General features: G+C 44.3%; 1 long non-coding RNA gene across 1 annotated transcript; it reads left to right on the top strand.

Annotated features, from left to right (window-relative positions):
• Nucleotides 1-32992: 32992 nt before the first annotated feature.
• LOC115082517 lies at nt 32993-56174 on the top strand. Its single transcript, XR_003854187.1, has 3 exons — nt 32993-33093; nt 50790-50845; nt 56144-56174. It is a non-coding gene; the product is annotated as an uncharacterized LOC115082517 (long non-coding RNA).
• Nucleotides 56175-72089: the final 15915 nt, after the last annotated feature.

The following is a 72089-nucleotide window of genomic DNA, read 5'->3' as shown; positions in this document are numbered from 1 at the left end:
GGAAGCCTTCTTTGATTTTCATTGAGATGTGCTTTTTGTAGTTGAGTTCAGTGTCTATCCATATTCCGAGGTCTTTTACATTGTCTTTTAGTTGGATACAGATGTTGTCGATTTGTATGGAGTGGTTGATTTTTAATCCTGGGTTTTTTCTTTCTATCAGTATGCACTCTGTTTTGTTCATGTTTAGGCATAGCTTCAGGTGGTTTAGCATGTTTCTTATTGATTCAAGATGAGAGGCTGCTAGTATCAATGCATGTTCGATGGTGGAGGTTATTGGTATGAGGAGTTGGATATCATTGGCGTACATGTAGTATGTAACGCCTAGACCTCCTCCATTTAAATTGTCATTCCCTTCTTAATAATTCCTAAAATTCTGTTTTCTTTTTTGATCACCACAGTACACTGAGACAATGATTTAAATATACTATCCATTATGATACCTAGATATCTTTCATGAGTGGTAACTCCTAAATAGAGCCTAACATTGTATAACTACAGCAAGAGTTATTTTTTCCTATATGGATCACTTTGCACTTATCCACATTACAGTTCATCTACCATTTGGAAGCTGAATCATCCAATCTCATAAGGTCCTCCTGCAATTCATCACAATCTGCTTGAGATTTAACTACTCTGCATAATTTAGTGTCATCCGCAAATTTGATCACCCGACTCATCGTACCCCTTTCCAGATCATTTACAAATATATTGAAAGGCACTCCACTGTTTACCCTTTTCCACTGAGAAAACTGTCCATTTACTCCTACTCTCTGTTTCCTGTCTTTTAACCAGCTTGCAATCCACAAAAGGACATCACCTCCTATCCCATGACATTTTAGTTTTCTTAGAAGTCTCTCAAGTGGGACTTTGTCAAACGCCTTCTGAAAATCCCAAAACACCACATCTACTGGTTAACCTTTGTCCACATGTTTATTCACCTCAATAAATGTAGGAGATTTGTGAGGCAAGACTTCCTTTTGGTAAATCCATGTTTGCTGTGTCCCATCAAACAATGTTTATCTAAATGTTTTGTGATTTTATTCTTTATAACAGTTTCTATAATTTTTCCCGGAATTGAAGTCAGGCTCACCAGTCTATATTTCCAGGATCACCCCTGGATCTCTTTTTAAATATAGGAGTTATATTGGCCATATTCTAGTCTTCAGGTACGTCCGATGATTTTAATGATAGGTTACAAATAAATTGAAATAGGTCTGAAATTTAAGAACATGCCATACTGGGTCAGACCAAGGGTCCATCAAGCCCAGCATCCTGTTTCCAACAGTGGCCAATCCAGGTCATTAGAAACTGGCACGTACCCAAAAACTAAGTCTATTCCGTGTTACCGTTGCTAGTAATAGCAGTGGCTATTTTCTAAGTCAACTTAATTAATAGCAGGCAATGGACTTCTTCTCCAAGAACTTATCCAATCCTTTTTTAAACACAGCTATACTAAATGCACTAACCACATCCTTTGGCAACAAATTCCAGAGTTTAATTCCAGGATGTTTTTTTGGCTAAAATAGCCTCTTTCACTTCACCTTTTAACAATGATGGAAATCGTTTTTCCTTCCTTCCACCTTTCTTAATGCGTGGAATACATATGGACTGTGCTTCTAAAATGATATTTTTTAACAATGTCCACACCTGTTGCACACTTATTACTTTGTAGCTGCACCTTTCTGTTTTTTTCTATTTTTCTCTTTTTATCAAATTTTCCCTTTTGAAAGTTTAATGCTAGATTTGTGGATTTCCTTACTATCCCCCTTACAGTCATTAATTCAAATTTGATCATATTATGACCTGTTATGGTTTCGAGGTGTTTGGTGGATTCTTAGGGGCAACAGTGGTATTGAATCCCACGGGGAGGAGCCTCGCGGGGAACTGTAGCACCAGGCTAGACTCAGATGCACAAAGAGAATATATCTTTATTATGCAGCTTCTAGTGTTCACCAGAGCTGGCAGTAGAGAGGAGATTCTTGTAGCGACAGTCTGGGATCCTCAGTGGAGGAGACCCATCCCGCAATGGTGGTATAAGGCTCCGATGCAGGTATTCAGTGAGGATCTGTAGGTGAGACAGACTGGAATATGTTATTACTCATTCTCTTGTAGCTGTAATGGTAGAGATCCCAGTAGGAAGAATAATTGTTAGCAGGCACCAGGATAGACAACACAAGCCCTCGAGGAGCGAGTACCCGGATTCAGGATAGGCACCTGGAAATAAGCAAAGGGCACCTGAGGAGTGGGTACCCAAGTTAGTAGAACCCCGGAGGGTATAGAGAGCTTCCAGCAGCAGCGAGAAGTGGCAGAGCAGCTTAGACCGAACAAGTTCAATCCTTGCTAACTCAATGGTGGTTAGCAAATGGGCAGGCTAAATAGTCGGAAGCAGTGACGTCACTCGAGGGGGACGCCCCCGAGGTTCGCGCCAACACTGCAATAAAGACACTAGAGATGTGAATCATGTGATCAATTGTCTTAACGATCAATTTTGGCTGGGGAGGGAGGGAATCGAATCGAAGCGGTTTTGTTTTTTTAAATATCGTGTAAATCGTAAATCAGGGGAGGGCGGGAAAACCGGCACACTAAAACAACCCTAAAACCCACCCCGACCCTTTAAAATAAATCCTCCACCCTCCCGAACCCCCCCAAAATGTCTTAAATTACCTGGGGTCCAGTGGAGGGTCCCGGTGTGATCTTCCACTCTCGGTCCACGGGTGTGTTGATAGAAATGGCGACAGCGCTACCTTTGCCCTGTCATATGACAGGGCAAAGGTAGCGCCGGCGCCATTTTGGTTCATGTCCCCCGAATTCACGAGCATAGGCGATCGCTCCCGGACCCCCACTGGACCCCCAGGGACTTTTGGCCAGCTTGGGGGGGCCTCCTGACCCCCACAAGACTTGCCAAACATCCAGCGGGGGTCCGGGAATGTCCTCCTGCACTTGAATCGTGTTGCCGTATTGCAAAATGGCCATATGGCTGGCGCCATTTTGCAAAATGGCGCCGGCCATAGGGCAACACGATTCGAGTGCAGGAGGTCGTTCCCGGACCCCCGCTGGACTTTTGGCAAGTCTTGTGGGGGCCAGGAGGCCCCCCCCAAGCTGGCCAAAAGTCCCTGGGGGTCCAGCGGGGGTCCGGGAATGACCTCCTGCACTCGAATCGTGTTGTCATACGGCCGGCGCCATTTTGAAAAATGGCGCCGGTCATATGGCCATATTGCAAAATGGAACCGGCCGTACAGCAACATGATTCGAGTGCAGGAGGTCGTTCCCGGACCCCCGCTGGACCCCCAGGGACTTTTGGCCAGCTTGGGGAGTTTTGGTAAGTCTTGGGGGGATCAGGAGGGTGGGGGGTTTAAGTGTTTATTTAGGTTCAACGTATTCAACATAGCTATGTTATAATAATAAGTAATTATTATAATAAGTAATAATAATATTATAATAATTATATAATAATTATAATAATAATTATAATAATTATATAATAATTATTATATAATTAATATAATTATTATATAATATATATATAATATATATATAATTATATATATATATAATATATATATAATATATTTTATAATATATATATATATAATTATTATATAATTAATATAATTATATAATAATTATAATAATAATATAATAATATTATAATAAGTAATAATGTAATAAGTATAAGGCTTATTCAACATAGCTATGTTGAATAAGTTGGAAGTCGCGATGCGTTGCGCATCAAACCTTTTTTTTCTCTTTTAAAAATATAAGTTGCGTTTTACATATGCGTTCAAAATGAATGCACACCACTAGTGCGGCATCACATGGATGCGAAAGCCTGGCATGTGTCAAGAACAATTACTGTCCCTACTACGACGCCCGAGGGTTCGATGGTTGCTAGGGGGAGGTAATAAGAAAGGACCGGTAGACTCTTGGATGATGGAGGCATATTTAATAATGCACTACGGGATGCCATCTAAGCATAGTAGGAAAAGAAAAGGCACAGGCCACAGCTTATTCATGAAGTGGGGGTCATGAGGCAAGGGTCCACCCTACCTCATGTTTTGGCGGTTACCCGGGCTGGTTGGGCATATTGAAAGTGGTGACGGTGACATCACAGGACGGCATGGTAGCCGATCAGCGCCTTGGGCGGCGCAAAAGGCGGGAGCACGGAATGCGCTGATGGTCAGGGCCCCCTTGCTGGCAGACAAGGCGGGGGGCCCAGGGAGTAAGACTGCCTTGCTTGGTCCCTACGGCGGGCAGCGGTGGAGAGATCACACCGGCTCGGGTACCCAGGGAAGTTTTTCTTGATGTGTTAAATAAAAGCTGCAGCCTTATTATACCAATGACTGTTCTCTGTGTTGTTCATGGGTATAAAGTGAATGCTTACGTGTCTAAGGAGAGTAAAGAGCCAGAAGGTAGGGACGACGGCCACGTGGGTAAAGTGGCGGCTGCTAGAGTTAATAAAATGAAATACAAATAAAGTGTCTGAAATGCAAACTTAAATAGTGCCAATTATTTAAGTACAAATGCACATGATTATTTACCTTCAAAATTTACTTTAATTAGGTTTGTAGACATTGGATGTGAAACTTTAATTCTATCCCTTGATTTCATATACTCAGGGCTGGTGCCAGGAGCACCTCCCTCATCTCCAACCTAATCCAGACACTTATGAAATCCTTTAATCCTCTCTGGACAGGACTGTGTGCACTGTCAATGGTCTTTGTTTATTTATCCAGTCATGCACATTAGAAATTCTGCTGCTCTTCCCTCGGGTCCTCACAGGAACTCATTGTCTTTAACCATTAATAGACTTCCTTGCATTTCTAGGATTGAGATACACAGAGCACATGGACATGGGATAAACACAGAGGACTCCCAGTGGTTAGAAGCTGGCAAGGAAGAAATGGGGTATCCTATGGTAGTTTACTATAACATTTTTGCATGGAGTTAACCTGCAAGGTGCAGCAGTTACAACATTAAACATTTTCCTGGGCAGACTGGATGGATCATTTGGGTGTTTATCTGCTGTCATTTACTATGTTACCCAACTGTGTTATACAGAGCGGCGAACCTCTCAGGACACAAAGCATGGAACTTACTATGTGAGGTCCATCCGCTGCCCAGCAAGCTTATGGAAGCATCTGCTGCGCCATACATGTCTCCCCCATAATGGTGTCATCAGGGGCTGGCATCTGCCTTGCTGTAGAAGTTACCCCCATACTTAGATTCCCAAACTTCAGAGTCAGGGCCATTGTTGGTTGCTGTCTGAATCCAATTCCCTGTTATCTTTTGCCATTGAAGCATTGAGCAATGTTGGAGTTACCTCACAAGTATAAGGCTTATAGGTTAAAGGTAATTACAGCTTTTGTAAGAGTTTTTTTTAATTTGTACCACTGTTTTTCCATGTCACTCATTTCCTCCCAGTCTTCTAATTCTTCTTCCAGGAATATCCCCATTTTGACAAAGTTCATATCTTTGAAATTCCTAACTCAGGTCTTCATGCAACCTCTCTGTATCTTATTTGTGATATCAAACATATCATCTGATGTTTCTGGTGCTCAGGTGGGGACCTACTCAGACGTTAGAGAAATTATCCCTATTTGTGAGCACCAGATGGAGTCGCACACCCTACGGTAAGGGTTCCGTTACTATTTGTTTGAGCAGAACCCCTTTAAGGGCATCCATTCTCTCTCTAAATCTTGTAGATTCCACAGAACGGATACTCCAATCTGTATACGGCAGATTAATATTTCCAATGTGTAACACTTCCCTCTTCTTTCCCATCATATAAACATCTTCAACCAGATCCCAGTCCAGCTCTTCCGTCTTCAACAGAGGCCTGAAAACCACACCATTGTAAATGGAAGCCAATCTTCTTTTTTTAGGACAGCCCATAATGCTTCTTACTTTTCCCACTTTCCTTGTATTTCAGTTGCTTGGATAATGTTTTTGACATAAAGTGCTACTCCTCCCTCTTTCCTACCCTCTCTGTCCATACCTAATAGCCTATAACCTGGGATGGCCATATCCCAATCATGAGTCTCTGAATCATGTGACTCTCTAGGAGCAAAGATGTCCAAGCCCACTTCCACAATTAGAGCCTGCAGGTCTGGGATTTTATTGCTTTTATGGTCACAGCTTTCCAGCTTATCTCCCTCAGCTTGCTGCTCTTCTTGGACATCTTTTCTGCCTTCAACTGATGTTTGCTAATTTCTTCATCCATTTCCTTGAGTTCTCGGGGGTAACGTACCAATTTATTCCTACCACCCCCAGTCCTCTCGTTTAAATTCCTTATGGCATATGATTTGAATTTATCACATAGCATCCTTTTTCATGCCAGACAGGTGTATGCCATCATTGATGTAGAGCTTTTTTTTTACTGTTCCATGCATAACCAAAGCCTCCTATATAGTCAAACATTTCTAGCTTACACCAGGTTTTGAACCATACATTGAGGTTATCTATATGGCTTAGCTTTTTCTTCTCCTTTCCATAAACAGATAACACTTCTGAAAAGGCAATATTCTTTGAAAAGGCAAAAGTCATGTTCTGCTTCTCCAGAGACTGGATATCTCTCTGTACTCTAGATGTCTTCATTGATTGCATTGATTATCTGATTTGCATTCTTATCATCAGAGGATGCTGGAAGGATTTCAAATGTCATGATCCCCTTGAAAAGCATTCCAAATCTATTGGCTCTGACTGATTCTCCAAACACAATAAGCATTTTTTTTATGGCTGATTTATGGAATTTCTGTGTGCATTGTATTTCTTCTTTCTTTTCAGATACCCCTTCATTATCAATTGCTAGAGCTACTTCATTTTCCAAAACAGACTCTGAAGGTGTAGCATGGTTCTTCATTTTCTTTAACCCCTCCAGGCTCAGCCTCATTCTTCCACCCTGTTTGTTTTTTATGATACTAGGGTGGTCTATCCACAAAACTCCTCAGCCAGTAAGAAGAAATACTAGCAGAACATATTACATAGAAGAGAGTAACCAATTACATGTTCTTAGTGTGATTAAAGTTTTGATTCATTAGTTTTATCTTATGCAAAACCAAAAAAATAAAAAAACTAGAAGAGCCAGATTTCAGCTACAGACTAAAGTAAACAGTTTACAAAAAGAGCTGTGGCCACCAATAGAATTCTGACAGAAGATCCAGAGTCCTGGATATTCCTGGATGTCCAGCGGTCAGGGAGTTATGGGCCCAGGCTAACACTTTACGATGGGAACAAGATGGCACCACAGTCCTCCCCGCGGGAGCCACCTCCGAAGCTGCTAGGAGAACCTTGGCCGAATCCAGAATATACTGAGTGGGTGACATCCTCCCTCTCCATCGTGCGGGAGAGAGCATCTGCTCAAACGTTCTTGGAGGCAGGACAGTAACGAAGGGAAAAGTAAAAATGACTGAAGAAAAGCGACTGGCGATCCTGCCGTGGATTAAGTCGCTGGGCGCGACACAGATACTCCAGGTTCTTGTGGTCTGTGTAGACAGTTATCGGGTTTTGGGCCCCCTCCAGCCATTGGGCCACTCTTCAAAGGCGAGTTTGATGGCCAGTATTTCTTTATCCCCAATACTGTAGTTCCTCTCGGTGGAAGAGAACTTGCGTGAGTAGTGGGAACACGGCAGGGGTTTCCCTCCTTTGCATAACTGGCTTAGAACGGCCTCGACTGCTACGTCGGAGGTGTTGACCTCCACAATGAATGGGCATTGGGGGTCAGGGTGGCGGAGGCAAGTGTCTTGGAGGAACACCTCTTTTAAGTCCTGGAAGACTCATAGGGTTGTTTTCGGCCAGTGGTTAGCGTCGGCGCCCTTCCTGGTAAGGGCCGTAAGCGGAGCTACCTTCTGGGAGTAGTGGGGGATAAATTGCCGGTAAAAGTTGGCGAATCCCAGGAATTGTTGGAGTGCCTTCACCACCTGTGGTTGTGGCCAGTCCCTGATCGCTATGACCTTCTCAGGGTCCATAATAAAACCTGTGGAGGATACAGTGTACCCAGGGAAGGGTAGCGAATCCTGCTCGAAGATGCACTTCTCAAACAGCGTAAAGTTGGTTGTCTTGCAGCTTCTGTAGTACTCATCGGATATCTTGGCGGTGTGTCTCCAAGTCTTTGGAGTATATGAGCACATCATTGAGGTAAACGATTACCGAGGAGTGTAGATCCTCATCCCTATTACCGAATCTCTTCACAAAACCTGGTCCCATTGGAACAGCTGCCTTCAAGCAATAAACCAACTTCTCACTAGCCTCAATCTCGTCCTAAATACTAACAAAACTGCGATTCTACTAATAACTCCAGACAACAACACCATTCTCAACTCCTCAAGCCTTTCGCAACTAGCCAAAAATACAATTAACCATTCATCACATGTGAGAGACCTGGGGGTTCTGCTCGACAATCAACAACATAGAAAAATTCATAAACAACACAACGAAAGAATGCTTCTTCAAATTGCAGGTACTAAAAAATCTAAAACCACTACTACTCCTCCGTGACTTCCGTTTGGTGTTACAATCCATCGTCTTGTCCAAAGTGGATTACTGCAACTCCCTTCTGCTGGGACTACCCGCCAATTCAATCAAACATCTTCAGATGGTCATGAACGCCACAGCCAGGATCCTCACCAATGCCAACAGAAGAGAACATATCACTCCCATCCTTCAAAACTTGCATTGGTTACCCATCAAATCCAGGATCCTCTTTAAAGCCCTCATGATGATCCACAAGCCTTTACATAATATCTCCCCCCTCAATCTAACCTTCTAAATAAGGCCACACTCTTCAAACAGACCCACTAGAAGAGCATACAAAGACATGCTATATACCTCACCTGCTAAAACCTCTTTAAGGAAGTGCACCCTCTCCACAGCTGGGCCTCCACTCTGGAACTCGCTCCCACCAGACCTCCGCCAAGAACCCTGCCCTTTGGTCTTCAAAAAGAAACTGAAAACCTGGCTCTTCAGTCAGGCCTTTTCGGACAGATAATCCCGAAAACCTGGCTCTTCAGTCAGGGCTCTTCGGACAGTTAATCTCATCGCCCTTGATCTCTCTCCCCCTTGAATCCTTCCAATGCTAAACATCCCATTGCTCTTTGTGGTTCCCCCATAACTCTCTCCCTCTCCCCCCCACCGGCTCGTATCCCCGAGGCTTAGGCCTATTTTCCCATTCATATTATTATTAAACTTACTCCTTTTAATATTATGTTATATCTACCACTTTATATGGTAGTGTATTCCCTTATATTGCTAAAGTTTTCACATATCTGTCTTATCTCCCCGCACGTTCCTTGTTCCAATGTTACTTTCCCCTCACTGTTTTATTTCCTCGAACGTTCTTGGTTCCTATGTTTCATTGTATTCCTATGTACTCCTATGTTTCATTGAATACGCCTCCCGGCGACTGTTTTTAGTTCCATGTATTCCTATGTTTCATTGTATACGCCTCCCGGCGACTGTTTCCAGTTCCATGTAAACCGGTGCGATATGTATCCTGTAGGGATGTGAATCGTTTTTCAACGATTAAAATTATCGTCCGATAATGTTTATATCGTCTTAAATCGTTATAGAACACGATACAATAGAAATTCTAACGATTTATCGTTAAAAATCGTTAAATCGTGTTAGTGCGCACTAACTCGAGTTAGTGCGCACTAACTCCCCGTTAGTGCGCACTAACTCGATTTAGTGCGCACTAACTGAAAATGATACAAATAAACACTTTCCAGGTCACTGAAGGTCAGTTAGGAATGAATATGTGTTCCTATTGGCTGGCTGCCCTCTTATCTATTGATGTTACCAAGGTTACCACTGAGGTGATGGTTGGGGGGATGGGAAATGGAACTGGAAACTAACGAACACCAACAGAAAATGAAACAAAGTGTTCACACTTCCCAGGTCAGTAAAGGTCACTTAGGAATGAATATGTATGTATGTATTCCTATTGGCTGGCTGTGCTCTTATCTATTGATGTTACCAATATGGTTGGGGGGATGTGAAATGGAAACAGTTGGAAGCTTGACAAAAAAAGTAATGTAATGATCAGCACTCACCTGACTAGAACTTGTTTGTTTATTATTTTTGTTAGCAGGCACCTGAAATGCTAGTGCATGTTGAATTTGCCAATCACTGTGCATTTTAGAAAGGTGGTCCTGGCTGGAACTGTACACAGTTCAAATATATGTAATTGATTGTTGGTAAGTGTATTTTTTAAGTAGCCACACTGGCACCAGTATGTTTACTTTTCCTCCTACTTAACTCACTAGCTCAGCTTTGTAAGAAGGGCTTCTCTGCTTGTGTGTTGTTTTTGTTTGGTGTGAGGAGAGCAGAAACATCAGATCTTTATTCAATCTACTACAGTCATCTCTTACAGTGCCCTATCCCTATTAATACCAGGAGTGTTGTGATCTTCCTGCACACAGTGCCCTAACCCTGATACCAGTCTGAGACAGCTCCCTCCCTGCATTACTAGTGAGAGGCTGGCTTCACAGACAGGGGGGAGCTGCCTGACCCTCACTCCTGCCTTCCCCCATGTCCCAGCTAGTGAATGGTGTGTGGGTGAGGGGGGGGGGGGGGGAGGATGGTGAAGTCTGAGACAGCTCCCTCCCTGCATTACTAGTGAGAGGCTGGCTTCACAGACAGGGGGGGAGCTGCCTGACCCTCACTCCTGACTTCCCCCATGTCCCAGCTAGTGAATGGTGTGTGGGTGAGGGGGGGGGGGGGAGGATGGTGAAGTCTGAGACAGCTCCCTCCCTGCATTACTAGTGAGAGGCTGGCTTCACAGACAGGGGGGAGCTGCCTGACCCTCACTCCTGACTTCCCCCATGTCCCAGCTAGTGAATGGTGTGTGGGTGAGGGGGGGGGGGGGGAGGATGGTGAAGTCTGAGACAGCTCCCTCCCTGCATTACTAGTGAGAGGCTGGCTTCACAGACAGGGGGGAGCTGCCTGACCCTCACTCCTGACTCCCCCCATGTCCCAGCTAGTGAATGGTGTGTGGGTGAGGGGGGGGGGTGGATGGTGAAGTCTGAGACAGCTCCCTCCCTGCATTACTAGTGAGAGGCTGGCTTCACAGACAGGGGGGAGCTGCCTGACCCTCACTCCTGACTTCCCCCATGTCCCAGCTAGTGAATGGTGTGTGGGTGGGGGGGGGGGGGGGAGGATGGTGAAGTCTGAGACAGCTCCCTCCCTGCATTACTAGTGAGAGGCTGGCTTCACAGACAGGGGGGAGCTGCCTGACCCTCACTCCTGTCTTCCCCCATGTCCCAGCTAGTGAATGGTGTGTGGGTGAGGGGGGGGGGGGGGGAGGATGGTGAAGTCTGAGACAGCTCCCTCCCTGCATTACTAGTGAGAGGCTGGCTTCACAGACAGGGGGGAGCTGCCTGACCCTCACTCCTGACTTCCCCCATGTCCCAGCTAGTGAATGGTGTGTGGGTGAGGGGGGGGGGGGAGGATGGTGAAGTCTGAGACAGCTCCCTCCCTGCATTACTAGTGAGAGGCTGGCTTCACAGACAGGGGGGAGCTGCCTGACCCTCACTCCTGACTTCCCCCATGTCCCAGCTAGTGAATGGTGTGTGGGTGAGGGGGGGGGGAGGATGGTGAAGTCTGAGACAGCTCCCTCCCTGCATTACTAGTGAGAGGCTGGCTTCACAGACAGGGGGGAGCTGCCTGACCCTCACTCCTGACTTCCCCCATGTCCCAGCTAGTGAATGGTGTGTGGGTGAGGGGGGGGGAGGATGGTGAAGTCTGAGACAGCTCCCTCCCTGCATTACTAGAGAGAGGCTGGCTTCACAGACAGGGGGGAGCTGCCTGACCCTCACTCCTGACTTCCCCCATGTCCCAGCTAGTGAATGGTGTGTGGGTGAGGGGGGGGGGGGGGAGGATGGTGAAGTCTGAGACAGCTCCCTCCCTGCATTACTAGTGAGAGGCTGGCTTCACAGACAGGGGGGAGCTGCCTGACCCTCACTCCTCCGGGGTATTGTGATCTTCCTGCACACAGTGCCCTATCCCTGATACCAGGGGTGTTGTGATCTTCCTGCATGCAGTGCCCTATCCCTATTAATACCAGGAGTGTTGTGATCTTCCTGCATGCAGTGCCCTATCCCTATTAATACCAGGAGTGTTGTGATCTTCCTGCATGCAGTGCCCTATCCCTGATACCGGGATGTGTGCAAGAAGATCACAACACCCCCGGTATCAGGAATAGGGCACTGTGTGCAGGAAGATCACAACACCCCCAGTATCAGGAATAGGGCACTGTGTGCAGGAAGATCACAACACCCCTGGTATTAGGGATAGGGCACTGTGTGCAGGAAGATCACAACACTCCTGGTATTAATAGGGATAGGGCACTGTGTGCAGGAAGATCACAATACCCCTGGTATCAGGGTTAGGGCACAAGTTCTAGTCACATTGACTGATCACATTACTTGTTTTGTCAAGCTACCAACTGTTTCCATTTCCCATCCCCCATATACTGTCAGTAGGAAACTTGGTAACATGAATAAATAAGAGGGCAGCCAATAGGAATACATATTCATTCCTAAACTGACCTTAACTGACCTGAAAAGTGTCAAATTGTATCATTTTCAGTTAGTGCGCACTAACTCCCAGTTAGTGCACACTAACTCCCGTTAGTGCGCACTAACTCGAGTTAGTGCGCACTAATCGGAAAAAACGATTTTTAACGATTTTTTAACTAAAAAATCGTGCCTAAGACGATTTTCTTGCCCTGCCACACGATTTCTATCGTTAAGACGATATGGAAAACGATTCACATCCCTAGTATCCTGTACAGGAGCATCAGTATAGAAAAGTTAAAAAATAAATAAATAAATAAATAAATAGCATGTCTCTGAGAACCTCATTCATGAGGTTTTGAAAAACCGCCGGGGCATTGCAGAGTCCGAAGGGCATGACTAGGTACTCATAATGGCCATCTCTTGTGTTAAATGCGGTTTTCCATTTGTCACACAGATGAATCCTTACCAGGTTATATGCCCCACGTAGATCCAGCTTAGTGAACACCTTGGCCCCTTGTAGTCTGTCCAGAAGTTCCGGGATCAAAGGCAGGGGGTACCGCTCCTGCCCTGTACTGCTGTTCAAGCCACGGTAATCTACGCAGGGTCGGAGGGACCCATCTTTCTTCGCTACGAAGAAGAAGCCCACTCCAGCCGGGGACTTAGATGGTCGAATAAACCCTCGGTCCAGGTTCTCCCGGATGTATGCAGAAATGGCTTGTGTTTCTGGAAGAGACAACATGTAGACCCATCCTCGTGGTGGCGTGGTATCCGGAAGCAGGTTGATCGCGCAGTCAAAGGGGCGGTGCTCCGGGAGGATCTCGGCCTTTTCCTTGGAAAAAACATCGAGATAGTCCTGGTAGTGGGGTGGCAGTGCCACGGTCGACGTCAGGAGAGGTATTGGTGGCCTAGGGACTGCATCCAGGTAGGAATAGAAGCATGCTGGTCCCCAGGATGCCAACTGGAGAGAATCCCATGAGATTACAGGCGAGTGCTTCCAAAGCCAAGGTAGTCCCGGATGACCAGATGCATGGACTTCTCTAGGATGAGGAAGGAGATCTCCTCCTGATGTAGAATACCAGTGCGTAAGGTGAGAGGCTTGGTGCAGGTATCGATGGTGCCAGGAAGGAGTTTCCCCTGAATGGAAGACACGCGGAGAGGGGGCCTTTGGGGTTGGACCCCAATGTGGAATTGCTGAACTAAGTCCTTAAGTATGACGTTCCCCCCGGCTACAGAGTCGATCAGGGCTTGCGTATCGAACTCGCCCTTGGGGAGGAGTAAGGTCACCGGTACGATGCACGGGGAGTCAGAGGTGGTGTGACCTAGGGTTAGCTCCCCGACTGTCCCTAGGTACGAGCGTTTCCCGGATGCTCGCTACAGCGGCCAACGAAATGGCCCTTGCCACCGCAGTACAGACATAAGCCCAGAGACCAGCATTTTCTTATTTCTTCTTGGGAGATAGGGCCCCGACCCACCTGCATGGGTTCAGTGTCTTGGGCCCCTGGAGAAGCTGGCGGAGAACTCCCGCTTTGGGAAGGAGTGGTACCAAAGGTCCCAGGCCTATGCCCCGACCTCTTCTCTTGGAACCGGCGTTGGATGTAGTGGTCCATGCGACCCACAAGATCAATGAGATCATTTAGGTCATCTGGGAGGTCTCTGGCCAACAATTCATCCTGAAGTCTTGGGGAGAGACTTTCCAAAAAGATACCGTTCAAGCTGTCAATTCCCCAATTCAATTTGGCAGCAAGAGTCTGGAAATCCACGGCATGTTCCGCCAAAGGCCGGTTACCCTGACGCAGCTGAAGCAGCTCTTATGCTGCAGTAGATTTGTGAGAGGACTCATCGAAGACCCGTCTAAAGGCAGAGACAAATTGCACCAGGTTGTCCAGGCGAGAGTCCTGGCGCTCCCAGAGGTTGGAGGTCCAAGCCAGGGGTCTCCCGTCTATCAGATAAATAATGAAGCTTGTTTTGACCCGGTCTGTCGGAAACTGAAGCGGAAGGAGATTGAGTCGAATGTAGCACTGGTTCAGGAACCCTCGGCAAAGCTTCGCATCTCCTGAAAACCATGAAGGTACGGGCATCTGTATGGGTCCTATAGATCTGGACTTGGTCCCAGTTCCAGATACCAAGGGACTGGCAGCGGTAGCTCCGCCAACACGGTTGGCTAATCCCTGCACCATCGCCATCAGAGTATCGAGGCAGGATTGCTGCTGTTGCAGCCTCTGGGCAATAGCTGGGATGTCTTTCAAGCCTGCAAGCTCCACCGGGTCCATGGCCTTGCAAACTGTTACGGTCGTGGACCCTGGGCCGGCTGAGACAGTGGATGGTATTTTGTGGAGGACCATAGTGAGCATCACAGCCGGGAGGCGGCATGGAAGAGACTCGGATGAGGCTTCACTACTGGAAGTCTGAGGTCCCCGCAGGAGAAGCCCGTAGGGAGCCGGACCTCTTGGACTTAGGTGGGATCCTATGCGACCAAGGATCCGGGCTGCAGCTGAAGAGATGGACGAAGGACGTCTGGGCCCAGGTAGCTGAAGAGTCTTCACCCTCGGAAGCCCGTGAGAGCCCGAGCCACTGGGACTTAGGAGAATCCTCTGGGCCAGCAGTACCGGATACCTGAGGTGAAGAAGAAGCTGAAGTCGGAGTCCAGAGTGAAGCCGGGTCAGAAGCCAGAAGTCAGAGATCCAAACCAAAGCCAGGGACGAAAGCTGAAGACGGCATCGTGGGATGGAGCCGGGTCAGAAGCCAGAGGTCAGAAGACAATGCCAAGCCAGGAATGGAAGCTGGAGATGAAGTCGAGGGATGGAGCCGGGTCAGAAGCCAGAAGTCAGACATCAATGCCAAAACCAAGGGGCAGAAGCTGAAGACAAGTCAGGATACAAAGCCGGGTCGGAATCCAAAAGACAGATGAAGCAATCCAGGGACTACAGCAGCAACTAGAGACTCAGAAACTGAAGAACCTTGTTGCAAGGCAAAGGTTAGGTCCCAGCTGCAGGGTAATATACCCTGCAGCATTTGACGTCATCCGAGGGGCTGTATTTGATTTCCCGCACTGGCCCCTTTAAATCTGGAGCCCCTGCGCACGCGCCTATGGTCGGGGCCAGTGACGGAGAATCGGCGGCATCTCCCTCGCAGAGGGGATACCGCGGCAGGCTGCGATACGGGCCTGGACGGCTTAGGAAGAGACCGCGCGGGCCGGGCCGGCCCCGAGGTAGGAGGAGGGACCATGGCACGGCCCGGTCCCGTAACAGCAATTGCTTTATTTTGTTTAGGTAGGTGGCTGTTTTTTTGTAGGTTTATTCTAATGAGTTGATTATTGGGATTAATATTTGAATGTAATCTGTGTATATGAAGTGGATCAGGTTAAGGTTTGATAGGAGGTGGCAGATCGGAAGGAGATAAATGTTGAAGAGAGTCACTGATAGTGCGGAGCCTTGGGGGACTCCAGTGTCAAGATTTTTTTTTTTTTGAAAGTGTGTCATTGATCCATACTTGGTATGTTCTTTGTGATAGATATGATATGAACCATTGTAGGGTTTTTTCTTTTGTACCAATTTCAGATAGTCATTCAATCATAATAGAGTGGTTTACCATGTCAAAGGCTGCTGATATATCGAGTAGTGGTAGAAGATAGCTGTGGCTGTGTTCGAAACCTTTGAGTACGGTGTCGTTCAAAGATAGTAATAATGTTTCCGTGTTCAGTTGTTTTCTGAAGCCAAATTGTGTGGGAAGTAGGATGTTGTTTTCTTCAAGGTGGTAGATGAGACAGGAGTGTATGATTTTTTTCAATGATTTTGGCTATGAAGGGTAGGTTTGATATGGGTCGGTAGTTCAGTGGATTTTCTGGATCAAGGTTGTTCTTTTTCAGAATGGGTTTAATAATTGCTGATTTTAGGCATTCTGGGTATTTTCCTGCAGTGAGGGATAAATTTACGATGTCAGTTAAAATTTTATTTATTGAAGGTTCAATATTTGTAATCATTGTTATGGGAATGGAGTCATTAGGGTGTTTAGCTGGGTTCATTTTTTTGATGATTGTTTGGATTTTTGGTGATGATGCAGCTTCAAAGTTGGGCCAACTTAATGTTTGAGAGTTTTGTATTTTCTGGTCTTGTCAGTTGCTGTTGATGTTGAGGTTGTTATTTATGAGGTTTTTGATTTTTTCATTACAGAATTCTACAAATTCGTTACTTGTGATCTTGGATGTTGAAGATAACTGGTCATCATTGAATGATTTGGTTAGGCTTTTTACGATAGTGAAAAACATCTTTGGGTTATGTTGGTATTTGTTTATTTTATTTGAGTAGAAGTCTTTTTTTGTTTTGTAGATGAGTTTTTTGTATTCTGCTAATTGTCCTCTGTAAGCATTAAGTAGAGTGGATGATTTATTGTTGTTCCTCCAGGTTTTCTCTTTTTTTATGAGTTCATGTTTGGCTGATCTGATGTTTTCATTGTACCATTGGTTTTGATGTTTTGGGTTTTTTATTGTTTTATTTATCATAGGGTTTATCGTATCTACTACAGTTTTAGTGATGGAGATCCAGGAAGAAGATGCGTTCTCTGCATTTGATAGGTCTATGTTTGTTAGTTCTGTTTGTAAGTATTCTTGAAGTGTTTTGATATGAAAAGGTGGTCTGTATGTGAAGGATTTAGGTGGGTTTTTTATTGTAGTACATTTACGGTTTGAGTATAAATTTGTGTGGATTATAGAGTGGTCTGACCAGGGTATCATGGTGATCTTTGTTTGGTGGTTAATCCAAATGTTAGTATTTTCGAAGATGAGGTCAAGTGTATGACCAGCTTTGTGTGTTGGGCCTTTAATAATTTGGCTATTGATGAGAGAGCGTCGATGATTGAGGAACATGTGTGAGAGTGGGGGATGGTATCTATGTGTATGTTGAAGTCACCTAAGATGATTATGGGTTTGTTTATGGATATTTTTGTCAAGAATCCTCTCTCCTCATTCACACTGAGGAACCATGTTAATGTTAATGTTACTGTTATTTCTCGTCTATCCTATTTAATTATTTACCCTCCTCCCAGTTTCTAATTCCCTGTTAAAATGTAACTTCCATACTTTACCAGTTTTGATGTAAACCGGCATGATGTCCACAACTAATGCCGGTATATAAAAATGTTTAAATAAATAAATAAAAAGAAGAATTCAATAAGTGGTGAACAGTTTCAATCCAGAGTATGGGGGTGGGGGGGGGGGGCAGTATATCAGACAGATTTGTAGTTTTGGTGAGTCAAATAGTGCAATTTCCAGTGGGCTGTAGTTGCTAATTGGGAGTAATTTCATTTGTAAGTTTTTTTTTATGAGTAGCATTAGACCTCCACCTTTCTTTTTAGGTCTGGGGATTGAGAAAGTTCTGTAGAAAGGGTTATTGATTTGGTTGACTAGTACTGTGTCTGTGTTTTTATCCATGTTTCCGTGATTGCTATGAAATCTGGTTTGTCATCTTGAATTTTGCATTCAATTATTACATATTATTACATAGTAATTCAAATTACTATTACGGGGGGGGGGGGGGGGGGGGAGCAATCCACAAAGTTTATTAAATTTTCATGAGCAAAGATGGATCTATCGACTGAATTTTATTCATCCTGCAGGCTTAAATGCTGCTACTGAATGGTACACCATTATTTGAAATAATTCATTTGGCTCAAACAATGATAGCCATGACGTTGATCCTCATACGTGGTCGTCCCGTATTGGCTGGGAGACCTTTAAAAATGGCGCATGTGCGGCCCCTCTGGTGGAAGGAACGCACTACCGGTTGCTCGGTGAATTGCCGCGGAAGCTACAACATGTTAGTATGATTGTTTTTGTGCCTTGTTGAACTGTTAAACTTTTTCTAATTCTTTGTTATCACATTCTGCAGATAATTTTCTGCCCTATGAAGAAGGTTTTCAGCTGAAACACGGACCATGTCGGGCAGTTTCATTTGAAGCCTCTAAGGATGCTGAACTAACAAGTATTTTTCCGACGAAGCTAAGTAGCTTTAATTTCAAATCATAAGAAATGAAAGTGCTGGGGGTGCTCCTGAGCGCCGATCAAGATGGCCGCTTGAGCTTGTTCCTCCGCACGAGGGTGCTTCTAAAGTACAGGGAAAGCTAGCCCAGGATCGCTCCAGACTTTTATTTCCACTCCGGACAACCTTTATATTCCAATGGCGACCGGCAAATCAGGAAAAATTGAGGCGGCTTTTGCGGCAGCTGCCGGAACCAAGCGAACTAAGGTTGACCCCCCCTCGCCGGTCAAGGCCCCGCCGTCAAAGGTAATGGCGTCTGCAGACGTTGTATTAACGGAGCTCCGGCAACTTAAAGATTTGGTCACGGTAAATATTGAGACCACTACTGCGATACGAGGTGAGCTGCATGTCGTTTCAAATAAATTAGAAGCTTACCAAAGCCGGCTGGAAGATGTGGAGACCCAGGTTTCTTCCTTGTTGCTGGCGGCGGCCACGGTGCCGCGCATTGAAAAGGATATGGAACGCATCCAGCAAAACCTGGAAGATCTGTCTAACAGGAATAGACGTAATAATATTCGAATCCTAGGTATCTCGGAAGGAGCAGAAGGCAATGATATAATTGGCTTTCTTACGTCAGTGATTAACAAAAGCTTGCGAATAGAATTTCAACACCCTTTCGAAATTGAACGGGCTCATAGAATTCCGTCCAGGCCTTTACAAAATTCCAAGTACCCCAGGCCAATAATTTTCAAACTACTGCGCTATCCGCAAGTTCTACAGATTTTTGCTGCGTCAAAGACACAAGCCCCGATACAGTTTCAAGGAAACAACATCCTATTTGTCCCGGACTTGGCAAAGTCTACAGCAGATAAGCGCAAGGCTTTCTTGGCTCTTAGAACGCGCCTGCAATGCCTCGGGGCTAAATATGGGTTGCTGTATCCAGCTCAAATGCGAGTCACACATCATGATCAGTCGAAAATTTTCCAGCAACTGCAAGAGTTGGACATATTTCTCCAATCTTTTGAAAATACTCAACCAATGAATACCTGAAATCGGGTGTTTCTGGAGCTCTCTATTATGCGCTCGATTGACTTCCCTGAAATACTGGCTAAATGGATATGTATTATATACATGTCATATTTCGTGTTAAACTCGTGCGGAGGTATGGGTCTTAGGTAGCCATAGATCCAATCAGGAGGCACTTTATTGCTCACTCCCTCTTAGGGTATACATGGTTGCACTTCGGTGCTCATGGCTTAGGAGCCTACATGGCTTCTTTTTTCTTTTTTATCCTCTTCTCCCTTATTTTTCCACTGAGGGCAATACCAGTCCTATGTACTTCTCTTTTTATTTCTTCACTGCTCCTACTGAATGCTTCATATGAGGGAATGGATTCAGGGATACCCGAACTGACGATCATGAGATAATACCTTTCCAATGGCGACCAGGATAACATCCTTCAAGATTGTCTCATTAAACGTTAAAAGTTTTTCACACCCAATCAAAAGGAAGAAAATTCTCACTTATCTAAATTCCTTGCGGGCGGACATTGCCCTAATTCAAGAAACCCACCTGACACCCGCTGAGTCACGAAAACTTCAACAACAGTGGGTGGGCCAAGTTTTTTTTAGTCCAGCACTAAATAAAAAAAGAGGCACTGCTAGTCTCCTTCATAAAAGCTTAGATGCCACGGTAATACACCAATCTGCTGACCCCGAAGGACGATGGAATCTCCTTCAACTTTCCATTTACAAGGAACTCTATACCTTTCTGAACATCTATGCACCTAACATTGATAGTCCCGTATTTTTTCAAGATGTGTTTGCACAGCTGCTCACCGTCGAAGCCTCTCCCACGATTGTTGGAGGGGATTTCAATCAAACGTTGGACCCTTTCATCGACAGGAAATCGACCACGTGCATCACTACCTCGAAGTCATGTAAAACACTCCACCATCTGATGTCTACTTTCGGCTTCTCGGACCCATGGCGTCTTCTCAACCCTGCAGAACGGGAATTTTCCTTTTTCTCTCCTCCACATTCTTCATACTCTCGTATAGACTTCTTTTTGACTTCCAACGGCCTTTTACCAAAGATTGTGTCGGCCACGATCGAGCCAATATTGGTATCTGATCATGCGGCCATAACTCTCCAATGTGAACTGCAAACACCTTCAACCACCGATCGCATGTGGAGATTCAACTCTTCTTTGCTTTCGGATCAAGACTTTCTCAACAAAATTCGCGAAAAAATTACGGAATTTTTTCAACTCAAAACTACTCCGGATGTTTTGGTATCCACGATTTGGGATGCCTTCAAGACAACGATTCAGGGTGAAATTATAAGCTACTCTTCATATAAGCGAAAGAAGTGGCGGCAGGCGTTAACGGACCTTGCTCAAAAAGTAGCCTCTCTGGAGGCTCAGCATATTCGGTACCCGTCCCGCCAATCCCTGGATCACGTTTTAAAGGCTAAGTTTCAATATAATCAACAACTCAGCGCTGAAGTTCACCTACACACCTTTCATTCAAAGGCTACTTACTATGCAGACAATAATAAGTGTGGTAGCCTCCTCACAACCTACCTAAAGAAACGACAAGAGAAAAAACGGATTGTCTGCATTACATCTTCTACACATAAAATACTGACACAAGACACAGAAATCCTGCAAGCTTTTAGCGATTTTTATGCCTCGCTGTATCAAGCGGAAGTAACTCCATCTCCTGATGAGCTTCAATCTTTCTTTTCCACTTTGTCGCACCCCACCTTATCGGAACAACAACGTGAACTTTTCGACCATCCCATTATATCTTCTGAGATAGCAGCAGCCATCCATGCTCTCCCTACTGGAAAGGCGTCTGGCCCTGACGGCTTCACCACAGATTTCTACAGTGCTTTCCAAAAGGAATTGTCCCCTCATTTAAGTGCATATTTTTCTGAAGCCCCCTTGTATCCACAACGTTTTTCTTCTTTCACTGCTGCATGCATAGTGGTGCTTCCAAAGCCAGGTCGAGATGCAGTAGATGTAAGCAATTACAGACCCATATCATTATTAAACACAGACTATAAGATCTTCACTAAAATATTGGCTACCAGATTAGCTATGGTCATGCCTACTTTAATTCATCCCAACCAAACTGGATTCATTAAAAACCGTCTTATAGCCAACACCACCAGATTACTCCTTCATATTCACCATGCTACTTTTTCAGCCCCATATCCTGCCATAGTGGTTTCTTTAGATGCCGAAAAGGCGTTTGACCGGGTCGAATGGCCTTTTCTTTTCCACACGCTAAAACAATTTGGATTTGGTCACACCTTTCTCTCCTGGATTCAATTATTATACCATTCACCTACCGCATTTCTCTACATAAATAATCAGATCTCCCGAACTTTCCCACTATATAGAGGCACCCGTCAAGGATGCCCCTTATCGCCCCTTCTTTTTGTCCTGGCTTTGGAACCCCTTCTCATTGCAATTCGGCAAAATGCCTCAATCAAAGGCATAAGCATCAGCTTTGAGGAATATAAACTTTCTGCGTATGCCGATGATATACTGTTATTTCTATCAGACCCTGATGTATCTCTATCTCACCTGTTGCAGCAAATCAACCGATAAGAACATAAGAACATAAGAAATTGCCATGCTGGGACAGACCAAGGGTCCATCAAGCCCAGCATCCTGTTTCCAACAGAGGCCAAAAACCAGGCCACAAGAACCTGGCAATTACCTAAACACTAAGAAGAACCCATGCTACTGATGCAATTAATAGCAGTGGCTATTCCCTAAGTATAATTGATTAATAGCCATTAATGGACTTCTCCTACAAGATACTCAACACTATCAGGGTATAAAATAAACTGGCATAAAACTGAGCTCTTACCTCTCAATTCCCTCGGGGCTTTAGTTGATCTTTCTGACTCCCCGATACAGAAGGTCCCTCAAAATCTCAAATATTTAGGAATACAATTTTTTTCTGACCCACAAATCACTATTAGCAAAGCTGAAGCCAAGATATTGCAATCTGTAAATGATATGATTCTCAAATGGTCCCCTCTATACCTTTCCTGGTGGGGTAGATTAGACACCATTAAAATGGTAATAGCGCCAAAAATTACATATGTGCTCTCCATGCTCCCAATTCTTTTCTCTCAGCCGTTTTATAGGAAATTAGACAGGCTCCATTTCTTTGGAGACAAAAGAATCCGAGAATTGCATTAGCTAAATTGAAATCCAAAAAGGAAACTGGTGGTGTTAATTTTCCCAATTTCTTTGCATATCATCAAGCTTTTATTCTACAGCAGGCATATCATCATTTTAATACTGTTGATAATGCTTGGCTATAACCACGATGGTTAAATCTTGAACGAGCCTTATTAACTCCTTTCCCGCTTCCATGTTTTCCAGGTATGATGTTGTCGAAAGCTTATGCGGCCAATCCAATCTTACTATCCCTGCATCACACTTATCAAGCCTTCGATCAAGTACGACCAGCTAATTTTCCTTCGTGGAATCTTTCTAATTTAGCTCCCATATGGCGCAATCCCCACGTCAAAGTTGCTGGTAGTCCCTTAAATTGGCTTATTTGGCAACAAAAACATATTTGGTTCTTGTCTTCAGTTGTTAAGGGCCCCACTCTAGTAGAGTTTTCCCAACTACAGCATGACTTTATGCTGCCCTCTACTCAGTTTTATGCTTGGTTACAGCTTCGAAGTGCGCTGCACTCTACATTGCACCCTGCTTGCTGTCATTCTGATACTCCATATCTAGTTAGATTTTTAATGATTATGGTCACAAAGGTCATTTGGCCTCTAGAATATATAAGCTATTAATTGGTGCAATGCCTGATAGATTCGGCACTCGTGTGCAACCTATATGGGAGAAAGAAACTGACACTTTGATATCCGCCGCCTCCTGGCGACATATATGGCGGGTCTCTATGCGGATATCACTGTCTTCCAGCTTGACTCAATCCTCCTTCTTTTTTATGCACCGGGCTTTGTGGTCTCCATGGCGCCTCCACAGGGCTGGTTTACTTGCCACGCATCAATGTTGGTCATGCTCTCATCCAAAAGCGACAGCAGAGCATATTATTTTTTATTGCCCGGATGTACAAACTTTTTGGAAACTGATATGGAGCACTATCACAGTCATACTCTCACTAAATCTGCCTCTCACATATCCAGTGATTGTCTTAAGGGGTGCCAATCCTTCTCTTACCCTGCCTCTTCCATATAGGAAACTCCTAGACTTTCTCTTAATAGTTGCTTTCCACAATATAATATCAAACTGGAAGCGCAGTGATCTCCTGTCATACCCCCTTTGGTGGAATACAGTATGTTTGTACTATAAATATGAGAAAGCTCTGGCAATCAAGACAAATAGGCTCCGCTCATGGGCTCAGGTGTGGAAACCTTTAGAGGATCATGTATTATTCCAATTACCATAGACTCTCTGTCTCTTCCCTTATCTTGTATGTTCTCAGTTTACTTGCCTGCCCTCTCTTCCCTTTCTTTCTTCCTTCTCCTGCTCCTTTCTCTTTTTTCTATTCTTCTTTTTCTACGTTTATTTTCTTATCTCCTTCTTCTTCTTTTTCTTTCCTTTTCTCTATACCCCATATGAAAATTGCAAAGTATGTTATGCAGTTCCCTTAATACGTTCCTTTACTGGACAGTCATTATTTCTTTTTGCTTGTACCTGTTTTACTTACATTGCGTTTTTACTCAATGGACTGTTGTCTCTTTCGGTTTTATTACGAATATGTTTGCTGTAATTACGTATACTTAACAATGGCTGTTGTGTCCTTATTTGGATTATAATGTTCTCTTGGAATGTACGATTCAATAAACAGTTTAAACTTAAAAAAAAAAAAAGAAATGAAAGCGCTATCTTTCCTTGTATAAAATGTACACAAATCTTAAAAAATTGTTCATTTGAAACACAGAACGTTTTGGAAGCACACTGGAAGCACACTGTATGAAGCAGTATATAAAAAAAGTTGGCAGAGAAAGTTTTGCTATTCAGCATTCACGTTGAAGCCCAGTATGAGGTCATCTAAATGATATTAAAAAATTAACTATAATGGTCTCACTTTAGTTTTTGAATGATGGAAGTATATCAGTCTCTCTGTTGTGATCCATTAAACATTTTATTGGCCTTTATTGGCATTTTGTTTCAGTTTCAAACTAATGAAATGATTTAGGATCCCAAGAAAATGGATAAACAAACCAAAACACTTTTTTTTCCTGCACATCCCTAGTGAAAATAATTCTGTAATAATAAAGAGAAATATTTTCCTATGTTTAATCAGTTTTAAATATTTCACTAATTTCTGATATCAGGAAATAAAATTAAATGCAAATAAAGTGTCTGAAATGCTAAATTAAACAGTACAATTGCACATGATTATTTACCTTTGAAATTTACTTTAATTACCTTTGTAGACATTGGATGCGAAACTTTAATTCTATCCCTTGATTTCATTTACTCAGGGCTGGTGCCAGGAGCACCTCCCTCATCTCCAGCTTCCTCCACACACTTATGAAATCCTTTAATCCTCTCTGGACAGGATTGTGTGCACTGTCAATGGTCCTTGTTTATTTATCCTATTGAGTACATTAGAGACATCCTGCTACTCCTCCCCCCCGGATCCTCACAGGAAGTAGTTGTCTTTAACCATTAGGTACACAGAGCCCATGGGCAAGGGATAAGCACAGAGGTCCCCCAGTGGTTAGAGGATGGAAATGAATAATATGGGCAGCCAGGACTGATGCTACTGCCCAAGCCTGCCCCTTTACTATCACATAATACACAAACACAGATTTGGGAGTCAACAGGCCGCAGCTTTATTAAACACCCCGGAGCCCGAGCCATACACATATAACCTTGAATTTCCCCCATTTACACCCATCCACCGCATGCCAGCAAGATGGGCAGCGCAGGCTAACCCAGCCTGCCAGATGTGCGCTCCCAGGCTAACCCAGCCTTTATGAAGTGCCCACCTTTATCACATCCCCACGACTCCCGCCGCCAACAAGCAAGCAGCCAAATAAATCGACCCCCACCACCATCCAGCAAGGAGCCGTACCAGTCACAACTGCACCCAGTTGTTTGCCTAGGAACCACTCACCTGCTCCCTGCCAGGTCAGCCATCAGTTACCACAGCACAACCCCCCACCAATCAGCTAGGGCTACCCGCCCCCAAAGAAGCTGCGACAATGATAAAACCCCAACAACAAGCAATAGCAACAAGGGCAGGCAGGTGGGATGCAGCACCAGATGCCAGGCCGAGAAGAGAGACAGACCAGAAGAATCAGGGAGTCTCTCTTCCAACTCCTCCTCCCCTCTGCCAACTAATCATCACAGGAGCCAATTGGCTCCCACCACTATGTGGTTCAAAAGAACCAACAATCCAAAAGCAGCAGGAAGCATGAGGAGCCCAGGGGCTGGCCGGCCACCTCAAGGCTCCCCTCCACCCTGCATGACAGCAGCCAGGCTTGCATTAGTGAGCCTGGTGCCATATTATCTTGTGATTTTGGTGTAACATTTCTGCATGGGGCGAATCTGCGTGGTGCGGCTGTTAAAACATTAAACATTTCCTGGGCAGACTAGATGCACCATTTGGGTGTTTATCTGCCATCATTTAGCATGTTAGTATGTTACCCAACTGTATTATACAGAGAGGCAAACCACTCAGGATACAAAGCATGGAACTTACTATGCCAGGACCAGGAGGGAAATTCAGAGAATCCCAAATCATGTAAGATGGCTAGAAGGCCTGCAGACAGGAAAGGACATTACCGGCTTCCATCTCTCCTATCTCAAGAAGCCTAGATTTGGCTGGCAGTGGCCATTCTTCAGTGGTGCCCTAGGCTGTGTGAAAGTTTAGAACATAAGAACAAAAGATGCGCCATGCTGAGTCAGATACAAGGAATATCAAGCTCAGAATCCTGTCTCCATCAATACTGACCCATCCGGGCCACAATTACCCAGCAGATCCCATAGAGCAGACTCAGTGCTTGATACTCGTTCTCAGGGATAAATGGTGGTTTTCCCAAGTTTACCTGGATAATAGTGATGGATTATGGAATTTTCCTTTAGAAAATTATATGAATTCATTTAAACCCAACTATGCTAGATACTTTAACCACATAAACAAATTCCATAGTTTGTTTATGCGTTGAATGCTAATATATTAGTTTTATATATATTCTTCTTTTTATTATCATGGAGTGTACTCTAGAAATTATATTATTTCAAAAAAATAAATAGCTATGGCTTTCAATTCTTTCTGAATTTTAAATAATTCAGTTCCATTTAGTACAACAGCAGGCATGGGAGTTAACCTGCAAGGAGTGTCAGTTTCAACCATTAACAAAAGTCTAGGGATGTGCAGCAGGGACGGATTCAGATTCATCGGGACCCAAATCCGTTGCATCCATTTTCGAGGGACCCCGATTCATCCATTAGTTACATATGGCATTCGTTTCCTGTTAAAGTTGAAAAAAAACCCCATCCCAACTCTTTAAATTTAATTAACTACAACCCCCCACCCTCCTGACCCCCCAAGACTTGCCAAAAGTCCCTGGTGGTCCAGCGGGGGTCCTGGAGTGATCTCCTGCACTCGGGCCGTCGGCTGCCGGTATTCAAAATGGCGCCAATAGCCTTTGCTCTTACTATGTCACAGGGGATACCGGTGCCATTGGTCGGCCCCTGTCACATGGTAGGAGCACAAGATGGCACCAGCCGTCCGTTGCTCCTACCAAACATTAAAGATTGTGTGATCTTTAATGTTTGGTTGTCCTTAACATTAGTTACATTCGAGTTTGTGTTCAAATAGGAGACTTATATGCTGCCTGAATATAAGTAAGTTTTAGGTATTGTTTATTTTATTTAGGTATTTTTAGGTATTGTTTGACACTTGTGTTTAGAGACTTGGAGCCGAGTTAAATTTCAAAAAGCACAAATGCAGGAGACTCAAATATATAAAGAAAAAGATTTCTAATAATTATTAATTGGTACCTATGGATATAACATGTTATACCTTTGATGGTTATGGACCACGGGAACAATTTGTTTCATTATGAGCTCCTGCTATTCCGCTCTATTGAATGTTTTACTTTAATTTTTAATCACAGTTGTTTTTAGGTGAGAAGAGCCTTTTATGCAGTTTTTCCACATTGATTCTCTAGAGAGCACATTTTTTATTTTTCAATCGTTTTTTAAAAAAAGGAATAGCTATTGGCTTCAGCTATTGGTGAAGTTACACTCCCGATTTAATTTTTATTAGATGCATTGTTCAGGCGTTTTTGTCCTTAAGTTCAATGTGGTGTAGTCATTATCTTTCTTGCACATTTTACAGACTTCCTGACAATCTCTATGGTATGAGATCACAATCATTCATATTCAAGAGATATTACACACAGGTAAAATCATACAATTCTTTGTACACACCTATACCACTTTGTTCTGGTTGTCATGTTTCGATCAATTTTCCATTTTATATGTTACAACAACACACCGAAGTAGTGCTGTTGTAAAGACTGTATCTGTATCTCAAATAAGGAGTAGCCGAAATAAAAAATCTTTATAAGTGATAATATCAAAAACTTTACCAGGAACTCACTCATTTCTTGCACTTGTATGGATGCCCATTTTATATGTTACCATTTATATGTGCATATGATTTTATATTTGATTTGTGTATGTCCTGCATCGTTAAGTTATATTTGCTATTTGTGTATTGTAGCCCTTGAGGCAGCCCCATTGTGGGGGCGAAACTTGGCCTGAGTCGGGCTTCATATTGGATGAACGAGTCTCCATAATAAAGATTCTAAACGGACATTTCTTGGCATCTAATTCATTTTGTTGCCTCACGGCTTTTTTAGATCACCTCCCTCTTGTTTTATCGGTCCAACATGTAGATGTTAAACAGTGATGCCGACAGGGATAAACCCTGTGGTACACCCGTGTTCAAATCATATTTATCGGAACATGTGTTATTAATTTGGACTTGGTAAAAACGATTAGCTAAAAAAGATTCAAACCATTTAAGCACTGTATCAGTTAGGCCAATTTCTGTAAGTCTGTGTAATAAAATCTGATGAAGGATGATAGTATCAAAAGCCGCGGATAAATCTAAGAGGATAAGAAAGTAAGACTGTCCATGGTCCATCCCTCGCAGTACTGCATCCGAAAGTGATAAAAGCAATGTCTCTGTATTAAAATGCCGCCTAAAACTATTAAGAAGGGAATGTCAAATAAAACAGTGGATGTCATAATTCCTCTGATTTGCTCTTTGGTGAGACTTATCTTCTACTTCCCCTACATTGTTCCAACTAGCTAATGATTCCTTGAGATACTCCATTTTAATAAAATTAGTTTTCCTGATATCCAGGACCCTCACCTTTGAATGAACCTTTATCTTTTGTGCTCTAATATTGAACCGCATCATCTGGTGCTCACTGGTTCCCAGATGATCATCCACTCCAACATCAGACATACTGCCCCTCTTGTATGATCTCCTCAAATGTGAGCTTCTTATAGAGAATCCAGGATTTCTCTGCTTCTAGAAGATATTGCAGTAGGGATGTCCCAATCAACATCCAGCAGATTGGAATTCCCTTACAATAGCACTTTGCCTTTCATAGCAATCCTGTGAATATGCTCTATTACATCTCTATCCACCTCCTCTGTCTGTGATGAAGAACTGTATATTAGAGATGTGAATCGTGTCCTCGATCGTCTTAACGATCGATTTCGGCTGGGAGGGGGAGGGAATCGTATTGTTGCCGTTTGGGGGGGTAAAATATCGTGATATATCATTAAAATCGTTAAAACCCGCTAAAACCCACCCCCGACCCTTTAAATTAAATCCCCCCCCTCCCGAACCCCCCCCCCAATGACTTAAATTACCTGGTGGTCCAGCGGCGGTCCGGAACGGCAGCGGTCCGGAACGGGCTCCTGCTACTGAATCTTGTTGTCTTCGGCCGGCGCCATTTTCCAAAATGGCGCCGAAAAATGGCGGCGGCCATAGACCAACATGATTCGACGGCAGGAGGTCCTTCCGGACCCCCGCTGGACTTTTGGCAAGTCTGGTGGGGGTCAGGAGGCCCCCCCCCAAGCTGGCCAAAAGTTCCTGGAGGTCCAGCGGGGGTCAGGGAGCGATTTCCCGCCGCGAATCGTTTTCCGTACGGAAAATGGCGCCGGCAGGAGATCGACTGCAGGAGGTCGTTCAGCGAGGCGCCGGAGCCCGTTCCTCCTGTAGTCGATCTCCTGCCGGCGCCATTTTCCGTACGGAAAATGGCGCCGGCAGGAGATCGACTGCAGGAGGTCGTTCAGCGAGGCGCCGGAACCCTCGCTGAACGACCTCCTGCAGTCGATCTCCTGCCGGCGCCATTTTCCGTACGGAAAACGATTCGCGGCGGGAAATCGCTCCCTGACCCCCGCTGGACCTCCAGGAACTTTTGGCCAGCTTGGGGGGGGCCTCCTGACCCCCACCAGACTTGCCAAAAGTCCAGCGGGGGTCCGGAAGGACCTCCTGCCGTCGAATCCTGTTGGTCTATGGCCGCCGCCATTTTTCGGCGCCATTTTGGAAAATGGCGCCGGCCGAAGACAACAAGATTCAGTAGCAGGAGCCCGTTCCGGACCGCTGCCGTTCCGGACCCCCAGGTAATTTAACTCATTTGGGGGTGGGGGATTGAAGGAGGTAGGATTTGGCAAGGAAATGTTTAAGTTATTTGGGGGGGGGGGTTCGGGAGGGTGGGTGATTTAATTTAAAGGGTCGGGGGTGGGTTTTAGCGGGTTTTAGTTTGCCGGCTCACGATTCTAACGATTTATAATGATAAATCGTTAGAATCTCTATTGTATTGTGTTCCATAACGGTTTAAGACGATATTAAAATTATCGGACGATAATTTTAATCGTCCTAAAACGATTCACATCCCTACTGTATATTATACCATTATAAACAGAAGTTCCATTCCCTCTTTCCAGATTAACACACAGTACCTCCTCCTTACCTCATAAACCTTGCAATTCTGCTACTTTACATTATTTTTATATGTATAATACTATACCTCCTCCTTATCCTGTCCTTCTTGAGTAGATTGTAATCTCAGATAACTATATTCCAGTCATGGTTTTCTGTGTATCAAGTTTCAGGTACATTCACTATTTTTAAATCAGCTTTTTCAATTACTGTCTCTAGATCCGGGACTTTATTTTCCATACTATGATCACTAGTATAGATAGCTTTCCAGATTTTACTTATTATTCCATTTCTATACAATTATTTAATGTTTTACTTACCTTATATTCCCGCATCTCAACCATTCTAGTTTAAAGTCCTCCTCAGTATGTTTGCTGTCTGTGCAGAAAAAGGCTGTGCCCCCAGATCTGGCTCCTCTGTCACGCTAAGAATTTCTCCCCCAGTACTGCATCTCTCCTTTGGATTTTGCAGCCTAAATACAATAATGCATGAAGCTTTGCTAGGTTAGGAGCTTCAGCAGAATTACTGTAAATATTTTCCAAAGCATTTGTTCCTGGAACTATTTTAGTGACTAGAAAGGAGTGAGTGAGAGTAGATCCCTCCGAATCCTCTCAGCCCCCTCTTTTCAACAGAAGATCATTCAATTACTTTGCAGCACCCCTGAATCTTCAGAGGGTATATTCCCTATTATGGATGCAAGTAGTTGAGTGCCAAATCTTCAGAGGAGCAAAGTTTCACTGAGCTGTTTCACCCCTCAACTACTGGTGAAAGAGAGACTGCCTGAGTTCTCAGCAGGACCACTGGTGGCAGGAGATGATGTGTGTGCAAGGTCCGAGGAGAGAGCTGATTCCCAGGCAGACTCCGCTGAGCCCAATGGGGCTGTGACTGTGTTGCTACTGCAAGATAAGGACCGACAGGGAGAAACTGAAGCAGAGCTAATCTTGCTTTGGTGGAGAGAGGATCAGACAGCTCTGGGATATCGTTGGCTTGATAGTTTCAGGCCTTGGTTCCTTTAGCGGCTCAGAAATCAGCTCTAAGAAGAATAAACCTCTGGTGGTTATCCTTGGCACTATTTGGAGTGAACTGGTGAGATGAGATGCATCCTTGCATAACTGCTCCATGCAAAATAATACTTTCTCTGAAAATCTGAAGAATTTTGCTTCTAATCAGAAAGTTATTAACAAAGCGTCTTCAGACAGATTAGAAAGTTTAGAGAAGGAAGTGAGTGATAGTTAAGACCTTCAATGTAGCGATTACTCAGGATAAATTTAGTGTTCATAGAAAACTGGAGCAGATGGAGAACCAAGCAAGTTATTTCAACCTTAGAGTAATAAATATCCCTGGGACCTCTGGTGTGGGGGCTCGGGAAGCTTGGTAGAAATATCTTGTGAAGGTTTTTGGAGTCTCCTCAGAAACAATTCTTCTTTTGAATAAAATATATTATCTGCCAATTGGGAAGCACCTTGAGTGCTTTGAGTTGGAACAAGGGGCAGACCAATTACTGGGGTACAGTTTGGATATAACAGCTTTTTTTGAATAGTAAATGGATAAAGAATGTATTAGGGCCACCTTGTTAGTCCCTTTCATTGTTCATCACGATTTCATTTCAGAAACTCTTCAAAATTACTTATGGGTCATAAAATATGGATGTTCCCTGCTTTAGCTAAATATACTCAAGAGACAAGAAAATGGTCCCTGGCTTTGTGCCAGGAGACGTGAGACCTTGGTGCTGCATTTTTCCTTCTACATCCATGTAAATATTTTGTATTCTGGTGTGAGTTATATATTTTTTTTATCCAGAACAATTGATATTTTTTCTAGTAGAAAAATGTCTGGCCAGTTCTACTCCATTAGCTGTTAGAAGGGATTGATATTTGTTCTTTATATTTAAGTACTCCAGGGTTATTCATGCCAAATTGATTTTTCATATCAGCGCCTGAAGGGTCTATAATAATCGTTGGAGAATTTCCATGTATGTGTAACCCTTGGGCTGAGGTCCTCACTGTAGAGCCCATGAGACACCCTCAGATATTCAAACTGCACTGCCTCCCCCAGATGCTCAGTGAGTGCTCGTGGACACAGGAACTTAGGGAGGGAGCCTGCTAGCTCAGAGCCTCATTATAGCCACACTGTGGCTGGAAACTCCACAATATAGAGCCCACATTCCTTTTTAAGCTCAGTGGCCCCAGAAGATGCTGGAATTCTCAAGTAGGTACAAGTTTGGGAGTTCAAATCTTGACACGTTGGGGGTCATCCATGTAAAGTTTCCAGTTATATTCATCTGTCACCTGTTAAAATTCAGGATAGAGAATTTCATGTCATTTATACACGTGTCCTTCCTTGGATTAAGAATGAGCAAGTGACAGGGATGTTGGCACATGTACAAGGCTTGAAACTTGGACAGACTCCCAAGATGTCACAGATGACGGCACCAGGTGAGCTGTCACCTGAGATCCTGGGTGGAGTAAGAGGGACTCTCAGTGTATAAATGAGCTCCCAGCACTGACTTCTCTACTCAGACTCTTCTGTGCATTGTAGTTCAAGGCTCAATAAACAAGCAAACCAGCCATGAAGATTGCTGTTGCCATTCTGGTGGTGGCTCTGATCTGCTACTATCAGGGTAAGTAACTTTCAAATTATCACAGAATATTGAGCAGAAATCTCCATATTTATTGAAGTCTGACCTCTCTCACTACAAGAAGCAGACAATTCCTCAGTGGACATTTAATATCCTCTTTTGTATGCAAATTTCCAGAATGCTTTGAGAGTCACTTTGTGCTGTTTGCAAGAGCAGGGAGTATGGAGAAGGCAGATGTGCTGAGAAGGTACTGGAAGTCAGCCTTTAGCAGAAATCCCACTGAATATTTATCAGGGATGTGCCTTCGTTTGCACCGAAATAGGAAATAGAGACAATAGTTCCTATTTAATCACATTTCGGGAGGGCAACAAAATGATAAGAAAACCCACAAAATTTTCTATGGTTTTCTTATCGTTTTCAGAAATGGGAGAAAGGACATATTAAAAAAAACAAAAACAAACCTACCCCAACCCTTCAAATTTAATTAATTGCAAATCCTCACCCTCCTGGCCACCCAAGACTTGCCCAAAAGTCTTTGGTGGTCTAGCGGGGTCCCGGGAGCGATCTCCCCCTCTCGAACCATTGGCTGCCACTAATCATAATGGTGCCAATGGCCCTTTGCCCTTACCATGTGACAGTACCAGTGGTTTCAATGAATATCTTTTCTATGGTTCTCCGATCTCCCTGCTGGTAATGTTTCTTTTTCTGATATGGATCACTCTCTATGCTGAATAGTTGCCTTATTAGATTTATTTAGAAAGGGAAGTCTTCTCAAATCAAATTGGCTATCATATGTCATCCTAAGGAAGAGGGAGGTATGGGGGTCGCCAGACCTTTAGGGGTATTACTGGGCAGAGAGACTCTGCTGTCTTCTGGGATAGCTGAATCGTGATTCTTCATTTGCATGGAGGTCTTTGAAGGCTGGGGCAGTAAACGATATAGATTTGGGTAATCTGATCTTTCTTCTTCCAACATCTGTCAGCATCTGCAAGGTATCGCATGCTAATCCATTAATAGCAGACACCCTTGAAGTGAGGTGGGAGGTGTGCAAGCATTCTAAGTTCCCAGATGTGGTGCTTTCTCCTGTATCATTACTAAGCTAAAATCCTTGTATTTTGGTCCATAATTTCAGCCCAGATATGGGGGATGGTGGAACTTGGTTTCTAGACACTTGGGTAAATTATGGAATGAGGGTGAGTGGGTCCCTTTTGAAGATCTTCAGTCAGATTATGATATTAGTCCTGCTTCTAGAACAGTATATGATAGGACAATTGAAGCCCCTTCTCCACGCCTGTGACTTCCGCACAGTTATGCAAACCACCATACTCACCAAACTCGACTATTGCAACTCCCTTCTCTTAGGCCTCCCCTCCGCTACCACTAAACCCCTTCAAATCCTACAAAATGCCATGGCAAGAATCTTAACAAACACCAGAAAAACTGACCACATCACTCCCATACTCCAAGATCTCCATTGGCTCCCCATCACCTTCCGCTCCCAATATAAAACACTTACCATCCTCCATAACACATTATACAACAACAATTCACCCTGGCTTGAAGACATGCCACAATTCCGTCAAGCCAATCGCCCCACTAGAAACTCCCTTGCTGGCACTCTTCAAACCCCCTCACTTAAAGTTGGGCACCTTACCGCTACCAGGGAGAGAGCCTTCTCCATTGCGGGCCCTACCCTCTGGAACTCCCTACCCGTCAAACTCCGCTTAGAACCGTCCCTGAGCCATTTCAAAAAAGGAATCAAGACATGGCTCTTTAAACAAGCATACCCCAATTCCACCCAATCCTAACCACCCACCCTAACCAATGTCCTCCTGAACCACCTCAATCCCAACCTAGCCCACTACCTTTCTCCCATTCCCCTTTCTCCCACCTCTCCCTATCTCTCCTTTCTCCTCTGCCCACTCCCCCTCGCCACCCTCAACTTCTCCCTGAAAACTATCACCGTTTATACCCGGTTCCCACCACCCCCGCCTCCCCCCGCCCCCCCTCCCTCCCTACCCCCCCCTTTAATCGTTACTACGTGCACCTGCCCATGTCCTACTGTAAATAAGTTTCATATACTAAATATCCCAAGTGCACATGCCAATTAACCTTGTATACTGGTTCTTTTGTAACGCTGCCTGTTTGACTCTCCTCTCCTCTACCTTGTATATCACCCAGTTAACCCCTCCCCTGTTCATTGTAATTTATTTATTTTATTTTTATTTTATTTTATTTCTTTTCCTATACCGATGCTCAAGACTAGGTCTTATCGTACCGGTTTACAATGTAACTGAGGGGAAACCAATTAACATCAAGGTAGAAAGTAAAGTTACATTAAACAGGGAGCATAAAACCTGGGCAATAGAAGACAGTACAGAGTTTAAACTAAGAAACAATTAGAGAGAGATAAATATATAAATCAACAAAAACTGTAAGATACAAAAACATAGGTTTATCCTAGGCAGTTATTAGCCTGGTATGTCCAGAGGGAGAAGGAAAGGGTGAGGTTGGGTGGGGGGAAGGGATTGGGGAGGGGTGGGGGAGTGAGAGTCAGTGATGGTTGAGGAGATCCTTCAGCGGTAGGCTTCTGCGAAAAGCCAGGTTTTCAATTTCTTTCTGAAAGTTGAATGGCATTGTTCTTGGCGTAAGTCTTGTGGAAGTGAATTCCAATGTAGTGGACCTGCTGTTGAAAGAGCTCGCTTGTGAATAGTGTTGTGGACCGATGATTTGTTGGGGGGGGCCTTGAGCGAACCTTTGTAGGCAGTTCTGATCGGTCTTGCGGAAGTATGTAATTCAAGTGGGAAGGTGAGTTGGAGAGTGGATTGCTGGTAGACTGATTTGTGGATGATGGTGAGAGCCTTGAAAAGTATTCTATATTGGATGGGCAGCCAGTGTAGAATTTTTAGTATTGGTGTGATATGGTCCTTGCGACGAGTGTTTGTAAGGATCCTAGCCGCTGCGTTTTGCAGCATCTGAAGAGGTTTGGTGGACGAAGCGGGCAGACCAAGTAATAGAGCATTACAATAGTCGATCTTTGAAAACAGTATGGCTTGAAGCACCGAACGGAAATCCTTGAAGTGTAAGAGCGGTCTAAGTTGCTTCAGGACCTGTAGCTTGAAGAAGCATTCTTTGGTTGTGGCGTTAATGAATTTTTTGAAATTCATTCTAGAGTCAAGGGTGGCCCCAAGATCTCTGACCTGGTTTGCTAATGGGATGCTAGCATTATTTGCGAGGGGGTTGTTGTCACAAGGGGAGATAACCAGTAGTTCCGTTTTGGAAGTATTTAGGACCAAATTGAGACTCGAGAGCAGAAGGTTGATGGCGTGTAAGCAGTTGTTCCAGAAATTTAGAGTAGAGATGGGGATTATGATTTGTACATCGTCCGCGTATATAAAGTGGGTGAGATTGAGACTATTGAGTAGCTGGCATAAAGGGAGTAGATATATATTGAACAGGGTAGGGGAAAGAGACGAACCCTGAGGTACACCTTGGTTTGATGGAATGGAGTGAGATTCTTTGTCATTTATTTTGACTTTGTAGTGTCTGTTGTTCAGAAAGGATGTGAACCAGAGCAGTGCAGAGCCGGATATGCCTATTTCCATTAAGCGGTTAATGAGGATATTGTGGTTTACCGTGTCGAACGCGGCAGAGATGTCGAGAAGGGCTAGCAGGTAAGATTGTCCCTTGTCAAGGCCCATCAGGATGTTGTCCGTTAGAGAAAGAAGGAGGGATTCTGTGTTTAGGCGTTTCCTGAATCCGAATTGAGAGGGGTAGAGAATATTGTGGGAGTCAAGGTAGTCTGTGAGTCGGATGTTGACAAGCTTTTCCATTAGCTTGGCTATAAAAGGTAGGTTTGCAATGGGGCGGAAGTTTGCAGGGTCGGCTGGGTCCAGGTTGGGTTTTTTAAGTAAGGGTTTAAGTGAAGCAATTTTTAAGGAGTCCGGGACCGATCCTTGATTGAGGGAGCAATTTATGATGTCTGCCAGCGGTTTAGCAATGGTGTTAGGGATGGTGAGAAGTAGTTTGGTCGGTATTTGGTCCAGAGGATGAGTGGAAGGTTTCATTTTCTTGATTATTGATTCAATTTCCAGGGAGGATGTCTGTTCAAGAATTTCTAGTGACGGTCTGTGGATATTTGGTGGAGGGTTATTAGTTGCGAGGCTTAATGGTTGCGAAGGGTTTGGAGCCATGTTAGTTGAAGCCAGGGGGGCAAGAAGGTTTTTGATTTTGTTATCAAAAAAGATAGCCTACTCTGTAGATTTGTTCTGGGCTTCTTCTTCTGGGATGGTGAGGGGCATAGGTGTGGTAAGGGCAGCTACATATGAGAACAGAGTTTTAGGGTCATATAAGAAGCCGTGTATTTTTTTGGCGTAGAAATCTCGTTTGGTGCGGGTAATGGATGTCCTATAGTAGCTCATTGCAGTTTTGTACGAAGCAAGTGAGGAAGGGGAGGAATCTTTCCGCCAGCGTTGTTCTTTGTGTTGTAGATCCTGTTTGAGTTTCCTTAGTTCGGTTGAGAACCAGGGTTTCTTGTTCGTGCGGGCTGGGTTGATAACTTTTGTTGTTACAGGGCAAATTCTGTTAGCTACTGAGTGTGTAATAGTTTGCCAGGAGTTCATAGCGGTATCCGCATCTGAGAAGTCCAGTTTAATTAGTTCTTCGGCCAGGCTGTTGTTGAGAGTGTCCATGGAACAGGGTTTCCTGAACTGGATCGAGGATTTAGTAACAATAGGGGACAATTTTTGTTTTATATATAATTTTGTAGTTATCATCGAGTGATCTGACCAGGGGATGGGAGAGCAGGAAGGAGGGGTGATGGGCGAGATGGTTTCATTAGTGAATATCAGGTCAAGCGTGTGGCCTGCCTTGTGTGTGGGGTTGTTTATAATTTGTTTGAATCCCATAGCCTGGAGAGAAAGGAGAAGAGCTTCGCAATTAGATGATAGGGTAGGGGAGTCAACATGGATGTTGAAATCTCCTAAGATAATAGCCGGTGAGTTAGTGTTGATGTGTTTGGCTATGGTTTCGATGAGTGGAGAAGGGTCGGATTCTAGGAGCCCCGGGGGGGCGTAAATAAGGCAGACTTGAAGCTGGGCGGATTTGAATAGTCCGATTTCTAATTTGGTCGTCGATTTGAAGGCTTGTTGGGACAGTCTCAGTTCTTTTTTTGCTATTAACATTATTCCACCCCCTCTTTTTTTAGGTCTGGGGATAGAGAAGATGTCATATTGTTGTGTTGGCAACTGGTTAATAATGGCGGTGTCTGTGTTTTTTAGCCATGTTTCTGTAATGGCACAGATGTCCGGTTGGGTGTCCAGGAGGAGGTCGTTGAGCAAATGAGATTTTTTTGAGAGTGACTGGGAGTTGAAAAGGGTTAAGGTGATTAGAGATAATCCTAGGAATTGTGTTAGAGGGGAGATCATGATTGGAATCAGGGATCTCTTTGATCGTGGATTGAGCACGGGTGTATTCGCTCTGTGGGTGAGTAGGTGAGGGATGATCTGAATGGGGAAAGTTTGTAGCATGCTGTCTTTTTACGAAGAAATTGCAGGTGGATAAGATTGTTGGATGACTACTGGGTGTTGGAGTGGCTTGATGAGTGCTAGATTCTGGATTGACTGGAAGAATGCTGGATGCTGGGGTGACTAGAAGATTGCTAGAGGGATGGTGGAGTGACTGGACGAATGCTGGTTGCTGGAGTGACTGGATGAGTGCTGCTGGAGACTGGATGAGTGCTGCTGGAGACTGAATGCTGGGGTGACTAGAAGATTGCTAGAGGGATGGTGGAGTGACTGGACGAATGCTGGTTGCTGGAGTGACTGGATGAGTGCTGCTGGAGACTGGATAACATGTGCACCGGATATTGTAATCCGCGTGCCTATGTGCATGCAGCACACACAGGGGTGACCAATTTTAGGAAATTATATGTGTTGATGAGATCGGGCTTCCTCCAGTTCCCACCCAATTCACTCCAACTAAGAAATGGACTGGAGGGAACTTCCCAACCCACCTACCTAACTTTCTTCCCTCTTCCCCTCTCCTCCCAGACCCCTTTTTTTTGTTTTGTTTTATTACTTATGCCAGCTCCTGAACTGAAGTAGGTTGTGTGCACCAGCCGGCTACTGGCTTGCTAGTCATCGGGAGAGCGCAAAATGGCGCTGTCCCAGCCCACCCCCGCCCCTTCCTGCCATGACCACAAACACCTGTTCTGGCTTGGAAGGTGGACCCTTGGTCCAGTGAGGGGTGAAGTCCTCTCGTTGGTAGGCGAGGCCAAACACGAAGGTCGCTGGAGGTAATTGAAGAAGATCTGGATGCAGGCGCCTCCTGCGGGTCGTTTAGTCCAGATAGCTGGCGCCTCCAGCAGGAAGAGAGAACAGAGGTTGCCACCTCCAGTGGGTCATGGAAACAGAAGCTGGCGCCTCCAGCAGGTCGTGGAAACTGAAGAGGTAACAGGAGTAGGTCCTGAGAACAAGAGCCAGCACACTCTGCAGCCAGTCCAGGAATCAAGGGCCAGAATACTCCTTGGCCAGTCCGGGGTCGAGAGCCAGAAGAATCCGCAGCCAGTCCAGGAGTCGAGAGTCAGAGAACGACCGCAGCTAATCCAAGAGTCAGGAGCCAAGCAGGAACGACAGCCAGTCCAGGGATCACAAACGGAGGAGCAAATCAGGAACCGAAAGCAGAACACCAACAGAGCCTCGAAGCCAAGGCAAGGTCTGAAGGCACAGACCTTGCCTTAAATAGTTGATTGAAGATGGAGTCAGGCAGGAAGGAACCCCCTACTTCCTGTAGGGGTTCCTTTAAGGCCAGGTACTAGCCGCCCGCACGGCCCTAGTAAACTTCAGGGGGCGTGGCCAACTGAGCCGAGGGAACGCCGCGGCCATTTTGAGAGCAGCAGCACTGCCGCTGAGGCGGGCGGCAGATGCCGACCCAGAAGTCCTAGCCTGGCCCTGCCATGCGGGTGAGTGTCCGGCCCCCGCTTGCGGTCCACCGCGGCCGGCGATCATAACACCCCAGCCCGCCCTTTGGAGAAGCCCATCACTTGTGCTCATAATGGGTGTTAGGCACATGGCCGGGCCCTTTTTTAAATGCTCGCAGTGCACGCGAGGATTGGCTGCATGCATAACCCCCATTTTTTACGCGAGCAGGCCTTTTAAAATCAGGCCGTATTTCTGCTAGAGCTGTCTTTCACACTACAGATATACACACAATACCACTTTTGCACTTTCTTCTATCACTAGTATATCTGGTTAAAACTTCACTGTCTGCATACTAATGACGATGACCATTTTAGAATACCACCCTCTGAACTGACTCTACCTGGTTTATTTTCTTTTGAAGGCATGATCTTCAGGTTTCAATATTCAAAATGAGGTTGCACTGGGGATTTATATAGTGATGATATCACATCCTATTTCTTTTGTCCATTATTCTTCTTACGCACCCAAGCTCAGAGGGGTGGAGTAGGTGGTGTGAAGTGGTGAGAGGTGTTGGGAAAGGGTTTCCAGCATTGTGCGAGCAGTGATTTGGAAATGGAGGTATGAGGATGATGTATGATGGTAGTGGTGTGAAAGGCCTGAAGGGTTCAGTAGTGGTGAGAAGGGTGAGTGCAGTGGGTGTCAGTGTGCATTGTGTAATTGACTATGGATGGGAGTGTGTGGACGGGATATGTGCGATGGTATGTTTTTGGGGTGTGAGGGCTGGAGATGCAGGAGTAAGGAAGCAGATTTGTGAGTTGGGGGGAAGATTGTTGTGACAGGATTATCAGTGGAGTTGATGGTTGTGTGATAATGGTGTCAGTGGTGTGCAGTGGGTTGTGTTATGAGGAGATTGCATTTGGGGTGGGTGCTTTGGGGAGAGGTCTCGGTATATATTTTTGTGGCAAGTGGATGGTGTCAGTGGTGTGAGGAGGTGAGTGGGTATGAATGGTGTTGCGAGATGTTAGAGGAGTATTTGTGAGTTGCATACATTTGGGGGTGTGGGAAGGACTGTGGTGTGTGTGGGGAGGTATGGAAGGGCGTGGGTGGTAGGATTGCCGACCTTGTGAAAATTCCCAACACTTGCACCTGTGGATTAAAATGTATGCCTATATTATTGAAATAGCAAGATAGGAGCGCTACTGCACGCACAGAATCTCAGAAATTTGTTTTTGCATCAAAGAAGTGTGGACATTTAAATTCTTCTGCACATTTCCCTGTTGACTGCTGAGTGTCTATATTATTGCACATGACTATTTCTTTTAAACATGCAACTCAATATCACCACCACCCTACCACTATGTTGTCTTCTGACTCTTCTCTTTATACTTCACTGTCATCCCCTTCCTGGGACAAGGATATTAGATTCACTAGGCAAAGCTTACAGCCTTGAGTGACCCCTCCCCACACTCAATGAAACATTAGGCAGATATAATAGATTCAAAATATAGACTTATGAGGTAAAAATATCACAACACGTATATTATGAGGTCCAAAATTTGCTTGTAAGCCGGATATACTTATCCAGCTTACTAGTGCTGTTTATTCAATGATGCAGCCTGAATGTACCCAGTTATCTTAAAATTAGCTGGATAAGTACTGTATTATTTGGTATCTTTAGGACAATCCTATCACCCAACCAAAGTTAGCTGGATACATGAGCTAACTCTGAATATTGAGTTGGCCGGTTAACTTAGCGAGTAAACTTCACTGCTCCCCAACCTTCCCATTCCCTGCCCCTGACTCACCCCAGCTTAAAACTTAGCCGGATAAGTCACTCAACAGGCCGAAGCAATAAACTCTGCGGGAGAGCGGTGCTCCGAGGCGAGCGTCTGCTTTCCCGACGCGCGCCCCGGCACCTCTCCTGGGCGCACAATTCTTTATTTAAATTAGAGCCCATGCTATTAAGGAGGTGCTAGGGACACTAGTGCGTCACTGGTGCCTCCTTATTAGTGGAAGTGGTGGCTGTCAGCAGATCTGATACCCAACGCTTAATTTTACTGGCGTCGGTTGTCAAACCCACTGACAGCCATGGGTTCAGAAAACGGATGCCGGCAAAATTGAGCCTCCGTTTTCCAACCCATGGGCCGCGTGCAGATTATTATTTTGGGGGGCCTCCGACTTAATATCGCTATGATATTAAGTCGGAGGGTGTACAGAAAAGCAGTTTTTTCTGCTTTTCTTTACACTTGCCCGGTGCTGTCTGAAATTAACGCCTAAAAAGCAAAGCAGAAGCCGATCCAGTTGGCTGTACAGCAGTAAAAACAAAGAGAATCGGTATTTGAAACGCCCTTTATTTAATGATGCCCGACTCTGGCCGAGTTTCGCTCTCTTTCATAGAGCTGCCTCAGGGGCAATCAATTGGAACAGGACTGATATCTGTAGGGCAATTGCCACAAAGATATTGTAGGCTCATGTAGTGTCTGTGTAGGGAGTCTATCACAGCCTGACTTATTCTGCTTTCTATGAATGCTGCTGGTTGACGGTGCTGTTTCAGACTGCGATCGGATCACCATTGACAGCTGCTGATACAATATAACTTAGATGCTGCAGGTTTTTCATGAGCCTATAATTTCTTTGTGGCAATTGCCCTACAGATATCGGCGGAGAGCATCATTCTGTATTGGCCTGTTACTCAGCTATAGCACCTGTTGACTGTACCCAGGGATTCAGCGACACCACTTAGGCGGATAAGTAAAAGTTATTCCACTAAGTACTGTTTGAATATCGGCCTCTCCAGTTATACATCCTGTTGTGATGCAAACTGAAACCTTCTGAAAAGGACATTTGGAACCCATATGGTATTAGGCCTAGCATAACTTGCCCTCAGAAAACCTTGAGTGATGTGTGAATCACAATATATTAACACTCCCAACCCAAACAACACCGAATGCACCCAACAGTAAATCACCCTACCTATGAAACACTGCAAATATTACTCCAGATCCTAAGCTCCACAGCACCACCTATTAGGAAAGCAGAATAAGTCAGGCTGTGATAGACCCCTTACACAGAAACTACATGCCTGGAAAATACCTCACTTCAGTCACACATGGAGAACACAGACAGACCCTCACCAAATGCAGAAAAATGTCATCATAAAGTATAAATTGAAATGTACAATTGAGCACCACAAGGCAGACTCATTATATCATTCAAGAGTGGAAAAGCAGAAACATCACCATTCCACACAAACCAAATAAAAACATCCTAATAATAAAATCATATTAATAAAAACAATGAATATTTCAAAACAGGTGAAGAATAGAATAACATCCAATACATTCTCTTCAGATTAAAATATTATATAACTTTTATATAATACTATCTTCTCATTCCAATCAGTTACTTTTAATTTTGCTAAACACACCATGGTGTCCTATTTACCTGCAAAACGATTAATATTGTAATTTATCTTTCAACTAATTCTGTCCTTGAAAATATCTGTTCTGTTAATAATGTACTATTAAGTTGATCCGCCAGCCCTATACGCCCCAGCTAATTCTAGTTTGGTTTATTTTAATTATATTATAATTTCAATGTTATCAGCTATGTATCAATACTTAAACATGTTGGATTGTAAAGCTTGTTGCTAATTTAATGTTCATTGTAAACCGAGGTGATGTTTGCTAACGAGCCGCGGTATATAAAAATTTATATAAAAATAAATAAAATAAATAACATTAATATTTTTTAAAATTTATCAAATACCAATAAACTATTTCAAAATAGCAAATATATCAAATATAGTCTGATATTAAACAGAGATAAAAAATATCCCACTCATTTCATACCTGGGAACTTTTGATTACCATTCTTTCTGAGACTGTCATGGATTAGGAGGGGAGAGGGAGGGTGCATATGTTATCCTCTCTCTCTCGCATATACACATACTCCCTAACATAGACATTTGCTTTTTCTCGTACTCGTTCACTCTCATGCATACTCCATCTCACACACATACACAAAATGTCTCAGACACACATTGGAGTGTTCACCCTTATACACACAAGCTTTCTCATACTCACTAGTTCTCCCTCTCTCACACTCACTGGCTCTCTCTCTCCCTTACTCTCACCACACAGGCTTTTTCTCTCTCACCCATCCACATACAAGCTTTCTCTCACTCACTAATGCTCTCTCCCTTAGTCTCACACACTCAGGCTCTCTCTCATTCAATGGCATTCTTTCCCTTATTATCACACTCTCATATGCACACGCTCTCTCTCTCTCTCTCTCACACACTCATCTCTCTCACACACACACAAACTACATCACCCTCCCCCCGTCTCTCTCTCTCACACACACACACACACACACACACACACACACACACACACATGCTGTCTCTCACTTACTGGTGTTCTCTCCCTTTCTCTCACTCACACACATACAAGCTCTTTTTCATTGGTGCTGTCTCTCTCAATCTCACACACAAAAGTTCTCTCTCTCATAAGCAGTCACTCCTTCTCTCTCACAAAAAACAAACTGTCTCACACTCTACCTCTCTTACATACGTACATACATACATAAGCTCTCTCTCACTCACTGGTGCTCTGACCCTCTCTGTTTTTCTCATACACACTCACAAGCTCCTTCTTACTCACTGGTGCTGTCCCTCTCACACACACACAAGCTGTCTTACATGCTGCCTTTCTCTGACACTGACACATACCAGCTTTCTCTCACTCACTAATGCTCTCTCCCTTAGTCTCACACACACACACATACACACACACACACAGGCTCTCTCTCATTCAATGGCATTCTTTCCCTTATTCTCACACTCTCATATGCACAAGCTCTCTCTCTCTCTCACTCTCATCTCTCACACACACACAAACTTCATCACACTCTCCCTCCCTCTATCTCTCTTTCCCTCACGTACATACACAGATGCACTTTCTCATGGGTGCTGTCTCTCTCAATCACACACACATACCCAAGCTCTCTCACCCATAGGCAGTCCCTTCTTCTCTCACACAGATAAACTGTCTCACATTCTACCTCTCTCACACACATACAAAAGCTCTCTCTCACTCACTGGTGCTCTGACCCTCTCTGTCTTTCTTATACACACACAGAAGCTCCTTCTTACTCACTGGTGCTGTCCCTCTCACACACACACAAGCTGTCTTACATGCTGCCTTTCTCTGACACTGACACACACAAGCTCTTTCTTACTTAGTGCTCTTTTTCTCCCTTTCACACAGACACGCTCTATCACTCACCAGCACACTTTCTCTCTCAAATACACATACTCAAGTTGTCTCACACAATATGCCTTTCATATACACACAAGCTCTTTCCCACTTACTGGTGTTCTTTCCCTCTCTCACACACATAAGCATATTCTTTCTCTCTCTCACATGTACACATGCACTCATGCTTTCTGACACTTTTCCTAACACACACACATATAGACTCATTCTCTCTCTCTCTCTCGCTTGCACTCTCACACTCCAGGCCTCTGCTTCAGTATGCTAATGCCCTGATGGGCCTTTTCTTATTCACTGCAGGCAGCAGGAGCATTGTTGATGGCACACTAGGCCTTTGTTGAGCGGTGGACAAGAGGGAGAAATACTAATGGCCCCAATGGACCTTTTCTTGTGTACTGTGGATGGGAGGGGAGGTGTTGACAGCTCTGCTTGGCTCTTACTTGTGCAATGCAGGTGGGAAGACAAATACCAGTGGTCACTTGGCCTTTAACTGGGGATGGAATGGAGGAGCTGGTGGCTAAAGTAGGAGGCTTGGGGCATTGTTCACTGCAGCAGAAAAAGGGAAGGTACACAGGCAACTTCTCACTCACAGTGTAGCACCACTCTAGGCTGTAGAGTGAAACCACTGCTCTTTCATGGTAGTTTGGTAAAGAGATACAAATGTATTGGGCTGGAGGGTTAAAATCCAGACAATTTCCATCTACCTTCAAATTCTGCACTGTCCAGAGAAAATCCAAACAGTTGGAAACCGTTTTAGGGGGGAGTGCTGCCTTCAATATCCGTTCCCTACTTCCTCCCTCTCTCTGCTCAACCTCCTCATTTTCTCAGGCCTCTTTGCACATTCCCCTCCTCTACTTCACCACTTCTCTCCCCCAGGGCAGGTAACAGCTGTGATCACTCTCTCCCTGGGTAGGGACTCTTCACGGGTTGAGGCCTGAGGGTGGCAGCTCTTCCTGGCTTGGGGATTACTACGGTGGCTGCTTCGATGTCCAATCCTACCAGAGAGCTCTGCGGCTCCCTGCCCAGGCCTGCCACGCAGAAGCAGCTCCTCCCCCGCCCACCAGAAGAGATTCATGGCTGAGCCGTGGCAGGCTTACAGTGACGTCTCCATGTCCTGGCAGCTCCCTCCCTCCTGAGCCTGCAGTGCCTCCGTGGCACCAAGACTCAAGAGTGTAGCTTATTTTTTACTTCCCTGATTGGGCAGCCACTGAGCCCCCCTTCAGCACTGTTCAAGTGGGGGGCAAATTCCCGTTTGCTCACTCATGATGTAAAGCATAGTACCGCATCCCTCTCTTAAACATTTATCTCCTCCCAAAGTAAACCACAAGAGCAGACCCGCGGTGGTGCAATAATGATGTGTCCACAGGGATCCCCACCCCCCTGATCAGAACTGCCCATGAGAGTTCCACCTCTTGCAGGCTGAAGAAAATGATGATGGTCTGGCAAAGAATGAGCCACAAGCGTATCACTTCCAGTGGGCTAAAGATGACCACAGGAAGTGAGAGAGGCAGTTTGTCAAAGGTAAGAGAAGAGAAGTAAGCCTGTCTTACTCCCTCACCTCTTCTCTCGTCTCTTACCTTTGCACATCCTTCACTCACTCAGCTTCCCTTCTATCCCCTTCCTTCTTACTGAGAAGGGAGAGGATGAAGAGGGAACTGAGCAAAATAAGTGGAAGGGAAGAGAAGGGAGACGGATGTGATTGAAGAGATGGTAAGTGAGAAGGAAGGGAAGGAAAGAATGGAAGAGGAGTAAGTGAGAAGGAAGGGGTGAGAGAGGAGGGAAGGAATTGAAGGGAAGGAGAAATGAGTAAGAGGGAAAGTGGTAAGCGGGAAGGAAATGGAGGAGTAGTGAGAAGAAAGAAAATTGGTGAATGAAAGGGAAGGGGATGAGAGAGAGGGAAGGAGGATTGGAAAGGAGATTAGTGAGGGAAGGAAAGGAAATAGAGGAGGAATGAGAGAGAAGAGGGTGAGAAGGGAGGGAAAATTTAAAGATAGGAGGTGTGAGTGAGGGAAGGAGAGGGGTGAGTGAGTGAGAGGAAAGGAAGGGAAGGGGTGAGTAGAGGGAATGGGGAAGGAAAGGTTGAGGGGGAAGGAGGAAAGGAAGGAGTGGGAGGTGGAAGGGGAAGGGAAGGAGTGAATGAGAGGTAAGGGGGAAAGGGAAAGAGGTGAGTGAGAGGGAAGGAGCAAGAACAAGATAGGCAGTGAGAGAATGACTGTGAGACTCATTTCTGATGTGTGTGTGTGTGTGTGTGTGTGTGTGTGTGTGTGAGAGAGAGAGAGAGAGAGAGAGTATAGGTGGGGGGGGTGTTAGATAACATGGGGGGGGGTTATGTTTGCATGTGGGAGCCTGAGAGTAAGAACCTGTTTGTGTGTGAGGGAAAGTATGTAAACATGAGAGCCTTGGTCTTTGTGTTTGTGTGTGTGTGTGTGTGTGTGTGTGTGTGTGTGTGTGTGAGAGAGAGAGAGAGAGAGAGAAAGAGAGGTTAGATTCCATATTAGAAATTACTATCCATTAAAAGGAGTGGGTATCATAGTAGAAAATGCTTTGAAATGTTCGGTTCAATGTATGGTGCCGGTCAAAACTGCAAACAGAATGTTAGGAATTATTAGGAGAGAGGCAACCAGTTTGTGAGAAAAGAGAGAGAGCATGCGAGAGTGAACATCTTTGTGTGTGTGTGTGTGTGTGTAAGGGGGGAAGGAAAAATATAGGGGAGGGGGAAGAAAGAGAAAGAGAAGAGAGGCCCTGGAGAAAGAATTAGGAAAAGACTCATAAGGGGAAAGTGAAAAAAAGAGACCAGGACAAACCGATTAGAAAAATGCAATGCATGTTTCGGTTTCTAATTTGCAGTCCCTTTTTCTTTATTAGATAAGGGTCAGGAGAGGGAGGGAATTTAGGTAGGGGGGGCAGGGAAATTCCCTCCCAGTCCGCTTCTAAATTGGAGCAGAGTGGGAAGGAACTGGGGGAGGTCCGATCTCATCGCTGCACGTAAATTGGGAAAATCGACACCCCCTCCACCTCGTGCACACCCTGCGCACATGCTCGTGCGGAGATTAAAATCCGTGCACATGTGCACGTGGACGGCATATTTTATAACACCGGCGCACCGATGCGTGCAGGTTATAACATACACGCGCCCATGTGCTTGCACCGGGTCCCACACGCACATGGATACACATGTGGGGGTATTACAATCCACCCCTTTGTCCTGTAGGTTTAGTGTTCTGGGCCCTGGTGTGATGTTTGCACTGCTGCCTTTTATAAATACGAGCGCTGTTTCATGCCTGAGAGTTAGTGCTGTGATTGTAAGGAAGGGCAAGGCTCTAGGGATCTTTTTTTTCAGGGGTTTGTTATTTCACAAATGGGTAAATTTTCAAAAGCCGGAGCACGCCAATACCAGTAGATTCACATGAGGCCATGCCGTGCGCACACCTGGGTCCTTTTCAGAGGCTCGCGGCCACGTGCGTATCTGCTGGCGTGCGTGGAAGAGCCAGCAAACTAAAAAGGGGAGGGCCAGGAGCGGGGTCTGGGTGCTGCCTCACTGAAGTGCGCACTGGCAGCCGGCCGGCCCACACAACTCACTACTCCTGGGGAGAGCAGGTATCGGAACCCAAAAAAAGGTTATTTAGAGGGGTTTTAGAGGCTGGAGAGGATGGGGGAAAGGCAGGCAGGGTAGGTAGGGAGTTTAGAAAGTTCCCTCCCAGTCCTCTTCTTTATTGGAGCAGACTGGGAGGGAACTGGGAAAGTCCTGATCGCATCACCGCGTGTTTCTAAGAAAATTCCCCCACCTTACACGTGCGAGTCGGCACTTACGCACACCTGCACGCACCCATATAACATCAGGCATGCATGGGCACATGGGTAGCAGATTTTATAACATGCGCCTATTGGTGCATGCACGCTATAAAATCGGTGCATTCATATGCACACGCCGGGTACCGCACGCACATGGACGCCCACTCAGTTCTTTTTAAGTTTTTAGCAGTGGAAGGATTTTTTTTAGCAGTGGTGATACCAGAATTTGAATTTGCTTCTCTTTTGCATGTTGGGCTGTAATATGATCTGTCCTAGTTCTGCTCTGCACTCGTTCTCATGATTATGATTAGTGCTGTTTAATTGTAGTTATGATGATCTCTGCCTTTCTAGAAAGAGGATTCATGCAAGAATACTTTGATATTTGTTTTATTATATGATTAATTGGATCTGATGTTTATGTTCTTTGCTTTTCACATGATATTATGTATTTATGAACTACAATAAAAGTAATGCAGATTAATAAGACATTTTTAATGTTGGTAACTACTAGAAATAATTAATTTAAAATATTTTATAAAGTTTCACTCATGATGTTGTATCCTACTTAGAAATTCTTCTTGGGGTGCACTCTAAGGCATTATTTATGGATCAGAGTACAACTAGTAGGGCTCAGACCTGTATGTCTACTGCCCATCCATAATAACCTTGGGCCCCCAAAAAATCAGTTCTAGATATGCCACTGCCTTGAGGGCTACTAACTCTCTCCCCCATCTTCTACTCATGACTCCTTGGGAACCAGGCACCTCTCTTTGGTCATCCTGAATTCACTCCTTCAACAGATTGCAGGTCTCCCCAGCCTCCTCCATGCTCTGATCTCCATGGGGTTCTCCTCATGTTAGAATCCCTCTTCTTCTAACTCCTGGCCATTTCCTCTGGGGGAGGATCTCCTCTTCCATTCCTTACCTCCTGACCTTGGGCCTCTGCCTTTGAGGGTAAGAGCCCCTGCAGAGTGCACTGTATACTGGAGGGGTCCCAGCGCCCACCTGCCCCCAGGCTGACCTCTTCAGGACTCCTACATCCTGGAGTCCCTGTCTTCTTCCCAAAATAAAAAGTGTCATTCCTGCCAGAGTGACTAGGTTTTATATCCTCCTAGGTCACTCCCCCATCAATCAGTTCCCATAACCTATTTAAAGGAAAATACACACACACACACACACACACACACACACAAGCAACCCTAACATTCATGTTAAAACATCTCAGTACAACCCATTGCTCAACACTACGTCAACTGCCCTCCAGTAGTCACTTAGCAGTGCTGCTAGCAAAATATACTTTTATCTGCAACACTCAAACTAAGTATACCCCGGGGTCTATCCCACCCAAATTTTCTTGTACAACAAAGTGGTAATAGGGACACACTAGTGAACTCTCCCCTCAACAAACACACATTTAAAGTTGTCATGTCAACAAAGTTATCTGAACATTTATTTATTTATTTATTTATTTATTTAGATTTTTTATATACCGGCATTCGAGACATCAGTCACATCATGCTGGTTCACATAAAACATAAACATGAGACATATATTACTGTAAAATGTTGTATTTTCATTATAAAAACAAGTTCCTTTTTTATTGATGCTTTATTGTATCCATATTTTCTGTAGCAAAATTATTTCATTGACAAAAAATTAGGAATTCCATGAAAATGATAGTGTCTGAAAAAATGCAATCTTCAGTTACACAACTTTAACTTGTTTTCTCTTTTTCATCCTCGACACCATAGGAGTTGCTGCTGTAGCTTCTGCAAATGGACCGTCTAATGATTTGGACAAAGCTGTGGTAAGTGTGCATGAGCAGCAATAAAACAGAGTAGGTAAAGAAATGCGTGATTTTAAATTCACGGTTTTGTTGCTTTATTGCTACACCCAGTGCTCAAGTTGTAAAAATGTAACAGGGGGAACTCCCATCCCCAAGGCATTTTTCCAGTCCCTAACACCATGCCCTTGATTCACCACTGAACCCCTCGAACCCTTACCTCTACCTCCTCCGGGCCGCCTCTTCTTCTCACCCCCAATGCTCCTCTGTCACTTGTTGCCTGCTCATGGTGCTCTCTAAGGAGGGCCCTGTGCCTGCAATCCAAAGGTGCCTGCCTCCTCCCTGCCCTGCATAGGTTGTTGAACAAGAACATATTTTATTGCATCTCCCAATGTTTTCTTTATATTGCAGAGACATATATCCCTCGTGTTGTCATAAAAGCTCAAAAAAATTAGATAAAGGAACAATTTCAGAGAATATTTGGAAAAATTAATTCCAGAATATTCCATAATGAGTCCAAAGTGACTACTGGAGGCTTTAGCAGGCAGAGACCGTCCTCTCAAGCTACTGAGGAAGTAGGCTGTCTCATCACAGGAGAGGACAACTGGTGAACTTTCAAACTTGAGCCCTGACCAAGAGCTCTTCCTCTGCCATCACATTTTCCCATTCAGCTCTGTTCCTGGGTGCCCCAGAGTCCCCTACCATAATCTGAATTTTTCCCTCCAACCCCAGGAGCTGTCGCAATGTGGTTTCCCATTGAGCTGATTCCAAAGTCATCCATTGGTGTCTGCTCTCCTAACAAGTTTCAGAATTTCTCATACACTGGTACTGGTGTGGAGGGAGGGAACTCAAAGTTACTTCATAGTCAAGCTGGTAGGCTGCTCCCTTACTCACCTGGGCAACTGAGCTCACATCCCCTTAACTCAATCAGCATCGCACCACACAACCCCGCCTAGCTTAGATAGCAGCACTGCTAGTGAGGCCTGCTCTGTCATCTAAGTTTTAGTCTTCTCCTCATAGTTTTCTATAGAAACACAAGAAAAACAAAAGATTTTCCATACTAGGTCAGACATTTTTGCAGCCAAGTATATTACTCCACATTTTTTAGCATTAAATCATATCAGCCATAGAGAGAGATGATTCTGCTTTCCAGCTCAGAGGTGTCCTAATCCCTGTTGTTGAAGTGCTGTGAGTGTCTTTCTCCCTCCCTTCTGCCTTGCTGGTGTCCCCAGGATACCACGGCCATGACACCACATCTGGGTCAACCCCCATTTAACAGCTGAGGAGGCAGAACACCACTGCCGGTATGACAAAGTCACATGCCTAAGGTGTGCACCTCTCTGTCCGAAATGCAGCATGTCCTTTTTTCTTCTTGGAAATATAGAAACAATGGCAGAAAAAGACAAAATGGTCCATCCATTCTGCCCAGAAAATTTCATTATGGTAGTAAATGCCACTCCATGCATGTTACCTCCATGTTTCTGTTAAGGATAATAACTTCAAATCTCAACACAGTATGGGTAAGAAACATAAGGGCTCATTCGGAACTCTTCCATCTGGGCTGCCTCTTCCCTATTCTCTTACTCAACTGATGATGGACTCATTCTCTATCCAATCTGTTTTTAAGAGCAGGGGCTTTCTAACCATGCCAATATGGAGTTGTTAGTCTCCTTAAGTCCAGGTGACCTTACTCCACCTTAGGTAATTAACTCTTCCACTTCTATGGTAGGTGGGGAAGATGAGTTTAGGACCTCCACACCTTTGTCTACTCATGGGGAGGCATCCACAATAGTTGCAGCATCAGAGATAGATGTTGCTTCAGTGAGAAACTTGGTTACACTCTCTGAGCTGAAGTCTTCACTCTTATGGTCCTGTGGACAGCTGTCTCAAGTATGGAGCATCTCTCCCAAGGAGAATGGACTCTCTACTTACTAAATGGGTACATTATCACTGGCGGTTAATAATTATTCTAAAGTTATTAAGAACATAAGAGCATGCCATACTGGGTCAGACCAAGGGTCCATCAAGCCCAGCATCCTGTTTCCAACAGAGGCCAAACCAGGCCATAAGAATCTGGCAAGTACCCAAAACCTAAGTCTATTCCATGTTACTGTTTCTAGTAATAGCAGTGGCTATTTTCTAAGTCAACTTAATTAATAGCAGGTAATGGATTTCTCCTCCAAGAACTTATCCAATCCTTTTTTTAAACTCAGCTACACTAACTGCACTAACCACATCCCCTGGCAACAAATTCCAGAATTTAATTGTGTGCTGACTAACTTCTGTTTATTTGCTGCCTTACTGACTATTAAAAGCACAAACACACTAAATAATATTCCCCAATAGTTTACTTCGCCCCTAAATTTCCCAATCAAAACTTACTGATTTTTTTCAGCCACCAGCAAGGTGATCCTCTCCTCTCAGTGCTGATTTGTAATATTTTCTTAGTTAAGGATTACTTGGTAAACACCCCCCCCCCCCCTCAAGAAGAATTGGGCCAAGTCAGACGGTGTCAGGATCAAGATCTGATCGCATTGAAGGGAGGTCTGATGATGTTGGTTTATTGCTGGCTTTGAGTGCCATGAATGTAAAGGGGTCCCAACTCATGAGGACCCATGATAGAAAGGCTTGGAGAGAGATGGGGCCTATGGCCGATGCTGAATCAACAGGAGGAGCCTGCAATGCAGGGGAGTGCTGAGCCTGCTTCAAGAGAGTGGGTCTCAATGCAGCACCTCAGGCCACAATCTGGGAGAAGCCAGAATAGAGGGAACATGTTGGGTCACCGTCAGGGCTGGGCCCATGATCATTTCTGCTGCTGGACCAGAGAGAGAGATCCGAAAAAAATGGCAGAACATGGAGGATTAGCCAGTTGGCAGCAGTGGGTGGTGTCAGCAATTGCCATAGTTGCTGGCAGCTTTCTCCACCTGTGCCAGGCTACACCACTCTCTTCCAGCTGGATTTTCCTGTTTTCGTACATAAGATGTTGCGCAGGAGGTGGTGTTGGTGCTACCCTCAGGGCAAGCCCAAAGGGTCCCCACCATCGGCAGGTGGAGCTGGCTAATTAATGGAGGCCAGCTGGAGCTTCGCAAATACCAGCCCTCGTTCCCCGCAGGTTGAGCCCATGGGTAACAGGGCTGGCTGGACATAGGTAGGCCTCCATCCGAGGTCTTCTCAGGGACGATGAGGAGGTCAACCAGGGGTCAGCAGTGGGAGAGTAGGTGATCTGATCTGGATGAGCTGGAGTCCCGGAGACCCAGGCACCAATGAGAACAGAAGGCAGACAGAGGGTGCCTGAGTAAGAACAGGCCGAAGCCTGAATGGCCAAGTCCAGAATGAAGACATGAGGAGTGTCATAGAGCAGGGTGAAGTCAGGGCAGGTGGCAGGCGAGAAAGAGTGGCAAGACAAGCATGGGTCAAAACCAGAAGTTAGCAGTAGGATAGTCAGGCAAGGCAAAGGTCAACCCAGGAGACGGCAGAAGCGTGGTCAGACTAAGCAGTGGTTAGAGCCAGGAGATAATCAGTAGCATAGACGAAGAAATGGGCAAAGCCAGGAGACAATCCATAGCGTGGTGAGACGAAGCAGTGGTCGGAGCCAGGAGACAATCAGTAGCGTAGTCAGATGAAGCAGTGGTCAAAGCCAGGAGTCAGTCAGTAGCAACAAGCAGGGTAGACATGGAACACAGGAGTAGGAACGGGTACCAGGATCAGGAACAGGAATGCAGATGAATCAGGAACCAGGAACAAGGAGGAATCACAAGAAGAAGAAACTAAGCAGACGACTAGCGTGGAAGCCTGTTGCCAAGGCAAGGAAGCACTGGCTGTACCCAGTCTTAAGTACCGGGACCCAGCGACGTCATCATCCAGGGCCATGGGTTGGATTCCCGCCGCAGCCCCTTTAAAAGGAGAACTGATGCGCGCGCATGCTCCTAAGGAGAGGCGCGGCGCGAGATGGTGGCGTCTCCCCGAGGACCATGTGGGGAGGCCCGCCGCAGAGCTGAGACATCCGCTATGGAGCTGGGAGCATGGGGAGTGGCCCGGAGTCAGAGGTGAAAGGCAGAACCAGGCGCTGGAGCAGGTGAACAGGGGTAAGAGGGACTGGCCACGGGCCTGCAGCAGCTGGCACATGCAACATAAGACCAGGTTAGGTGCAAATGTTTATACAAACTGTGCCCCAGGATATATTAGTATAAATATTTAGAGAAATAAAACCAGGTTACGTGCCACTTTTACACAAAATAAGCCGGAAGTTATGTTAGTACAGATGTTTACACTTATAAAACCAGTTTATGTGCATACATTTAGACAAACTTAGTTTTGTGACATTTTAATACAGTTATATTCATACAAAGAACCAGATTACGTGCATATATTTACCTATATTGAGCCCCAGACTCTCACAGACATCATAGTCTATTGTAGAGCTGGATTGCATGGATTGTTCCTGCTGCCATCTGAACTCACATGGATCCTCCACAATACCCCAAAGCCTGATAAATACAGACTGGGGTATGAGATATACCTACACTTTCCCTCTGTTCATCTTAAGAGTGTTTACCATACTGTTTTATTTTTAATTAATGTAACATTCTGCTGTCTGTCTATTATGAGTATTACAGCCAAGCACTGTTTCCATTTATGCTAGTACCGGTTTTTATTGTTAGATATGATAAAGATTTCTCTTCCTTATATTTCTCATCCCACAATAAAATGCTAAAACAGAACGGGATCCAGTATACAAAGGATGATGATAGGAAAACCAGGAGAGGGTGAGAGCGTCTGTTGCAGATCTTGGGGGTTTTCACATCCTCAGATCTGGGTCTAATATCTCCTGATGTGGGACGTTACTTTTATGTGCAAACTTCAGAGGAATAGCCTAGTGGTTAGAGCCGTGGACTATAAACCAGGAGACTAGTGTTCAAGTCCCGCTGTCGCTCCTTGTGACCTTGGGCAAGTCACTTTACCCTCCATTGCCTCAGGTACAAAACTTAGATTGTAAGCCCTCTGGGGATAGGGAAATACCTACAGTACCTGAATGTAAACCAATGTGATATCTCAAGTGAGATCAAATGTTGGTATATAAAAAATAAATAAATAAAATCAGGTCATGCACTGTAACACAGATCCCACTGGGAATCCCTCCCCCTGGGGCTCTAAAAGGGAAGAGTTTAAAGAAAATCAAAACGTTAGAGAGAACCGAAGTCTCCTGGTGACCTGGGGTTTGCTTCTCACACTTCTGTCTCCCCTGTACAGTGACTTTGAATCTCTGTGACCTTCCCAGGAAAGCTTCTTCCCTCATCTCACTGATCTTTTTATTTCATTTAGAAGCCTGATGCTGCCTCCTCGATTCATAAGGTAAGCCTTACCTTTACCTCCTGATAATCATTCACATTAACTGTTCATAGGCTTAAATTTGTGTTACTGCCTCAGAAAGTTCCTTATTATTTCCTCTTTTTCTGTTCTTTCTTGTATGTTTCATCAATAAAACGTATAAAGAGATGACAAAGATGGTATAGCCACTTTTCCACAAAATAAGCCCTAGGATATTTTAGTACAGACATATGGAACTCATTATCAACTGAACTATAATTATAAAATAATTTAAGAATTTTTAAAAAAGAATTAAAGACATGGTCATTTAAACAGGCATTTCAGGAATAAGAGCAGGAAGGAAATAATACAATCTAAGGCAAGCAATGACTTGAGAAGATATAATATCAATATTGGTTTTATAATTTTACTTTTTAATTGTATAATGTGTTTTCTTTTAATGTTTTATGATTTGTTAACCACTGTGATAGATTACTGAACAATGTTATAGAAAATCAATAAATAAAATAAATAAATAAAAATAAAATTTGCACACATAAAACCAGTTTGCATGCATACATTCAAACATACTTAGTTTTGTGACATTTTAATACAGTTATGTTCACATATAAATCCAGGTTGCATACATATATTTCCTTATATTGAGCCCCAAGCTCTCAAAGATATCATGTTAGAATAGTTTTTTACAGAGTTGGATTATATGGATTGTTCCTGCTGCCATCTGACCTCACATGGGTCCTCCACAATGCCCCAGAGCCTGATAAATACAGACTGGGGTATGAGATATACCGACACTTTCCCTCTGTTCATAAGAGTGTTTGCCATACTGTTTTAATTAGTATAACATACTGTTATCTGTGTATCATACTGAGTATTACCAACAAGCACTGTTACCATTTATTCTAGTACTGGTTTGGTTTTCAGTGTTAGATATGATAATATTATACATCCTAGTATATATTGTAATGCTAAATCAGAATGGGACACAGGGCCTCATTTTCTAAAGTATCGCAGGCCTGGGATACTTTAGGGAATGAGGGGCGGGGGGCCGAAACGGGGGGCGGGCCTGCACTAGCCGGCAGCGATCGCACCGTTGTGGTGCGATCGCTGCCGGTTTCGCACCCAATAGCGACACCATAGGAGGTGCAGCTATTGGGAGTGAAATAGGACGCGAAAAGGGCCTTTACCTTTTCGTCGTCCACGGCAGCTTCACGTAGTCGGCCCCGTTGATGCCCCGACTCCTCCTCTTCCGGGGCCGACTCCACCCCTATTTTGGTATCGCACACGAAAAGGGACATTTTGCGTGTGAAACGTCTCTTACCGTGTGCGATACCTTTAGAAAATAAGGCCCATAGAAACCAATGGATGATGAAAGGAAAATCAGGTGAGGGAGAGACTAGCGTCTGATGCTATTCTTGGTGGTTTTTACATCTGATTACATCAGACTTACATTTGTGTTACTGCCTCAGAAAGAACCTTTTTATAACCTCTTTTTCTGTTCTCTCCTGTATGTTTCATCAATAAAACATATAAAGAGATGAAAAAGATAGTATAGCAAAGCCAAAATTTATACAAAAAATAAGCTATTCTGGCAAATCTTCAAAAGGAGATTGTATTAGTTTTCACTTAGGTCATATATACATAACCAAAAGTTAACAAACTACAATATCTAAGAATAATATGAGCCTAAAGATGTGCCACTCAAACAAAAAAAACCCATCAAATAAAGAAAATAAGTGCAAACACATCAAATTAACAATTAAAAATTCAAATGAAATATCAAAAAATCTATTTATATAAATAAAAACATATACACAAGGAACAATAAACACATTAAAAATACTATCAACAACTAAAAAAGGCAAAAATGGAGAAAAAACAAAAATAGAATAAATGAAATAATAAACAAAAAATGTGAAAAAAAAAATATATATATATATTTTTTTTTAATTTAAAAGATTTATATACCACAAAATTGGGCAGAGACCTGTCCAGCTAACCGGTTTACAGATAAAACATACATAATTAAAAATTTGCAATGTAGACAAAAACAATGTACATCATTAAAAATTACACTTCAAAAGAACTAAACACATATAAATTAATCTTCAAGAACAGTAAAAAACATGGCAGTCATTTTGGTAATGTTGCAATCGAGACTGTCAGCACTTATGAAGGATTTGTTAAGTAATATTGTAGGCTGCGGTAAAAAAGATATGTTTTTAGAGCGTTTTAGAATTATTTTGTATTTACTATTAAACGGATAGCATTCCAAAGGGTTGGCCAGCAACTGAGAGTGCATTTACGTGTCAGATCCAGATGTGCTAATTTTACTGATGGCATCTCCAGCATACATTTATCCATTGAGCATAGTTGTCTTGTGGGTTTGTAGATTATAAGGAGGGCGCAGAGCCATACTGAGTTGGTGTTATGTAATAGATTGTGTATTATAGTTAGAATTTTATAGATAATGTGGTAGGATATTGATAGCCAATGTAAATATTGCAAAACTGGAGTAATGTGTTCTCTGCGAGGGATAATATACAGTACACGAGCAGTGGCATTTTGAACAAGTTGTAGAGGGTGTGTGGTGACCTGTGGCAGACCTAGATATAGAGCATTGCAATAGTCTTGTTAAGATGAGGGATTGAGTCACAGAATGGAAATCAGAAGATAATAGGAGTGGTTTTAGTTTTTTTTAGCATATGGAGCTTAAAAAATGATTTTTTTTTTTTTTTACTAATACTGATATATTGTTTGTCATAGGAAGTCGGCCATCTATTATATTGCCCAAGTTTTTTGCATGATATTTTATTGCAATTTCTTGCCCTTCAAATGTAAATATAGCAGGGGGTTGAAATATAGAGTCTGGTACTACTAATAAAAATATTAATTCTGTTTTTGAAGTATTTAATTTTAATCTATTATGTGATAGCCAAGTTTTTGTTTTTTTTGCTGTTAAGTATATAGGAAATAATGAGAAGGTTTTTTTCCAGGTGTCAGTGAAAGGGACAATGAATTGAAAGTCATCTGCATATATTTTAGATTAATTTATACTTTATTAATTTTACAAATAAACACAAATAAGGATTACATACCTTATCATAAGGAATAGCATTACATATTATATAATATATAACCATATAAGTAATTTTAAACATTATTATACATAACATTTTCAATTATGCTATATCCTTATTTTACTATGAAATTCTGAGAGACCATTGTGAAGAAAAAGGAGCATACAATTAACCATATTAACCGTTTCTATTTTCATATTTAGAAAGTGATAGGGTATCATTATTTACCTACTGAGTTCACTTCAGAATTAGGTTGCTGTTCTCTTGAAACCAAAATTTTTTCTAATAGATCTGGTTCAAAAAATACATATTGTTCTTTCTCTACTGTCATAACACATTTACATGGAAATTTAATCAATATCTGCGCACCCAGGGCACGAACTCTTGGACACAAATTCAAGAATTTTTTACGACATGCGCTGTTCTAACCACGTCAGGGTATATCCAAACCTTTTCACCCAAGTACTGTTTATTCCTGTTCCTAAGGAAAGTTCTTAATATGTTATCTCTCTCAACAGAAGAGGCAAAGGTAACTAATAATATACCCCTCCTCTCTATCTGTTTTTCTTGGGAAGTTTCTAAAAATCCCGATAGATCTTCTAGAGGGGATACTACTGGAGAGTCACTTTTAAGAATATCTTCCCCTACAGATTTCTTAGAATTATCTGACATAAAATATGCTTTAATTATATTGGGCATATTAGTTGGAGAGAGAGTTAACAATTCCCGAAAATAATTATTTAATTATTCCTTAGGGGAAATAAGTTTGCACGTGGGGAAATTTATCATTCTTAGATTATTATATCTAAGTCTATTCTCTAGATTCTCTATTCTCTTATCTATTCTATATTCACCCTGGATCAAATTTGACTGAACTTCTCTTATCTGAGCTACATGAGAGTCCAGATTTTGTAATTTATTGGAGTTAGACAATAATACCGGATTAACAATTGCATTTTGTTCTTGAAAGCCTCGAAAGGCTTGAGTCAAGGAAATCATTGTTTTTTCTATTACCAATACAGCACTCCATATAACATCTAAAGTTATAACTTCTGGTTTCTCTGACAATGTAATCTCAGGTATTTTGTACATAGATCCCAAGGAAATATCTCCTACACAACCCTTTTCTGATGTGACATCTCCCTCTGTGGGAAATGGTTTTATTTTGCCAATCCTACTTAATGTCTTGATGTTCCTCTCCTTCAAGGCGATCAAAACTTTGTCCATTTTTTTTCATCAGCTGTTTCTGCCTCGAACACCTCTCCCATTGATGACATCTTAGGTTGGATGGGAGATGTAGAATCAGCTGATTTTTTATGGACCGGGGGTGAGGGAGTCTCAGGAGCCCCTGGACTCAAATATATTTTGTCGAGAGGATTAAGGCTTTGCTCCAAAACCAATGTCCCAGCCGACTGTCCAGGGGTGTCCCCTACCGCGGCAAAGAATTCCTTAATCTTTGTTTGGGCAGGGGAAGGTAAGGATGGAGTCGAGGTACCCTCCCTCACCTTTCCCTTTCTCTTCGTGTGCGGCATATATATTTAAAAAGGAAATAGTCTCAAGCAAAGAAATAAGGGTCCGCTTACCGACTACTTTCTAGTTGTTCCAATGGGCTCTCAGTGAGGGCAGCTGCTTCCGAGGAGACTCTTATCTTTATCCAGGTATAAAAATAAAAATAAACCCAGCGGTGAAGCAATTTCTCTTCCAAGCCGTGCGCGCCCCTTCGGCGTGCGCGGCTTAGGCAGCGCGCCGGTGTCGGCTGCGCGCCGCTATTCGCCGGATTTTATGGGCAGGAGCTCAGTGAGGGCGGAAGTGACGTCACGCCCTTCCTCCTTACTGGGGATTCCAAGTCCGATCACGGTGGACCTCAAAAGCGGCAGAAATGAGCTCCTCAGCCGGCTCCAAACACCCAGCCTCCTCCACTACAGGTCTGCCCCGTCTGCATATATTTTAGATGATAGGTTGAGACCAGCTAAAAGATGACACAAAGGTAGCAGATAGATATTAAAAAGTAACGGTGATAGTGAAGACCCTTGCGAGACGCCAGATTTAGTGGAGTACCATTCTGATTTTGAGTTACCAACAGTAATTCTTTGCGAACGATCTGAAATAAAAGAACTAAACCATGTTATTACTGTATCTCTGAGGAAAATAAGAAAAAACAAAGAGGGGAAAACATCAAGAGTCAAATATTTAAACAATCTCAATGATTATATTGATATAAAAAATTCCATAAAACATTTCATTGATCCAAGAATGAGGACAAGTAATACAAGCAATAAACATTGCAAATAACTCAGTAGTTATTCTGTAGTGCGTAATTTCAGTACTGATCCAAGATAAAATACAAATGGCTCAGTAGAATGGAAGTTGCTAATCGCTGATTCCATTATTCTTGGCAGCCCGATATGTTTCACCAAGTTAGGCTTCTTCTTGTGTGTTCTTTCTAATGTCACACAGAGCTCACACTGACTCAGAATTAGTCTATCCTATCAGTGTCCACACTAAAAATAAAAAGAGACAGAAAAAATTAAATGAGAAAGGAAATGCAAGCTGAAGGGGTTAAAAAGCCAAAACCAACAAATAAGAAACACAAATACAGAAATGAACTTTGATTCATACCTTACAAATCACTAGTTAATGAAATAGTGTTCCTCAATATGCACATAAATATGATTTCAAAAACAAGAAAAAGTCAAAACAGGGGAGGGAAACAGCCAAAAACATATATATATCTCGTAGAGTACATTCTCCACCAGGAAACACTTTAAACCTTACCTTAACATAGATGTCAAGAATCTGCCATAAATATAGCAGGTGAATAAGAAAGAGAAAAGCCATGGAGCCTTATAACCATGCAGCCTTGTCAATTGGCTCATCTGAAAGACACGGAGTCTGTGCACAGAATAACCATTTAAAGGGGACCAGAAATGCATCACAGAGAAAACAGGGAAAATGATTTTATAATAGAAATGTTTAAATATGAAGGGACAAACTATCAACTTCCAGTGCCACAAGGTAATAATATAGTAAATATCACATGAGAGATCTGATTGGAAAAGGGAAGGAAGGAAAACCAGCAAATAACAAAGCTTGTGCACATCTCTTCCTCCCAGCGAGAGAGGTCTCCTCCAAGCTATACATACAGTATAACAACAGAGAGTAAATGTGTATTATGAGTATGTCTCTGCAGAAAATGAAAAAAGGAAAAAAAAAATCACAAAAAATAATCACAGAAACCCCTCCCCTCTCCCCCATTCAATGTGTGCATTCAGATGAATGAGAAAAAGGGAATCCTATTTGTATATCTACCGTTGTTCTTTCTGCAATAGAAGATGATTAATGTTGCCTCCTCTTCTGCTGAAGACCTGATGTAATACACAGAACTGCATATCTTCTATATTGTGATGGAATTGTAACCAATGCTCAATCAGAGGAGCCCTCATAAAACAGCTACTGCCACTAACAGAAGGCATGGGGGACTATTAATACCTTTAACCAATTAGCTTGCATGTTTTTGATGCAAATGCACCATTGTATCAAGGGCGATGGTGGTGGTGGTGGTGGTGTGTGTGTGTGTGTGTGGGGGGGGGGGGGGGCAATGGGAATTGTATTCAGAAGACAACCAATGCTGGTCCCTGACTTTTACCGTCTGGGGTACTGATACTCAGACATGAATGAAAAAGTGCAGGACTGCTTCTACTACCAAGTCCAAAAGAAAAGTACGTACAAGTAGCCTTGCCTTAATTATCAGGAAACTCCAGGTCTGGTGGGAAAGGCCACCCTAGGTTAACCATGCACCTCTCCACAAATTATAGTACAAGTACGGCCTCATTTGGGGATATTCTTGTTAATACTCAAGCCTTCCTTGATGCCGATGCTGGAAACAGAACAGTTTATATGTCTTGTCCAAAGTAGTTAATGTGGTCATTTTAAGCCTACCTTGATTCATGTGACATCAACCTCACATCAATTGGGGCATGCTATAAGTCAACAAATGGAGCTCCCATAGTGTTGTGACCATCAGTCTTCGACGGCTTTACCCCGCCTAGCTCTCATTAAGAACATAAGAACATAAGAAATTGCCATGCTGGGTCAGACCAAGGTTCCATCAAGCCCAGCATCCTGTTTCCAACAGAGGCCAAACCAGGCCACAAGAACCTGGCAATTACCCAAACAGTAAGAATAACCCATGCTACTGATGCAATTAATAGCAATGGCTATTCCCTAAGTAAAATTGATTAATAGCCATTAATGGACTTCTCCTCCAAGAACTTATCCAAACCTTTTTTGAACCCAGCTACACTAACTGCACTAACCACATCCTCTGGCAACAAATTCCAGAGCTTTATTGTGCGTTGAGTAAAAAAGAATTTTCTCCGATTAGTCTTAAATGGGCTACTTGCTAACTTCATGGAATGCCCCCTAGTCCTTCTATTATTCGAAAGTGAAAATAACCGAGTCACATCTACTTGTTCAAGACCTCTCATGCTCTTAAAGACCTCTATCATATCCCCCCTCAGCTGTCTCTACTTGCAGCTCCTCCCGCTCACCTCGGAGTACTGGCAGCCGCAGCGTCTGTTTGCTGTCCTCTCCGGCGTCCCCGGACAGGCTTTGGTGCTGCCTCCCACCATGCTCCTCCAAGGTACCTTAGGGCACGTGCGCACACGCCACCCTCATCTTTATTTCCACGTTGGCGTGTACCTCAGGGGCATCTCCCTGATATGACATCACGCTGCTCGGATATTTAAGCCTACAATATTTGCTAGATCATCAAGTTAGCAACGGTAACTCTACAGATGGGATTCCCTCTCCGTACCGAAGCTGCTCTGCCACTCCAGCATTATCTGGAACTCTTACACCCTTCGGGCTTACTAATGGGGTACCTGCTTCTCAGGGGCCTCTTCAGCTTCTTTCAGGTGCTATCAGGAAACCTGTACTCGCTCCTCGAGGGCCCATGTTCCCTGACTCGCTGCCTGCATCTTCAAACCCTTCTACTTGGAAGACTTCACTAACAGCTTCATCTGTGAGTAAAACTACCATCTATTCCACAGTACTGCTTCACTGGAACCAGGTACTCGCTCCTCGAGGGCCTGCCCTCTGTTCCGGTGCCAGACCTCTCGTCTAGTGGAATCTCTGTTACTGCTACGTGAGTACAATACAACTGAGTCTCTCTGCTCTAAGGGATCAGGTACTCGCTCCTCGAGGGCCTGCTCTCCCTGTCTCAGAGCTTCTCCTAATTCTGCCTGGGACTCTGAATGCTTCTCATTGTGTACTCATACCTCTCAGTCTCTTTCCACTACAACATAGTCAAGCAGAGGATTCACTGTTCCAGCGTACTGTGGGAAACCTGCCCAGCCGGGCTCAACATCTGCTACTCACTACTGCCACCTCTGGTGGTTTTAAAAATTGTCTAATAAAAGATTCAAATGAGTGTTTGTGTGTCCAGAGTCTAGCCTGACACTGTGGTCCCTCATGGGACTGCCCCCCATGTGCGTGGTCAACTGCCACAGTGTCCAAGGATCCACCCAAACATCAATAACCATACTATGTATTTATTTATGATTTTTATATACCAACGTTCATTTCAAAAAGAGATATCACATCGGTTTACAATAAGGTACAATAGGTAATTCACTATTACCTAAAAGGGCTTACAATCTAAAATGTTTGTACCTGAGACTAAGAGATTACAAAAATAAAACCATCAAAATCAAAGTTCTTAACAATTAAGCAAAAGGTATAACAAGGAGCATATTAAAGAAATAACACAAAGGGTGCACGAAGAGGTGCACAAAGGGGAGTGCCCCTTTGTCGCGTCCCTTTGGCACGTGGCGCCTGCTGGCTTGGCGCCTTTCAAACTGCCCGGCTCCATTTGCGATGAACAATGTTTCACTAACATCTTATCCATGATGCAACTTTTTTTGATAGCTACCCCATAGCTTTCAGTTCTGCCACCATATTACACAGAGCATGCAGATATCTTTAGCTAACATCAGGCAGAGATCCTGCAAACACATCCCTCATACAACTGTTCCATTGATTTGGTCCTAGGGAAAGTACCACCAAGTGGTAGAGCTTATCCGCTTTCTGAGCCCAAATAGAAGCTATGTCCAAATATATCAAAGAAAATCTGGACAGAGAGTTCATTTGACCTTCTTCATTGCCTGCCAAAGCCAGCTCCTTCATTGTGGATAAAAATGATGGTTTGCTACACCCTTGCCTTGACAACTGAGGGCTGAAAGCAACTACCAAAAAGAACCAATATCCTCTCTCACTGATCACAGAATGATTTGCCTGCATCAGAGATGCAAAGATGTTTACCAAGCTTCATATGCAGGGTCATCCAACCTGATGAGAATCCATGAGAGAGACAAAAGGAAAACATATTTTAACTGAATAGATGGGCACTAGTGATGATCTTTAGGTTATGCAACATGCCTACAGTCTTTTAGTTTATAGTTACTGAGATATTTCTGGAACTACTATACTCTCATATAGTGGTGTATTTGGATGATATCCTACTATTTTCAAAATCATTGCAAGAACATCAAGGTTATGGATCACAAATTCTACAGAGGCTCCATGAGCACCACCTATATGCAAAATTTAAAAAATGTTCTTTTGAACAGAAGGAATATCACTTCCCATTCTACATTGTTAAGCATCCCATCCACACCTGGCCCATGCATGGGCCTATTCACCTTCATGTTTACATGACAGGTCCTGGGTCGGCTTCTATAGCAGCTGCTGCAAGTGCTTCCAGGCCCTGATATCCCGCAGCAGCAGTCGCTGGGCCTTTCATGGCATCCCAGGCGTCACGCAGGAGCTCGGCGTCCTCAGCTGTGTCAGTCATGCCTCTGCACATGCACGTGCGGACCGCCCAGCTTCTTATAGGGCCAAGGGCATGCCTGAGCTCCACAGCGTGCCCTGATTGATTCCCTGTTATAAGGAAGTTGTTGCCTGCACTTCTTCACCTTGGCATGTGGTACAATGCCTAAGGTGAAGAGACTTTGATCTGAAGATCATGGGGTCAAATCCCACTCTTGGTGCTTCCAATAATTGGCTCCTAGTTTATGTATCCTAGTCCACACATCCATGAATCCAAGAACACTTGTGGGTCCCAGCTCCCCCTTCAAAAGTTCCACAAACATCTATGTTGATTTGGAATCAGAGCATATCTGCCTTGTTCAGCTGCTTGTCCTGGACCTTGCTCCTATAATTGGCTCTGTTTCTGCTAATGGGCAGAGAAGTGACCAGGCAGGATGAAGATTGAGCACTGCTTCAGGTTAGTCTCTTACTAGATTTTATTTTTTGTAAACCGTTTTGACAAAATTAATTTTTATAAAATGGTATATAAATGCCTCTAAACAAATAAATAAATACTAGATTGTCACTGCATTCCTGTCTGTTCCAAGTCTCATTCCAGAATCCTTCTGTACCTGCTTCCTAGTCTGTCTACCCAGATAGTATCCCAGACTGTCTTACTGATACTGACCTAGGCTTGCTCCTTGACTTGTCAGTCTTTTGACCTGCCTGCCTCCTGACTAGTTAGTCCCTCGACTTGCCTGCCTGCCTTCTGACCTCAGCCTGCCTGTGACCTTGTCTGACCTCTGATACCTGGCCTTTGCTTCATTGACAATTCCTTGGACTGACTTCTGGTCTTTGACCTTTGCCTGCCTGGCTTTGTTCCTAGCCTTGTTATCACCTACCCTCTACTGGTCTTCCTTGTTGCACCCAGTCTCAAACCTGACTGCGCTCCCCATCTGTCTGTGGGCATGCCAGACTTACACACTCCTAGGAGACTGTGTGAGGCCCAGCTAAGTCCAAGCGGTCTGGGTCCCTATGGGCTCCTCCCAGGGGGACCTCGAACTTCCAGTGGTGAAGATCATCCTAACCTCTGTCTCCTCCAGTGCTCCGCCCCCTGGGGGAAGTTGCCTCCTGATCCCTATGAGGAGGTCATCCTCCACTGCTCCAGGACAAAGGTCCATCCCCGAGTGCAACAGGTTGCCAAGGCCATGGACACGGCAGAGTCTCCCGCCTCCTGGGCCCTACAAGATTTGGCCACTACAGATAAACAACATCACTAAGCTTTAAAGGTGTTGACCTCTTCGATGGAAGAACTTCGTTCCCAGCTACAAGATACAGCTTTGGCCAACCCTGTGGGCTTCTCAGCCACAATGCTTCCCAAAGCATCATTGGCACTTCCTGCACCTCCTTGATATAACGGCGACCCATGCTCCTGTTGTGGTTTTCGTAATCAGTGCTTTATGCAGTTCGCACTGCCACCCTCATTCTTTTTGAAGGAAATCACTAAGGTGACCTTCATTCTGTCTCATCTGGAAGGGAAGGCCCTTGCCTGGGCTTCTCCCTTATGGGAACATTCTGATCCCATCCTTTCCAAGTTATCAGAATTCATCGCTCTCTTCAAGCAGACCTTCGGAGAACCAAGCCACCAGGCTATGGCCAGCCACGACTTACTTCACCTTCGTCAAGGGTCAAGGACTCTCTACAAGTATACAGTGGCATTTAGAACCTTGGCCACGGAACGTGGATGGAAAGAAGATTGTCTGCCAGCCATCTTCCTATATGGACTGTCCTGTGCTCTTAAAGATGAGCTTTCCATCCATGAGACTCCCATGTCTCTAGAGGACTTGATATCCCTTACCTGTAAGATTGATCATCGTCTTCGGCAGATGCCTAGAAGTAAAGGTTCCATGCCCTCCTACAGCAAGTTCCACAAGTACCTCCAAGTCTCCAGTGAAGATTCCAGCATCACCACCTCCCTCCATGGTGGAACCTATGGACGTGAATCGTGGGCGGTTATCTCCGACCGAACATCTCCGTCGCTGGAAGGAGGGTCTTTTCTTTTACTGTGGCACTTCTGGACATCATCTGCAATCCTGTCTGGTGCGGCCGGGAAACTGCAACACCTGAGCCCAGCGGGGGTCCTGAGCTTAGGTGCAACTGTTACTTGCCCTCAACTCTTGCTTCCTGTATCCCTGGGTATTCAGGCCCATACCTTTGCTACCACTGCACTTGTTGATACCGGAGCCAGTGGCAGCTTCATTTTGGATGACATCATCAAACTCCTGAACATTCCTCTCCAGCCTTTGTAGGTGAGCCTGTGCATAACCTCCATTCAAGGAGATCACCTTCCAGAACTTATCACCCACCAGACCGTGCCTATCCACCTCACCGTGGGCACCCTTCACAAGGAAGAGATGTCTTTCCACGTATTGAAGCGTTCAACCCATCCCGTTATCCTGGAGTTAGCCTGACTCCAGGCCCACGGACCTCAGTTCATTCCCTGCAGTTGGTGCAGTGGGGCTCCAAATGCCAGAAAACCTGTCTCCGTTCTGTTACTCCAGTAGTTCCTGTCCTGAAGTCTGTTACCCTTCCTGGCTTGCCTCCACAGTATTCTGACTTCAGTGAAGTTTTTTCAAAGCAGAAAGTAGATACTCTGCCTCTGTTACATAAGTTCATTTGCCCTATTGAACTCCTGCTGGGCACCACGCCTCCCAAAGGCAGGACTTACCCGTTGTCTCAAACTGAAACTCAAGCTATGTCTGAGTATATTAAGGAGAATCTAGAAAAAGGATTAATTTGCCCATCTGATTCCCCTGCTGGTGCAGGGTTCTTCTTCGTTAAGAAAAAAGATGGCGGTTTATGCCCTTGTATTGATTACAGGGGACTAAATGCCATAACCTGCAAAGACTGATACCTGCTGCCCCTCATTAGTGGCACAGATCTTTTCCAAGTTGGACCTGAGAGGTGCATATAATTTGGTGCGCATCCAACCTGATGATCTTTGGAAAACCTTGTTTAATACAAGGGATGGTCACTACGAATACACTGTGATGCTCTTTGGGCTATGTAATGCCAAGGCGGTCTTTCAACGCCTCATTTATTTATTTATTTATTTTTAGATTTTTATATACCGGTGTTCCTGTATTAAGATACAATTAGAATTAGAATCATGAATTAGATCTTCTGAGATCTTATGTATTCCTTTGTAGTCGTGTACCTCGACAACATTCTCATCTTCTCTAAGGACCTTGAATCCCATCAAGATCATGTTTGGATCGTCCTTCAATGTCTGAGAGAGAACCACTTGTATGCCAAACTGAAAAAATGTCGTTTTGAGCGTAATCGTTTACCCTTCCTAGGGTACATTATTTCTGACCGGAAACTTTCCATGGACCCTGAGAAGCTGCAGGGGATCCGTGACTGGCCTCAGCCAGTAGGCCTCCATGCTTTACAATGGTTCTTTGGTTTTACCAATTATTACCGGAGCTTCATTGCTAATTACTCGTCCCTAGTTGCGCCAGTCATGGTGATGACTTGGAAAGGGGCCAATACCCGGGTGTGGACACCCAAAGCCCTAGCTGCCTTTCAAACTATCAAGGAGGCTTTCTGTTCTGGCCCCTGTTTACAGAATCCAGACCCTCAACGCCCATTCGTTGTGGAGGTCGATGTATCTGCAATCAGAGCCGGAGCCATTCTGAACCAGTATTACCCTAAGGGGATACTATTCCCTTGCTTTTTCTAGTCTCATAAGTTCTCTCCCATGGAACGTTATACCATTGCTGACCATGAACTCCTCACAGTCAAGTTGGCGCTTCAAGAGTGGCGTCCCTTGTTGGAAGGGGCACAACACAAGTTCAACATCTTCACTGACCATAAGAACCTTGAGTACCTTAAAGAATCTCAACTTCTGAACCCAGTTCAAGCCTGGTGGACTCTCTTCTTCGAAAGATTTAACTTAATCGTCTGTTTTTGCACTGCTTCCAAGAATCTCCGCGCTGATGCGCTATTCAGATCATTTGAACCTGAAGATGTTCCTGATGTCCCTAGCTTCATCATCGATCCTGCTTGTATATCCCTTGTTGTGACCACTACAGTTTCTGCTGGGAAAACCTTTGTTCTGTGAAGACTACGTGAACGAGTCCTGAGATGGGCTCATGACTCTAAGTTGGCAGGCCATCCGGGCCATGCCAGGACCTTAGAAATGTTGCGTAGACACTGTTGGTGGCCCAATATGGTGCAAGACTCACAAACCTATGTGGACTTGTGTCCTATCTATGCCCAACAGAAACCACCTACTGGAAAACCTTGGGGCTTACTCCAGCCACTTCCAGCACCTACAGAGCCATGGTCTAGCATCTCAACAGACTTCATTATGGACCTGCCTTCTTCCAAGAACAACACTGTGATTTGGGTCATCATTGACTGGTTCTTGAAAATGGGTCACTTCGTTCCTCTGCCGGGTCTTCCTTCAGCCCAGGAACTGGCAAAGCTGTTCCTGAAGAACATCTTTCATGTTCATGAACTCCCAAGGGGGATCATTTCTGATCGGGGACCACAGTTTGCTGACAAATATTGGCATTCCCTGTGTAAGAAATTTAACATTTCCCTAAGTTATACATCAGCCTATAATCCACAGGCCAATGGTCAAGCTGAAAGGACCGATCGGACTCTGAAGACATTTCTTCATTGCTATGTAAATGATCAGCAAGGTAATCGGGCTGATCTTCTGCCTTGGGCCGAGCTGTCGCACAACACTCATGTTGCGGAGCCACCGATGTATCTCCGTTCTCCGTGGTATTCGGACGGCAGCCCCGATTGCCTCTTCCAGTCCCTCTGTCAGTTCCTTCTCCAGTGGCACAATCCATGGCTCATACCATCCGTCAAGTATGGAATCAAGTTAAGGAACATCTTTCTCAAGCAGCTGAGCGCTCCAAGCGTAACTTTGATATCCATAGACGTCCTGCTCCATTCTTCCTTCCCGGCCAGAAAGTATGGCTAAGTGCCCACCATAAACGACTGAGACTATCCTCTCACTGTCTGGCTCCGAAGTACATCGGACCATTCCCTGTGATCCAAAGAGTGGGAGCTGTGTCATATCAACTTCAGCTTCCTCGTGCTATGGGTATGCATAACACATTCCACGTGTCCCTGCTGAAGCCACAAATTCTCTCCTGGCCCTCCTGTACAGTACCCTCTCCTCCTCGGGTCTCTACAGAACCTGTCTCTTCCCTCCAGGTAAGAGAGGTCCTTGACATGTGATGACGACGAGGAAAATGGGAATATCTCTTAGCCTGGGAGGGTTTAAAGGTTGAGGAGAATTCAAAGGAGCCTTCCCACAATATCCTTGATAAGGAACTTCTGAAGAAGTTCCATAGGGCTCATCCTGATAAGCCATGTCCGCGTAGGGGGAGGCCTAGAAAGTGGGTACTGTTACACGTCCTGTCCACGCCCGGCCCACGCACAGGCCTGCTAACCTTTATGGTTCCACGGCAGTCCTGGATCAGCCTCCCTAGCAGCCACTTCCAGCGCTTCCAGGCCCCAGCGTCCCATGGTGTCGGTTGCTGGACCTTCCACGGCATCCCAGGCCTCACGCTGGAGCTTGGCATCCTCAGCTGTGTCAGCCATGCCCCTATGCATGTGAGCATGGACCCCCTGGCCTCTTGTAGGGCCAAGGGTGGACCCGAGCTCCACGGCGCATCCTGATGGATTCCCTGTTATAAGGAAGTCGTTGCCTGTACTTTCTTGCCTTGGAACGTGGTGCAATGCCTAAGGTGAAGACACCTTGATCTGAAAGTCATGGGTTCAAGTCCCATTCTTGGTGCTTCCAAGAATTGGTTCCTAGTTTGTGGATTCCATCCCTAAATCCCAAAACACTAGTTTCTAAGCTTGTGGATCCCAGCTCTCACATCAAGAATTTATTTATTTTATATACCGACGTTCGATCGAGATATCACATCGGTTTCCAGATAACTCAAAGAATAGGGTAGTAACAGCCCTATTTTACATTATAACATTGTAATAAATATAATAAATTATAACATTGTAATAAATAT

Source organism: Rhinatrema bivittatum, chromosome 1 (genome assembly GCF_901001135.1).
Source record: "Rhinatrema bivittatum chromosome 1, aRhiBiv1.1, whole genome shotgun sequence".
In the NCBI taxonomy this organism is placed as follows: Eukaryota; Metazoa; Chordata; class Amphibia; order Gymnophiona; family Rhinatrematidae; genus Rhinatrema; species Rhinatrema bivittatum.
The sequence above is the reverse complement of the archived record's forward strand: the minus strand, read 5'-3'. Positions and strand labels throughout refer to the sequence as shown.